At 47.1% G+C, this 71,564-nt stretch overlaps 5 protein-coding genes across 5 annotated transcripts; 4 read left to right on the top strand and 1 right to left on the bottom strand.

The window, feature by feature from the left end:
• Positions 1–25,160: 25,160 nt before the first annotated feature.
• Positions 25,161–26,707, top strand: LOC123169107 (AAA-ATPase At3g28580-like). The gene has a single exon (XM_044586950.1). It carries the CDS (start codon positions 25,201–25,203, stop codon positions 26,662–26,664), a length of 1,464 nt encoding a protein of 487 aa, XP_044442885.1. The 5' UTR covers positions 25,161–25,200; the 3' UTR covers positions 26,665–26,707.
• Positions 26,708–43,673: 16,966 nt separating this feature from the next.
• On the top strand, positions 43,674–47,970 carry LOC123165858 (probable methyltransferase PMT9). Its single transcript, XM_044583598.1, has 7 exons — positions 43,674–44,056; positions 44,153–44,317; positions 44,436–44,618; positions 44,718–45,315; positions 46,035–46,147; positions 46,239–46,459; positions 47,230–47,970. The coding sequence occupies exons 1-7, from the start codon at positions 43,814–43,816 to the stop codon at positions 47,546–47,548; spliced, it is 1,842 nt and encodes a 613-aa protein (XP_044439533.1). The 5' UTR covers positions 43,674–43,813; the 3' UTR covers positions 47,549–47,970.
• Positions 47,971–49,036: 1,066 nt separating this feature from the next.
• On the top strand, positions 49,037–52,055 carry LOC123166845 (uncharacterized; the record flags this gene model as incomplete). The annotated part of the gene is made up of 4 exons (XM_044584651.1): positions 49,037–49,178; positions 49,426–49,640; positions 50,528–51,279; positions 51,364–52,055. Coding segments are annotated over 3 exons (948 nt in total), but the record flags the coding sequence as incomplete, so codon positions are not given.
• A 6,564-nt stretch (positions 52,056–58,619) lies between these two features.
• Positions 58,620–63,259, top strand: LOC123167026 (protein PECTIC ARABINOGALACTAN SYNTHESIS-RELATED). Its single transcript, XM_044584865.1, has 11 exons — positions 58,620–59,037; positions 59,124–59,174; positions 59,274–59,358; positions 59,971–60,047; positions 60,254–60,342; positions 60,475–60,594; positions 61,505–61,621; positions 61,886–62,029; positions 62,117–62,240; positions 62,341–62,532; positions 62,715–63,259. The coding sequence occupies exons 1-11, from the start codon at positions 58,693–58,695 to the stop codon at positions 63,075–63,077; spliced, it is 1,707 nt and encodes a 568-aa protein (XP_044440800.1). The 5' UTR covers positions 58,620–58,692; the 3' UTR covers positions 63,078–63,259.
• Positions 63,260–63,277: 18 nt separating this feature from the next.
• Positions 63,278–64,744, bottom strand: LOC123167027 (uncharacterized). Its single transcript, XM_044584866.1, has one exon. It carries the CDS (start codon positions 64,647–64,649, stop codon positions 63,438–63,440), a length of 1,212 nt encoding a protein of 403 aa, XP_044440801.1. The 5' UTR covers positions 64,650–64,744; the 3' UTR covers positions 63,278–63,437.
• Positions 64,745–71,564: the final 6,820 nt, after the last annotated feature.

Below are 71,564 nucleotides of genomic sequence, written 5' to 3' on the forward strand. Positions count from 1 at the left end.
TTCCCATAATACAAGAGTGTTTTGAACACTGGTGTACTGTACAAAACGTTCTTATATTATGGGACGGAGGGAGTAGCTGTTAATGTAAGTACAGTCATAGACGACGTTCAGTCCTTACAAGAGGACTGCAGAGCTAAACCTCTTCAAAAGCATTGGGTTGATTCTAAATTTATGTAAGAGTCCATACGGATCTTATAATGTCCACCAAATGGACGATAACGAGGCTAACATGTGCAGTGATGCTACATAATCAAACAGCTATGAAAGTAAGTATGGTCATACAGGGCAAGAGGTACTCACAAGAGCAATGCAGTGTGCAGTATAGTTGCGAGATTCTGTGGTCCCTTGAGAACGAATGTTCTCCTGCTAACAGTTTTCGTACAAGTGAGACGTTAAGGCAAATGCAGAAATGTAGTTCAAATTGTGATGTGATATCATAGATAGTACCTTACGCTGCAGCCGAGACCAATGTGTAACAAGATTATTCCAGTCACCGTCGGATAAATGTAGCACCGGAGACTTTACAGAAATTTCGTTTAGAGGCTTGCCATCGAAGTGCGCTTGCCTCAGGTAGGAACGATACTTCATCAACGAGTGCTTGAAAAGCGCAACCAACCCTTGCTCGTCTTCACAATCCAGTTTGGTCCTCGCCTATTTAAAAGAATGAAATCTTGTGTCTTCTGTCAGCAGAAACATATGCAGTAATGACCATGAATAACATTAGTACATTACTTACGCGTAAGTTGCGGAGGAAGACTGGAAATTGTTCTGTGTCTGCGGTATAATCTTTCCATGAAGGAAAGATGCGCACAAAGTTCCTGACAACAATATAAGCTTTGTCTTCTAAACTGGGAAGAAATGGAACAGGGGTCCTATTTGCTGCAATTGGGGCTCTCTCTGGTGCGAAAAGGGATTTGGCAACTGGATTTGGTGTACTCTTTGCTGGAATGGGGGTTTTGCGTCGTAGAGCTGGTGCTATGTCAACTGGCATAATCATAATGTTTGCTGCAGTTGGGGTCTGCTGAGTTGGGGCATCAGAAATGACCAGTGTAGTAGGGCTAGAGTCTGCTAGAGTTGGGGTGTTTTGTGGGTCAGGTGATATTGCAACTACACCTAATGGGCTATTTGATTTATCAGGTGCCACTACCTTTTCCAAATACTTTGCTTGCGCTCCTCCACGATCAGCAATCGCCCTCTTCCTTTTGAACGTCTGATACACAAGAACAACATTTGAATGGATAAATATGGTATGATGACAGATGGAATATGTACTGAAAATGGATAGGCAGGCCGTATTCACATACACGATGTGTAAACTAAGCTAATGGCAGTTCAACAAAGTAGAAGCAATGCAAAGCATCAGTTGCAAGATATGTGCGACAAATATAACCTTGGAAAGTTAGAGCAAGCACCTTGATGGGTGAATAAGATAGGGCATCTTCCTCTGACTCCTCCACTAGGGAGCTACATTGACTTAGGTCTCCCTCTAGCTCAGAATCACTGTTAGGATCATATTCTGAGCATGAATCTGTAGGTGGAGAGCGTTTGCATTGCATTGCATCCAGACTTGATTTCAGTCCCTTAATGCCAAGTTTGACAGCCATGGCATTGTTCTGCTTTATTCTTTTCATGCGCGCAAGCTCATAATCATTATGATGCTGTTCAGAATCTGAGATTCATGAAAACATAAAAAGTAGTCAGATTATCTATGGAATGCATTGCGGATTCAACTCGAAGAGTGTCTCCCTATAAACCCCTGCATATGCAAAGTTCACCCCCAACCGTGCTGACCAGACCACACACAGAAATACAAACCCCTTATGTCTCTATAACAGGCAGACACACATTTCAAAACTGAAGTAGGAACATTAGAATTATATGAAATTCGTATTTGAACAAATAAACTAAGGAATTATGAGTGGCATAATGTTTAGCTTCAAGGGTGGAGTGTTGGTAGTGCGACACAAAGCAAGTAGGCAGATTGTATTCCCTGTAAAAGATCGAAGCCTATGTAAAAGCTGGAAATGACACTTTCTTTCTATACAATGCAGTGTTCGTTGCCCACACATGATGGAAGAGATCACATAGAGAAATACTATTCACTCATGTCTACGGTTGCAGTATTTAGAAACAGGGTGGTCCACCCTAAAAGAATATTGACAACAAATATGACAAGGCAAGCATAGATGTAGTGAATCAATCATTTACTTGTGAGCTCACTAGGACAAGTATGCAGAATTGTAACTGCAGTAAGAGACCGTCCAAAATCTGAATCAAGAAGTTTGTCTAGCACTTATTGTTTGCAACTAATCGACGTGAATAATTGGATATTATATCGAATGAGTAAGAAAGACAAGTAAAATTTTCAACAAACCTGGCTTGCAGTAGTAATCTGGGTCAATGTCACTACGACCAACAATCCAAAATGACTAGTGTCTGTTCCTAGGGCCGGAATTTTGAAAACCCTGTGAACTTTACAGGTACTAAAGATTACCGAAATACATCTGAACCATTAAGTGTAGGTAGCACTGAGCACACAACAAACCCTAATGACAGTCCTGCCTAATGAGTAATGAATCAATTAGAAAATGGGTGATGAGGAGTGGCTGCTGAGTGTTGAGGACTTATCTCAGGATAAATCGGGTTGGCTTAGTGGGTGCTGCACGCCTGAGCCCTGAACGGACTGGGAAGGTAGGCACGGCGGCGCGCCCGGGCAGCGGTGACGCTGTTGGGCGAGCGGCTCCTGACCTCCTGTTAGTCCGGCGTCTCCTCCTAGAGTCATGCCGTCCGGGGACGGCAAGTCGCCGGCGAGGCAGGCGGCTGGGGGCGAGTAGAGATCGGAAGCGCGCAGCAGAACAGAGGGGAATCGGGGCCTGGGACGACCCAAAATCCCAGGGTGGGCCGGCCCACCGTGGGCACCCTGTAGAGATACACACCCGAGCGGCGAACATGCATTTTCGAAACTAATTTAGGAACATTTAGCTGACCAATTAAACGAATCTGTTTTAATAATATCAGATTCGTATTTGAACAACTAAGCTTGTTTAGCTTGATGGGTCGAGCAGTGCTATTATGACACGAAGCACGTATTCTGATCGTATAGTGATCATAAAAGGGGGAAACCGGAGAAATGATATTTAGCAGCCATTGTTTGCTTCGAACTAAGAACTAAATTCTAAGAGCTGAAAAGAAAGTAGAGTAACCAAGTTAAGATCTATTTTCTGGTTGAGATCAAAAAGTTGAGGAGATATGAAGTACCACCTCTCTTGCGGCGCCGTGTAGGCATCGGGGGTGCGATGGCTGTCGGTGGCGTTGAAGCAGATCTGCGACGGTAGACGGGTGCATCGGGGGATAAGTCCCGTTGCGGTGGAAGAGAAGGTCGTGTGAGCGGCCCCGGCAAAGAGGACGACGGCGCCGATGAAGCGAGAGGACGTGATGCAAGGCTCTTGGTCCGTCGCCGTGGATGAGAAACGTCCATCTCTAGCAGTGGACGACGCGGTCTTGGTAGGCGCTCCGGCATGGTGGAGGACGGTGGCGATGGATGTGGTGGAGGACGGCGGCGATGGATGTGGTGGAGGACGGCGGCGATGGATGGGGTGGCGGACGGAGGCTGGTGTGGGGATGGTGTTCTAGCGCGGACGGTGTATGAATGGGAAAATGGAGGGAGAGGTACGGGGAACCATGTTTTTGGGACGCGCCTGTCTGAAATATGGGAAAGTTACGAACTTAGCCCCCGTTTAAAATTTGGACGTCTCGTCGGTTGGGGATACGACGGTAATCTCGCATCTCGCCAATATTTGCCCAGAGCGATTTCGGGCGAGGAGAGGGTGGTTGGCCCATGGTTGGCGCCCACGGTGTATGAACGGGGCTGACAGGTAGGGCGGTTGTGTCACGTCTGAGTGAAGTTACAAACCTGCCCCTATTGAAAATATTTGCCTACATCGATTTCGGCCGAGTCGAGTTTGTTTTGCCGCCCACCGTGTATGAATGGGGAAATGGAGGGAGAAACAGAGGTCTTTCGGACGGGCTTGAATCAAATGTGTTTTGCCGCCCATGTTTGGCGCCCACCGTGTCGGAATGGGCTCAGAGGCGGTCGTGTCACGTCTTATTGAAGTTACTATCCTACCCCTATTTAGAGCAGTGGAAATCGGGCCGATGGATTGTCCGTGTAATGGGTAGACAGTAATTTCCATCTCCCAAACACTTGGCTTCGGGCAGCCGACGTGGGAGTGGACATTTTGCCGCTTCTTTCGAATTTTGGGACAATAAGCATCCACGTTTACCCTGGCAACTAAATTCGAATCCATTTTGTATTCCTATACGAATCTTTATAAATCATTCTATGTGTTTTTATATATCTTCAAAAGGACGACAAAGATGTATTCCACTGTCATATATGAATATGGTTTACAAATGCCGATACTCAAATTCAGAAGCTAGAATCCAGTTTAAGGTGAATTCGAATATTTGGAACACTTCATGTCCAACTCAAATGTCACACGCAGCATAATGTGTACTCCCATTTAGATATGTACACAAGCGATGTATCAAGATTCAAATACCGAGTGAATCAACCAAGAATGTACAGAACTAACAGACATATAAACACTTATAGAGTATATGGATCAATAATATCAACTAACATACATAAGCCAGGCCGCTGTACTTTTCTTTGCTACAACAGCATCCTTTTTTTAGCCAAGCTACTACAGCATCTTGGCCCTTTCCGATGCGTGCCACTTATGGTCCATCTATACTACTATTATTGCTGAATGCACATTCAGCCCGATTGGCATATTTGTAGGTCTGGCACAGCAATCAAAATGAAATGTCTCCGAGTCTTATCAATTAATACAGACTTGTGCTCAAATAAAATTACAAACCAAAAAAACAAAAAAACAATTATTACATGATCTCTAAAACAAATGGTTTGATTGATTACATGAACAAACAACACAAAGGTTATTCAACGATGGAAAGAACATTTCACCTATGATTTACCAAGTGGGAATTTAATTTCCTTTTTTCCTTCAGGACCTTAACAATGTGGTCAGTCTCAGCTTGCTTCGTTTTGAAATCCACCAAATATTTAATGGTTGTCTTGAGTACTGCTACTGATTGTGCTGTTTGCTTCCTCAACATGTCAACTTCATCTCTAAGTGCAGAAGCAGAATCTCTTTCTACCACTAGTTTAGCCTCTAGAGCATCAGCAGTTGGCAATTCATAATGCACGATTGGGCCGGTGCCACTGCTGTGGGATGATACAACGTCCATGGGGACCTCGCTCTTTGATCTTGGGCTAACCTGTTTTGCCATTAAAGTTCCGATTGGATTCAGAAAAGTTGAAGTTAGCAAAACATCTCAACTGGGAGTTATAACAGCAAACCAGTTAAACAAACAAGGAATTAAAGAGTTTCAATTCGATGCTGAAAAGTAGTTATTAACATCATTGTAACCCGTTGTTGCAGCAGCAAAGCAGTTAAACAAACAAGTAGCTATTTAAGTTCAGGCAAACAGGTAATTCTTAACAGTAAGTATCAAACACATAGATAGGTGCAGTCTATAATAGGATTAACAGGCTGTGGCATTATGTAATCAGTAGCAAACTAAATTAAGCCAAGCAACGTAATTGAACAATTTTGCAATAAGTGGCTAACTAAAATTCCGAGAAGCAGGTAACTGAACTTACGCTAGTTCTTTGTACAGGCACACTGCAACTTCTTTTTCGCTTACAAGGTTGTACGAAGGAGTCCATGGCATCAATTGCTTGGATACGCAGTCCCAATACTTCTTTCTTCCCACACTGCATTGGTAAGTCGAATGGTTAATCTGGTAAGATGGTGCGTCCTTGATATGTTATATGAGGACGTGTAGTCAGACTAGTTGTAGCCACACACATCACACTGGCTTTTACTGTATATTTCATGCGATTACTTTTGGCATATCGAGATCTAAGCAATCTACAATAGGATGAAAAGACTGGCATCCTTCACATTATTGGCGAACTCAGTTCATAGAAACAAGCAATTCAACCATTCTGTGGGTAAATCAAAAGCGCCACTGGAATATTTTTCACTACCCCTATCATACACGCAAAAAGGGGCGACGCCACCATAGGGGCTGGTATGGGCGGCCGCCTCGGGTGGCTCGAAAGTGTGCACCTAGTTTGAGTCGTCCAGGTTGGCCCAGGCTAGTTTTGTTCGTCCCAACGCACGAGCAGGCAATGTAAAAAATGAAGAAAAATGTTTCAATTTGGATAGGCCAATAACATAAGTGCAAGGCAGGCCCTATAGCAGGCTCGCGGCCCAAACGAGCGCCTCCCATATCGATCGACAGCAGGAAAAATCCCAATTCATCCGCTCCAGCCTCCAGTCTGGTTCGCTCCTAACCTAGCCGCCGCTGGACAGACCGACACAGCACTTCCTCGCGCCCTCGTTGGAGGGCGGTCGCCGGGCTTCAAGCGAACGGAAGGACAAGAAGATGAAGATCCAACCCTGGGTGTAGCCTGCGTGGGAGGCAGCGGCGGCAGCACGGGCATGGCATCGAGCTTGCGCAAACGGACAGTCGCAGCTTGCAAGAGTAGCATGCGCAACGAGCAGGTACATCACAGCCCTGATTATATCTAATTCAACTCTTCAATTTCTGGCCAATAGTTAAACCTGACGGTGTTGTAAAACTGCTTGTATGTAGGGAATCTATGAGAAAATGAAACCAATTTCTACTTATTTTATAACTCCCCCAATCAATACTGAACTGACTGAATCTGATGTATCTAATCAAGTTTCCGGTGCAAACATCCAAGCTCATGTTGTTCTTGAGCCTGAAGTGTCTAATGAACAGACTGCTAATGAAGGATTTGATGCAAACATTTTACATGCTCCTGGTGATGAACATATAGTGTCTAATGAGGCATCTAATGCAAGCATTTTGCAAGCTCCCATTGAAGGATTTAGTGTCTAATGATGATCTGCTATGTTGAGAGAGACATAGAGATTTGCAGGCATTGATGACAAGCAAATTATAGTGCATTTTCATGGCTTGAGGAAACGTCGAGGCCATCTACCAGAAAGTCCCCGTATCATGACAACGTAGCATAAATACTTTTCTAATCTGTTGTTTGAAACTATTGGCATACTTGTGCAGGATAGATATATTGATATGCAGTTTGCGCACTGGTTATAGGTGCAATTACACTTCGATATTTTCAGCCAGAGAACGAATAATTCAAGCAGGTACAGACCATGTTTGTAGTCCTTCTACACCATGTTGCATTTTGTGTTTTTTGGTGCTTGCATCATTTAGTGTTTATAATCTGAACTACTTTGGATCATTAGCTGGTTTTCAAAGTGCATGTAGCTTCACATTTCTCAAGTTATGTTGATTTCCGGAGTGCAAGTGCCTTCGTATTTTTTAAGTTAAATGTTCGCCCCTGGTAACTTGAATTCGTGGATCCGCCACTGCACACAAATCATACACGAATGCCAGTACGAATTAAATGAAATGCAGGGACTTACGCTAGCTCGTTGTACAGGCTCACTGCAGCTCTGCTTGCGCTTGGGATGTTCCATGTACAAGTCCATGTTACCACTTGCTTGGATGTGCAGGCCTTGTGCTCCTTGCATCCCCCTCTGCATTTTTGACACGGCGAATGGCTGATCAAATAAGAGGAATCGACCTTGCTGTTGTACCGGAGGACAGATACTTACAAGGTTATACGGGTGTGCAGGATGTGTACCAGATCCCGTAGCGCCGTCATGCTTCGCTAAAAAATGGATTTGCTTGTTTCAGATGATATCTCCAGAAGAAATAAGAGTTAAAGTCAGAGTTGGATAGGCGTGTAAGCTAAGAGAGCAGTGAAAGGATATCCAAACATCGTCGGAACAGTGAAGGGAGTGATGTGTGGATACCTAGTTCGGGCCGGCGTTTGGGCATGCTCGCCTAGCTAGAGTGCGGGTCACTTCAGAGCCGTTGAGGGTGATGCGCTGGCGTTGGCTGGCCGCGCACGGATGCAGATCTTGAGTGGCAGCGGAGCGCTACGATGCGGTGGACGAGACCGTTGGTGAAGCCCCAGCGGCCTCGGGGGCGGAGGCGCGACGATGTGCTCGGTGAAGTAGCCCCGGTGAGCTGGGAGACGGCGTCGGTGAAGCGCACCTGATGCGGTGGAAGTCGGTGTCTGTGAGGCACGTCGGTTGCGGCGGCCGACGTTGTCGGTGGACCACCCGGTGCGGTGGACGAGGGCGTAGATGAGGTAGCTCCGGTGCGGTGGTGAAGCGCGACCGTCGTCTTCGTCGTCGTCGTCCGGCACAGAGGTGGGGAAAGAGACGAGACGAGGGGCGATTCGAACTTTGCTTGGGTTGGCGGCGAATTAGGGATTTGAGCAATCTGGGCGCGGAAGGGGACGGTGGAGAAGGGAGATTTTGCAGGGCTGGAATTGGGGCCGCCAGATATTTCAATCCGAAACGTGGAAGCGCGAACTTATTTTGTCGTCGTCCTTTTTTTGGGTGGGTGGCTGGGTGCTACGCGTCCGTCCGACACACGCGACCACCACGACACGACCCTGGTGCGCCTACATTTGAGAATGCAAACGAATCTTCTTTCATTTGCAAACGAATCTGTATGTATTACCATGCCCGTGTTTTCCTTGCAATAATTAGTCATTCGAAACGAGATACTATAAATTAATTAATGAGGAGTTATTTGAAAAAAAATCGAAACGGTATCCACGCTAACGTGGATTAGAGTGTGTGTCACATAATTAGTTATTTGAATTAGAGTGTGTGTCACATAGCGATCTCCAATTCTAACGTGGATTTCGCATTTCACTGTATCCACGCTACTTTTTTAATACAAATTCATATGTATATGATGAACACCATGGTAGTGAGAAAACTTTTGGATGGATTCAAACATATGACCTACAAAATAGCACAACAAATCGAGTCAATGTCAACTTTTCGAAACCTAGTATGGCACGAATTCGAAATAATTACCCATATGCATGGTCCTCAGTTCAAATCTTACAATGTACACCGAATTGAAACATCGATATTAAGTCTCGTACTATCTACATTCAAATGTTGTTTTTAGCCCCCCCCCCCCCGCACACACGCTACATACTTCCTGTATCGGTCAATCTTCCTCTCCTAACCACCTTAGGAAGCTATCGGTTTCCAACACACATCCATTCTTTCTCTCCATGTTTCGATCTCTAACTCTCTCAACTACACAACCCCCTTTTTCCACTCTGTTACGAAATGTATTTACCTCACACACCCGCCATTGCACCCCATGCCGAGCTCTCTCTCTCTCCCTCTCCCTCTCACCCTCTCGCGCTAAATACATGCATTGCCTATCTAGCCCCCAACCTCTCGTGCGCACGCACGCACGTTGTCTATCTAGGTCACTCCCTCGAGACTGTCTCACTCTTTCTTCCGCACGGCGGGCCACACTCGCTCAATCTCGCTCTCTTTATCTGAGTCTCGTTTAACCTCGTTTTCTTTCACACACAAATGATATATCTCCCTGTTCGGGCCTCGATCGACACACTCTATACTCTCTCACACAGATTGTCTATCTAGGTCAGTCCATCGAAGCCACCCCCACTCTTTCGACCTCATGGCGGGCCACGCTCTCTCTCTCCCTCTCCCTCTCTCTCTCTCTCTTTGTATGTCTCGATTGACCTCGCTCTTTCTCGGACAAAAACGATATATCACCATGTTTGAGCCCAATTCGACTTATTCACATTGTATACTCTCTCACGCACATTGTCTATCTAGGTCACTCTCTCCAACCCGTCTCACTCTTTCGATCGCACGACGACCCTATGTGATCGATCGACCTTGCTTCCTCTCACGCACAAAATATATCTACACGTCTGTGACTGGATCATCTCTCAAGCTCTATCTTACAGCCCTCACCCTTGCCAAAAGCTCAATCGGACAATATCTCTCCAGAGCATATATATTTGTTCCATGAATGTCGGACCACACTCACTTTGTCTCTCTATCTATATGTCTCTCGATTGACCTCGCTTTCTCACGCCGTATCTTCCACACATTGAAGCTACCTCTCCATCCCTCGCAAAGCCGGAGCTATTTACATTGCGAGGGGCACTCCAACCTTGGATTAATTTGTGTAGGCATTTATTCCGGTCGGTTTAGATTATATTTTCATAGCATTCGGCCCACAACTACTCGAAACACCGTTGCAACCCCCGCAACTCCCCTAGTTGATTTCCCTCTGGCTCGGTCATCGCTCTCTCGCACGTCCTTTCTCGGCTTCAATGTCGCACCATGGTATTATTGCAAAAAACTCTGTTGTTCTCTTTAATTATTATAAATAAGCTACAAAACTACACACCGATAGTCCACTTGGAATGGAACAAATTTGGACCCACAAATTAAAGTGCTACAAACTACACACCGAGGGGCCCACATCTCATGAAACAAATTTGGACCCATATACAAATTAAAAAATAAAGGACGAGGATCGAACATGCGACCAGGGCCTTCAAGCCGCACGTCAATAGGCAACATATGTAGAACAGCAATGTTTGTTGTACCTCCCTTTGTTCACATAATGTTTTTATATTACCACAGCCTATTTAATTGATAACATGTAATATTATTTTTAGTACTATTCGCCTTCACTTACTGGTGGGTTCCATGTGTGCTCTCTCTCTCTCCTCCCCTTCTGCGTTTAGACGCACGAGCATACACGAAGAACTCGCGGGCGATGTTGCCGTTGACCATATCTGGACGCATTCATAAGTTACGGCACCAGTTTCACGTGTTAGCAGCACTAGTCAGTGTGTATGTGCAATGCACGTTAATTTGGAAGTATATTAAGTGCATGCGGATATTAAGTTGGATATTATTTGCGTGTTATTATGTGATTAGCACTATTTTTGGCATGAAATTAACTACACGCTAAACGTGTTGAGGGCTCGACATTGAAGCAGTCTAGGTCGTTGGATGACAAGGAATACATGTGGCTTGATGACGTTTTATATTTAATTTGATACGGCTCTAGCAGAACATTCAATCAATTAAACCATAGATTTCGTTCAGTCTGACTCCAACTTTAAATTATACGACGATCGATCTAAAATAAACAGAAATGCTAAACGTTCGGATTTTAAGCATGGCAATCCGAACGTTTTTCATGGAAAATTTAGATTACGCGGCGGCGGGGGGGCGTCTTGCGGTGGGAAGCGGCTCATGTGCCGTGCTTTGTGTGTCGTCGGGCCACTGACCGACAGCGACGGCGGCGTCTTGCGCCGTTGTTGGCGTACTCGTGGACGTTGGCCCTAGCTTCAAGGAAGGCCACAATGTTCTGGACTTCGGTCTCCAGGAGCGAGTCAACTGGCTGGAAGAGGCAACTGGCATTGGTGCAAGTAAGTGGTCGACGGCAGCCATCCATGCCGCTGAGGGGGGCACTAGCACCCGCGCGGGGACAGGCACTGTCAACGGCGCGGCGGAGACATTCGTGTGCACGGGCACCGGCACGGGCACGCACATTAGTGCACGCGCAAGCGCATGCGCTGGCAGGTGCCCAGGCGCGTGAAAGTCGGCGGGGACCTCGTGGAACCCCGTGGCATCAAGCTCGGCGACAATGTGCGGCTCCCAGTCCATCAATGCCACGAGGATGGGCGCTGGCGCAGTCGGGGCGACGGGAGCCGGAACGGGAGCGGGGACAGGCGCGGCGCCTTCCCGCAAGGCCAGTTCAAGCTCGTCCCAAAGCGCCTTATGTTCTTGAGACTCCGGCTGGGTGTCTTCCTCAGGAAACTGGAAGACTAAGGGCAGACCATCGTGATGCGGCATGGCGTACGTTTAGGTCAGGCTGGTTGGAGGTAGACGACAGGAGAATCGGAGAGGAAGAGAGAAGATTGTAGCGATACCGGGTAGTGCGGGGTTGATTTTAAACTGCGGCGCCGGCGACATTAAAAGTGGGAGCAGTTGGGACGAAGGTGGGCGGCGGAGCCTGGTCAAAGGGCTCGCCTCCCGGTGAGCCTGCACAGTGGTCTGCTCGCACGCCTCCCTGTCAGCCGGCGCAGCGGTCTGCTCGCATGCCTCCCGTCGACTCACACGCTTGCTCGGACGGCACCTGCCGATGAGAAGCGGGACTCGTGGCGGCACGTAAACGCCCACGGTTTCAATAGTGAAAGCGTTCGCCTTAACGTGACAGGTCTTTGTTCCAAAATACCTTGGCTCTTCATTTGTGCAACTTGTCATAAGCAGCTTGTCTCAAATTGAAGAAAAAAATTATGAAGTAATATTTGTGCCATATCACGTGACCATGCTCAGTTTCAAGAATTTATGGTCACTTTTGGATTTTCTGAAATTTAAGATCCAGGATTCGAAACAATATCATAACCTGCATCATGCAATAAATTTTCAAGCCATACATCTGTCCTGTTGTATTTCTTAAGAAAGGATTTGGTCAAACATTTTGCTTAGTTAGACTTCAGACAAGTTATATATGCAGAGCAAAAGGATAATCCCTCCGTACCAGTGCATTGCCTGATATATTAACTCAAGTACCACGAACAAACGGGCTCAATTCTGTGCTCATCCTGGTGTAGTAGTAGTACTACTAGGCAATGCAGTTGACGGGTGACCTTGGCGAGCGGCGACTGAGGGAATTGAACCGTGCTCGGCACGGTAGGTAACGTTGTCTAGTTACTTTGTTTTTGAACACAACATTGTCTAGTTATTAAAGCATCCCTCCGTTGTTCATCGGTAGTCATTATGGACCGGGGACATGAGGGGAATTTCCTAGGGCTGGAATTCTGGCCGCCAGATATTTCGACTCGAAACGTGGAGGCTCGACTGGTTGGGGTTGACTAATGTGCTTACCACGCACGCCACCAGAAGGACACGAGCCCGGATTTTTTATTTTTTATTTTTGTAGGATCAACACGAGCCAAGGTCTGGCTGGTACGCCGTTGGGTCAAACCATTCGAGAATACGAAAGGAACCTTTTAAGTTGCCGAATGAATCTATGTGTATTAGAATGCCCATATTTTCCTTGCAAATACTAATCTCAACGTGGTAATTGATTTATGACGAGTTGTTGAATTAGAGTGAGTTTGTGATATAGTGATCTCAATGTGGATTTCACATTTCATGGTATCCCTACTAAGTTTTTCAATGCAAATGACACCCACACAAGAACACAACAACAATCCAATAAGTATAGTGTATCTATTTTTCCAAACCATGCATGTATGACACGAATTCAAAAATACTCCTTCTGTTCCTAAATATTAGTCTTTTAGAGATTGCAACAAGCGACTACATACGGAGCAAAATGAGTGAATCTACACTCTAAAATATGTCTATATACATCCGTATGTGCCAGTCCACTTGAAATCTCTAAAAAGACTAATATTTAGGAACGAAGGGAGTAAAATGTAAGACATGCATGGTCCTCAATTCAATATTTAAAACGAACATGAAACTGAAACATGAATATTAAGTCTAGTACTACAGTACATGCAAATGTTGTGTTTAATTAGGCAGAGCTATGATTGTCGGGGGTCACCCCCTCGACCTTAGATAAAATTGTGAAGCTCTGTTTAGGGTTGTTTAGATTATATTTTTCCCCACCCTCCCAACAACCGATTGGTTGTGCACCCCCCCACCCCTCCTCCCCGGGATAATATCATGTGCCCCCATTGAAGGAAATATGCCCTAGAGGCAATAATAAAGTTATTATTTATTTCCTTATATCATGATAAATGTTTATTATTCATGCTAGAATTGTATTAACCGGAAACTTGATACATGTGTGAATACATAGACAAACAGAGTGTCACTAGTATGCCTCTACTTGACTAGCTCGTTGATCAAAGATGGTTATGTTTCCTAGCCATAGACATGAGTTGTCATTTGATTAACGGGATCACATCATTAGGAGAATGATGTGATTGACTTGACCCATTCCGTTAGCTTAGCACTCGATCGTTCAGTATGTTGCTATTGCTTTCTTCATGACTTATACATGTTCCTATGACTATGAGATTATGCAACTCCCGTTTACCGGAGAAACACTTTGTGTGCTACCAAACGTCACAACGTAAATGGGTGATTATAAAGGTGCTCTAGAGGTGTCTCCAAAGGTACTTGTTGGGTTGGCGTATTTCGAGATTAGGATTTGTCACTTCGATTGTCGGAGAGGTATCTCTGGGCCCACTCGGTAATGCACATCACTATAAGCCTTGCAAGCATTGTGACTAATGAGTTAGTTGCGGGATGATGTACTACGGAACGAGTAAAGAGACTTGCCGGTAACGAGATTGAACTAGGTATCGAGATACTAACGATCGAATCTCGGGCAAGTAATATACCGATGACAAAGGGAACAACGTATGTTGTTATGCGGTCTGACCGATAAAGATCTTCGTAGAATATGTGGGAGCCAATATGAGCATCCAGGTTCCGCTATTGGTTATTGACCGGAGAGGTGTCTCGGTCATGTCTACATAGTTCTCAAACCCATAGGGTCCGCACACTTAACGTTACGATGACAGTTTTATTATGAGTTTATGTATTTTGATGTACCGAAGGAGTTCGGAGTCCCGGATGAGATCAGGGACATGACGAGGAGTCTCGAAATGTCCGAGACGTAAAGATCGATATATTGGACGACTATATTCGGACTTCGGAAAGGTTCCGAGTGATTCGGGTATTTTTCGGAGTACCGGAGAGTTACGGGAATTCGTATTGGGCCTTAATGGGCCATACGGGAAAGGAGAGAAAGGCCCCAAAGGGTGGCCGCACCCCTCCCCATGGGCTAGTCCGAATTGGACTAGGGAGGGGGGGCCTTCCTTCTTTCTCCTTCCCCCTTCCCTTCTCCTACTCCCACAAGGAAAGGAGGAGTCCTACTCCCGGTGGGAGTAGGACTCCTCCCTTGGGCGCGCCACCTCCCCTTGGCCGGCCCTCTCCTCCTTGCTCCTTTATATACGGGGGCAGGGGGGCACCTCTGGACACACAAGTTGATATACGATATTTTAGCCGTGTGCGGTGCCCCCCTCCACCATATTACACCTCGATAATACCGTTGCGGAGCTTAGGCGAAGCCCTGCATTGGTGGAACATCATCATCGTCACCACGCCGTCGTGCTGACGAAACTCTCCCTCAACACTCGGCTGGATCGAAGTTCGAGGGACGTCATCGAGCTGAACGTGTGCTGAACTCGGAGGTGCCGTGCGTTCGGTACTTGATCGGTCGGATCGTGAAGACGTACGACTACATCAACCGCGTTGTGATAAACGCTTCCGCTTTCTGTCTATGACGGTACGTGGACAACACTCTCCCCTCTCGTTGCTATGCATCACCATGATCTTGCGTGTGCGTAGGAAATTTTTTGAAATTACTACGTTACCCAACAGTGGCATCCGAGCCTGGTTTTATGCGTTGATGCTATGCACGAGTAGAACACAAGTGAGTTATGGGCGATATAAGTCATACTGCTTACCAGCATGTCATACTTTGGTTCAGCGGTATTGTGAGATGAAGCGGCCCGGACCGACATTACGCGTACGCTTACGCGAGACTGGTTTCACCATTGCGAGCACTCGTTGCTTAAAGGTGACTGGCGGGTGTCTGTCTCTCTCACTTTAGTTGAACCGAGTGTGGCTACGCCCGGTCCTTGCGAAGGTTAAAACAGCACCAACTTGACAAACTATCGTTGTGGTTTTGATGCGTAGGTAAGAACGGTTCTTGCTAAGCCCGTAGTAGCCACGTAAAACTTGCAACAACAAAGTAGAGGACGTCTAACTTGTTTTTGCAGGGCATGTTGTGATGTGATATGGTCAAGACATGATGCTATATTTTATTGTATGAGATGATCATGTTTTGTAACCGAGTTATCGGCAACTGGCAGGAGCCATATGGTTGTCGCTTTATTGTATGCAATGCAATCGCCATGTAATTGTTTTACTTTATCACTAGGCGGTAGCGATAGTCGTAAAAGCAATAAGTTGGCGAGACGACAACGATACTACGATGGAGATCAAGGTGTCGCGCCGGTGACGATGGTGATCATGACGGTGCTTCGGAGATGGAGATCACAAGCACAAGATGATGATGGCCATATCATATCACTTATATTGATTGCATGTGATGTTAATCTTTTATGCATCTTATCTTTCTTTGATTGACGGTAGCATTATAAGATGATCTCTCACTAAAAATTTCAAGATAAAAGTGTTCTCCCTGAGTATGCACCGTTGCGAAAGTTCTTCGTGCTGAGACACCACGTGATGATCGGGTGTGATAGGGTCTACGTTCAAATACAACGGGTGCAAAACAGTTGCACACGCGGAATACTCAGGTTAAACTTGACGAGCCTAGCATATGCAGATATGGCCTCGGAACACGGAGACCAAAAGGTCGAGCGTGAATCATATAGTAGTTATGATCAACATAGTGATGTTCACCGTTGAAACTACTCCATCTCACGTGATGATCGGACATGGTTTAGTTGATATGGATCACGTGATCACTTAGAGGATTAGAGGGATGTCTATCTAAGTGGGAGTTCTTAAAGTAATATGATTAATTGAACTTAAATTTATCATGAACTTAGTCCTGATAGTATTTTTGCAAATTATGTTGTAGATTAATACCTCGCGTTGTTGCTTCCCTGTGTTCATTTTTGATATGTTCCTAGAGAAAATTATGTTGAAAGATGTTAGTACCAAAGATGCAGATTGGATCCGTGATCTGAGGATTATCCTCATTGCTGCACAGAAGAATTGTGTCCTTGATGCACCGCTAGGTGACAGACCTATTGCAGGAGCAGATGCAGACGTTATGAACGTTTGGCTAGCTCAATATGATGACTACATGATAGTTTAGTGCACCATGCTTAACGGCTTAGAATCGGGACTTCAAAGACGTTTTGAACATCATGGAACATATGAGATGTTCCAGGAGTTGAAGTTAATATTTCAAGCAAATACCCGAGTTGAGAGATATGAAGTCTCCAACAAGTTCTATAGCTAAAAGATGGAGGAGAATAGCTCAAGCAGTGAGCATGTGCTCAGATTGTCTGGGTACTACAATCGCTTGAATCAAGTGGGAGTTAATCTTCCAGATAATATAGTGATTGACAGAATTCTCTAGTCACCATCACCAAGTTAGCAGAACTTCGTGATGAACTATAGTATGCAAGGGATGACGAAAGTAATTCCCGAGCTCTTCGTGATGCTGAAATCGACGAAGGTAGAAATCAAGAAAAACATCAAGTGTTGATGGTTGACGAGACCACTAGTTTCAAGAAAAGGGCAAAGGAAAGAAGGGGAACTTCAAGAAGAACGGCAAGCAAGTTGCTTCTCAAGTGAAGAAGCCTAAGTCTGGCCCTAAGCCTGAGACTAAGTGCTTCTACTGCAAAGGGACTGGTCACTGGAAGCGGAACTACCCCAACTATTTGGTAGATAAGAAGGATGGCAAAGTGAACAAAGGTATATTGGATATACATGTTATTGATGTGTACTTTACTAGTGTTTATAGCAACCCCTCGGTATTTGATACTGGTTCAGTTGCTAAGAGTAGTAACTCGAAACGGGAGTTGCAGAATAAACAGAGACTAGTAAAAGGCGAGGTGACGATGTGTGTTGGAAGTAGTTCCAAGATTGATATGATCATCATCGCACACTCTCTGTACTTTCGGGATTAGTGTTGAAACTAAATAAGTGTTATTTGGTGTTTGCGTTGAGCATGAATATGATTTGATCATGTTTGTTGCAATACGGTTATTCATTTAAATTAGAGAATAATTGTTGTTCTGTTTACATGAATAAAACCTTCTATGGTCATACACCCAATAAAATGGTTTGTTGGATCTCGATCGTAATGATACACATTCATAATAATGAAGCCAAAAGATGCAAAGTTAATAATGATAGTGCAACTTATTTGTGGCACTGCCGTTTAGGTCATATTGGTGTAAAGCGCATGAAGAAACTCCATACTGATGGGATTTTGGAATCACTTGATTATGAATCACTTGATGCTTGCGAACCGTGCCTCATGGGCAAGATGACTAAAACGCCATTCTCCGGAACTATGGAGAGAGCAACAGATTTGTTGGAAATCATACATACAGATGTATGTGGTCCGATGAATATTGAGGCTCGTAGCGGGTATCATTATTTTCTGACCTTCACAGATGATTTGAGCAGATATGGGTATATCTACTTAATAAAACAGAAGTCTGAAACATTTGAAAAGTTCATATAATTTCAGAGTGAAGCGGAAAATCATCGTAACAAGAAAATAAAGTTTCTACGATCTGATCGTGGAGAAGAGTATTTGAGTTACGAGTTTGGCCTTCAGTTAAAACAATGTGAAATAGTTTCACTACTCACGCCACCTGGAACACCACGGTGTAATGGTGTGTCCGAAAATCGTAACCGTACTTTATTAGATATGGTGCGATATATGATGTCTCTTACTGATCTACCACTATCGTTTTGGGGTTATGCATTAGAGACAGCTGCATTCACGTTAAATAGGGTACCATCTAAATCCGTTGAGACGACATCTTATGAACTATCAAACAAATCATCCCAAAGGCTTTACTTGGCACAAACACTAATTAAAACACAAAAACACAACCATAATAGTAGCATAACTGTGTGCACACCAAAAAACAGAAAATGATAACTATTGGATTTTCTCCCAACAAGCTCTTTATTTATAGCCGTTAAGATAGGCTTGAGATTTTATTGATGCTCACATGAAAGATAATAATTGAAACACAAAGAGAGCATCATGTAGCATGTGAAAAATACATCTAAGTCTAACATACTTCCTATGCATAGGCATTTTATAAGTAACCAAATTATCAAGACAAGAAATATCTAGCGTATGCAAGGGAAAATGATAAAACATTGACGGTCTTAACATAACGAGAGGTAATTTAATAACATGAAAATTTCTAAAACCATATTTTCCTCTCTTATAATAATTAAATGTAGGATCATAATAAAATTCAACAATATGTCAATCATATAAAATTTTCTCTTCATGATCCACATGCATAAAAGTCTTATAATCTTCCAATATAGTGGGATTAACATCAACTAAAGTCATGACTCTACAAACCCACTTTTATCAGAAAATCATAAGATTGATTGTACTCCAAAATAGTGGGATCATTAATACCTAAAGGTGACTCTCTTCCAAACCCACTTTTAATATTATTGTAAATATTAATATCAATGTAATATTCATCATGAGGGTTAAATAAATTTTCAAGATCATAAGAAGCATCACCCCAATCATGATCATTACAATAAGTAGTGGACATAGAAAAATTATCATCCCCAAGCTTGTAGTTTTGCGTATCATTAACACAATTGAAATTAATACAATTTATAATAACATCATTACAATCATGTATTTCATTCGAGGAGATATCATGAATCACTTTATAAATTTCTTTTTTTTAACAATTCATCACAATTTTCAGATTCACGATTTTCAAGCAAAACTTCACAAAGATAATCAAGTGCACTCAACTCACTAGCAATTGGTTCATCATAATTGGATTTTTTTTAAAAGATTAGCAAGCACACGAGGATCCATCTTTATTTTTCTTTTTTCTTTTTTGTTCTTTTGAGTGTTGTCATGAAGACAATAAAACCAAACGAGCAAAAAGGCAAACGGAAAATATTTTTTTGTTTTTGTAAAATTGATTTAGAAGTGGGGGAGATAAAAACGAGAAGCGGATGGCAAATAATGTAAATGCAAGGAGATGAAAGTCTATGTGTGGTACTTGATAGGTTTTGGTGATGTCTCCTCGGCAACGGCGCGAGAACTTCTTCCTGCTACCTTTGAGTTGTGTTGGGATTTCCTCGAAGAGGAGAGGATGATGCAGTACAGTAGAGATAAGTATTTCCCTCAGTTAAGAATCAAGGTTATCAATCTAGTAGGAGAACCACACACGACCTCATGAACAACACCTACACACAAAAGAACAAATACTTGCACCCAACGCAAACAAGGGGTTGTCAATCCCTTGGCGGTTAATTGCAAGGATCAAGTCTGATAATGGTAGATAGATAAACAAAAAACACAAAATAAAAATTAAATTAAATAAATTGCAGCAAGGTATTTTTGGATTTTAATATATGATAAAGAATAGAAGAATCCAGAAAAGACTCATGCATAGAAGAATCCAGAAAAGACTCAAATAATATTCATGAATAATCTGATCATAAACCCACAATTCATCGGATCCCAACAAACGCATCGCAAAAAAAGATTGCATCGAATAGAACTCTAAGAGCATCGAGGAGAACATTTTATTGAAGATCAAAGAGAGAGAGAGAAGAAGCCATCTAGCTACTAGCTATGGACCCGTAGGTCTGTGGTAAACTACTCACGCATCATACAATGATGATGTAGAAGCCCTCCATGGTCGATTCCCCTCCGACAGAGTATCGGAGAAGGCCTCCAGATGGGACCTCAAAGGAACAGAAACTTGCGGCGGCGGAAAAAGTGTTTTTGGTTGCTCTCTGATCTATTGGCAATATTTGGGAATTTATAAAGCTAGAATTAGGTCAAGAGGTGCCACGAGGGCCCACAAGCCTGGGGCGCCCCCGACGGCGTGCCTGGCGGACTTTTCACTGCCTCGTGACACTTCAGGTCTTCTCCCGAAGCTTCTAAGGTCCCTTCTGGTGTAGAAAAAATCATCAAAAAGTTTTGTAGCGTTTGGACTCCGTTTGGTACCGATTTGCTGAATAGCCAAAAACAAGCAAAAAATTAGCAACTGGCACTGGGCACTAGGTTAATAGGTTAGTCCCAAAAATGATATATAATTGCATAATAAACATCCAAGATTGATACTATAATAGCATGGAACAATCAAAAATTATAGATATGTTGGAGATGTATCAGCCGCATGTCGTTAAAATGCACAAAAAGAATCCCAAAATAAATCACTTCACGGAGGAGAAATATGAGAAGAATACAATTAGAGAGAAGAAAAATTGGGAAAAATTGACTCTTACCATAGCATCCACGCAACTATAGTACCTCCTGCCAGGGTTGTGCCGGCACCAGGAGATCCATCTTGGGACCTTCCTTGGAGGATCATTGTGGCACATCTTCGCAGGCTCGTATGCCATTAGGTTATCGTGGTAGCGCACCGGCGACCGCGATTCCTCTCCCCTCCTTCCCGTAACTCGATAGAAACCGGGAGCAGGCGCAACACTCGACGACCACGACACCCCCCCCCTCCACCGCCGGCGCCAGCCACCGCCACCCCGCTCAGATTTCTCCTCCGCCCCGATCTATATTCTCACCGCATGGACGAACCCTAGTTTCATTCCCCACTCGCTCGATAGCTACGGGGCGGTGTCATTTAGACAGGGTCTCAGTCAATGGTAGCAGCCCCACCAGTCAGAACCCTGGTTGACTATTGCCATGTCAGCGCCTGTTAGGCTAAAACGACCACAAGGTTTGATTTGGACCGGGATCAAATAGATTAGGGTGCAAACGAAAGGGATTTGGACGTTGGGCTTCATTTCGCCTGACCTCTACCTATTCAGGGTTTAAAATAGACTTTTTCCTCTTTTTGCTACAACATTTACCTTTTTGCGGATGCTACATATTTACACACTACCTTTGTTTTAAAATTAGTGCCGTGGTTTAAGTTTGAGGAAGTACAACTTTCTGATAGGACGATGAAAACAGATTACTCTGCATTACACTACGTTTTGTCCACCGGATTCAACGAGTCTTTGTTTGGGCTTTCATTGTCCATGGCATGGGATAGGTGATACACACCACACGACATTTCATTTGCATGTTTTTTTTATCATATGAACTTTATTCATCAAATAATAGCAAGGTCGTTTACATAGTGATGAAGAATGAAGTCAGGGACATTGGATCACAAAGTGGCATTTTATATGTCGGTTTATTTTTTATTGAATGGTAAATGATTCCAGCACGGCGACCAGCCGCGCGCGCATTGTCGAAATCGTGTTGATCCGGCGCTCCGCACTGCGTCATGTCGCTCGCTTGCGCAACTCCTATACACGGCCACATGTGCATTGGGGCCCACCATATCGCCCGCCCTCCTCGATCTACCTTATCCCTTCACGCATTTCCACCTGCACCGCTGACTCACTTCTGCGTCGCACACCATAGCTCTTTCCCCCTCCCGCATCTTTGTCACTCCACGCTCAACATCTCGCCGGAGCCGGCTGCCGGAACCCCGAGTCAGTCTCCCCGATGCACAACCGCCTGTCGCGAGAGGCACTATTCCCGGTTGCAAGGGATTGCGAGGGCTACTACCAGTTGAGGTTAAGCGCTCTTGGGAGCTCTGTCCCCCCTATCATGGTTGTGGAAGGTGGCGGTGTCGTGAACTGCAACAATGTTGGTGTACGAGCAGCAGATGCCAACACCGCGGGCCGACGGGGTGCGGTGCTGCCACCACCCATACTGGGAGAGATGCGATCAATGCTGTGCAAAGTTGCGATCGCTTGCACGAGGAGTTGCGACCGACGGCGACAAAAGCTGCAACCCGGCGCCGGGCCCAATGTTGCGGTGCTCCGCAAGGGCAGGGCCGCCTCCTAGGGGGAGCCTAGCATGGAGGGGAATTGCACGCTTTTGTGAGCGAAGGGGGGTTGTGGTGAGCAACGGAAGAAGGTGTCCGCCTTGTCCCAAAAAACGAACCGGTATGATGGTGACCACCCTCGAGGCCCAGCGCCCTCCCCATGGCCACACATCATAGGGGACATCACGGGGTCGCTCCATTAGTGCAACCACCCTGACTGTCGCGAGCTCGCGACCGGAGGGGACCAGAGGGTCGATCTCTAAGATCTTCCCAAAACCGAGGAAAGCAGCGGGGATGCAAATGGGGTGGACGAACTCCGCCGGGAAGCCGGTGGCCACGAGGAGAATGCAAAACACACGTGCATTGGGGAACACGAGCGTAGCTCTCCTCACCATGAAGATCAATCCCGCTTTCTTCTGAAATATGACTTTCAAGGCATCTGTTCGAGATGTTCTAAGAGCATCTACAGCCAGACCTGGCAAATCCGACCCCCTATACGTCCGCGGACGCGCCCGGGCACGCCCGCGAACGCATCCGGACGGCCCCTCATATTTCGCTTCCGGCATCCACATATCTCAAATCCGGACTCTCAAAACCATGCAAATTCATGCACGTCGATCATACAAACCAATGTCGCACGTTAATAACAAATGTTGGTACCGAGCATAGATAGTGTTTACATAAAATTTATTTTAAGTGCACAACTCAAAATTTAGCTCCTTGGTTTCAATTGTGGGTCCACATTTGCTCCACAAGATCATTGAGTAGCTGTGTGTGCACCTGATGACCTCGAAGGTTCTGATGCATCTGCAAAAAGTTCATATGCTAAGCTGCATCTTGATCTTCCGGGATTCCAATTTGTCTCCAAGTGCTTCAAGATCATTTGTTTGGACTACACCGTTACTCTCATCCTCGACAATCATATTGTGCAAAATAACACAACATGCCATCAGCTGCCACAAAGTTTTTGATTTTCACATCATTGCAGCGCCATGCACAATTCCCCAACGAGCTTGAAGCACACCAAATGCCCTCTCCACATCCTTCCTATCCGCTTCTTGTATTGTTGCAAAGTGGCTCTGTTTATTGCCATGTGGTTCGGATATGGTCTACAAACACCGCCCACTGAGGATAGATACCATCGGCAAGATAGTATCACATGTTGTAGTTGCACGGCGGTGATTCCCCATTTGCAAAGCCTCTTGAACACCGGAGATCATTGAAGCACGTTGATGTCATTGTGAGAACCCGGCATTCCAAAGAAAGTATGCCAAATCCATAAGTCATGTGATGCCACCGCTTCTAGTATGATGGTGGCCTCTTTGGTGTGACCTTGATACATTCCCCGCAAACCTTTGCGTCAGTTTTTCCACTGCTAATACATGCAATCAATTGATCCGAGCATTCTTGGAAACCCCCTCGCCTCTCCAATAGCCAACAACTTATTCGTGCCCTGCGCATTTTGGTTCTCTGAGATACTCAGATCCAAACACCTCTACCACGGCGCGGGCAAACTTGACAGTAGTCTTCACACACGTGCTCTCCCCCATCCTAACCATCTCACCAATGACATCTGCAGCAGTATCAAGTGCAAGCATCCTCAGAGCAGCCGTGCACTTCTGCTTGGCATAGAAAGAGAGTTGTCCACAGCAATCCCTTGTGAGCTTGAAGTAGTCGTCGTATGCCTCCACTCCCTCCACAATACGCAAAAACAATGGTTTCCGCATGCGAAAACGGCGACAAAATCATGTATCATCCGGGAAAGTAGGATTGGGCAGGCGATGACGTACTACGGTGGCGTCCGGGCCGGCGATGACATCCCACGCGACAGAGGACTGCTCTGCCGGAGCTGGCGGCGCAGAGGCTAGGAACGGCTGCGGAGTGCGCGCGACGGCGGAGCTGCGAGACGGACGGCGCGGAGGAGGAAGAAGAGAGGAGAGAGCAAATGGATCCGGCAGACCTGAGAGGTGGATTTGATGCAATTTGTGGTGGGGTCAGGCTGTCGAATCCGACGTGGCGGGCGTGCCCGGGCACGCCCGGACACCCATGTCCGCCCCATATTTTAACTGGATATGAGGGGTGCCAGTCAGTCCGGATGTTTGAGGCTCGTTTGAAGCGCCCGGAGGTAGATGCTTTAAGGTGGATCATTCTTTCAACAAGATGCGGTGGTTTTGTCGGTCTTTCATATTGTGGCCCTCAATAGATGCCGCGATGGTGTGCGTTGGTGCGTGCGCACCCGTTGGTGTGACTGTATGTTCTGAGAAAAATCCTGATGGACTTGTTCCTACATTTGGTTAAACTATTAATTTACCTATGAATAATTTTCAGTTCGTGCCCCTATCTAGGCTCATCATCATGGATAGCAACTTGTCGTCTAATTAATTCCACGATACTGCGGCGACATATCCTCGTTGCTTCCCCGGAACCATCCGCTGTGTCATCAGCCGTATATGTGTATACTCTAACTCAAGTATTTTCGCTTGAGTTACTGACGCGACCATTTTGTATCGTCCACTCTGCGGTTGCTTTATAAGTCGATCGCGACCGAGAACAATTTCATGCCATTTAGCCAACGGTTTAATTGAGCTTAAGAAGAACCCTGTCGGGGAGGGTGTACATACATGGCAGCTCCGGCCGGTAAGTGGCCGTGGGTCGGGGTCGGGACGGCCATGACCGTCGTCACCGTGTGGTCCTGCTCCAAGTTGCCGGACTACATCCACGACGAGCTGAGGCACTTCATCACCAAGTGGACGCCGCTCGTCGCCGCCTACTTCAACCCCTACGTCCAGGTCACCATCTCCGAGCAGAGCGACGAGCAGTTCCGCCGGAACGAGCTCTTCGACGACATCTCCGCCTACCTCACCCACAAATGCGCTGGCGGCGCCCGCAGGCTCAAGGCCGAGCTGGGGAAGGACGGCAAGCTCCCGGAGATCACCCTGGACGACGACGTGCACGTCACCGACGACCACCAAGGCGCGCGCGTCTGGTGGTACGCGTCCAACAAGGGCCCCAGCTACAGGAGCCCGAGCCCCGTCGTCAGCCTCTTCCCCGCCGACACGGAGCCCCGGCTGTTCCGGGCAGTGTTCCACAAGCGCCACCGCCGTGTCATGCTCGACGACTACCTGCCGGGCGCGCTGGAGAAGGGCCGCCATCTCATCGCCACCATGGCCAGGGAGAGGCGGCTGTTCACGAACCACCGGCCGGGGAACAGGAGCACCTGGTGCCACGTGCCATTCGAGCACCCGGCGACATTCGAGAAGCTCGCCATGGACCCCGACCAGAAGAAGGAGATCATCGACGATCTGGAGGCGTTCATGGACGGCAAGCAGTACTACTCAGACGTGGGCAAGGCGTGGAAGCGCGGGTACCTGCTGCACGGGCCCCCGGGCACGGGCAAGTCAACGCTGATCTCGGCCATGGCCAACAAGCTCAAGTACGACGTCTACGACCTTGACCTCACGTCCGTCAAGAACAACGCCGAGCTCCGGAAGCTCTTCATCGAGACCAAGGGCAAGTCCATCATCGTCATCGAGGACATCGACGCCATCGAGGTCGACCTCGCCGGAAACCGCAAGGTCGCCGACAAGAAGGGCGCCGGCGGCAGCTGCTGCGACCCGCTGGACCCCAACAAAGATGACGGCAGCAAGGTGACGCTCTCCGGTCTGCTCAGCTTCGTGGACGGGCTGTGGTCGGCGAGCGGCGGCGAGCGGGTCATCGTCTTCACCACCAACCGCGTCGACATGCTCGACCCAGCGCTGACCCGCCGCGGGAGGATGGACATGCACATCGAGATGTCCTACTGCCGTTTTGGGGCCTTCAAGGTGCTCGCCAAGAACTACCTCAAGGTACAAGACCACGTCTTGTTCGACGAAATTCAGCAGCTGCTCGACGACACCGACACGTCACCCGCTGACGTGGCACATAACCTCATGCCCAAATGCAAAAAGAGGAGGAGGGACGACTCCGATATGTCGTCCAGTGACGTGGCACGTATGGACGCCGACACTTCCTTGGCAGGTTTAGTTGAGACCCTGAAGAAAGCCAGGAGGGAATCAGTGACGGCTCCGGCCGCCGTGAAACTTTGAGATGACTGTCATACCGGCCTATTTCTTGGTGATGTTTGTCCCCGTGTAACATTTTCCTCCTTGGTATCAATATATATATGCAAGTTTTCAACACCATGGTAAAAGCCAGCGGCTGGTTCGGAGTGGCTCGATTGCCGGTGAAAATCGTGCCGATTTCGGTCATGACAGACGATAGCGGTGTTTTAGACGTCGTTTCCTTGTTGAAGGCATCGTCGTTACCTCGCTCCGGCCGCTCTAGGGCAAGCCCTTGATCTGGGTCTCCTAGATCGGATGATAACGGTGCCTTCGGTGTCGTTCTCCCCGTGGGGGCATTATTTTGGAGCAGGTGCTGTCTGAAGGTGCTAAGAGGGGGAGCGGTGTTGCATCTACCGCATCGAAGATGGCGGGTCTTGGCGGCGGCGTGCAGTGTAGTCTCGGCGATGGACGCGTGTAGGCTGGTGACGTTGTCTAGCGTCGATGGCAGTTGGTACTGGCAAGGTCAATGCGTTGATCCCTCCGAATATGGGATGGCGGAAGATTACGACGGTGGAGTCTAGAGCATGCGCATTCGGTGCGTGCTGAGGGTCTGTTAGACCGATTTGTGCTCTCGGCTCGCTGTGGGGCGGCTTGGTGAGGCCATCGGTTTAGATGGTGTGCGTTGGTGCGAGGTCGTGACACATCATCAAACTTATAGGTGTAGCGGTAGAGATCGTCAGGAAGATGACTTTAGATTGCTTTTTTCGCGAATACGTAAAGCTTGCGTAATGAGTACAATTATAGGTACAACACATGACATGAATGCAAGGAGACATGAGCATGGTGCCCGGGACAGAGAGAGACGGGGTGCTTAGCCTGAACAGGATGAAACACAACTAAACCCACCAAAACTAAAACTAGAGGAGCAAACCAAATACGCAGGACGTCAAACATCTTCAAGTCCAACATCGGGACACAACGAGCTAGCAAGATAGCGCCTTCAAGAAGGGGAACGACGTCGTGATGCCGCCGTCCAATCCAAAGAACCGGACCTAGGGTTTCTCTGCTGCTCGACGAGGGGCGCATATCAAGGCCAAGGCAGTGCCTCAAGAAAGGGAAACGACACTCGCGAGTGTCGCCGCTGCCAGCATCGATAAGCCGAGCGTGGATTTCGCCTGGCCTGAGTTTGAGCAATCCCAAAGTCGCCAGATCAGGATCTGAAGATGTCGAAGAGAACTTGCTTGTCGACTGCTACCTCGGAAGGGGGTGGGGCTGCACCTGTTGCTGACGAAAAACGCAAGCTTTGGAGCCGGCATGGCTTGTCGATGGACGGGGTCGGAGAGGCAGTGGGTAGAGAGCCAACACTGATGGAAGGATGATGGTCGACGCCACCGACATTCTGGAGCGATGCTCTTACATCAATCATAAAGGTTGTAGATGACTTTAGATTGCACCATGTATTTACTTTGTCAGACTCTATTGAACATTATTAAAAAAAGGATGGATGTGTGCATCCTTGGATGCAGGGGCAGTGGGTTTAACCTCCTTTTTGAAAAAAGCAGCTACATCGATCTTTCATTCACAATATATATCAAACAGTGAATAAAATGGTGACAATAAATTAATATTCGCAAAAAAATAAATGAGGAAATTGCACCAATACACAACCTTTATAGTTGAAGTAAGAGCATCTCTAATCAATCCATAAAAACTTGTTCCGGCAGTTCGGCCTGTCGTGGCAGTGCTATCCGGACGTGTGCCGCTCCGACAGTCTAGAGAAATATGGTTTTATATGCCTCCATTGGAGGTGCTATCCCCTAAAAAAAATTGTAGGTGCTATTTTTTGTCCGTACATATGGGGAGAGTTTGGATGCAAATGCTATGTATTGTTTTTCTTTTTTTTTATTAGTGCTCGCCTACAATTTTTGGTGAAGTGGGTCGGTCCAACAACGTGGTAGTGACGAGTGTTGGGAGCCTTCTAAAGGGAAATTTTCTTAGAAGATGAGGACGAGGAGTTGTTGCCCAAGATGATGAGCCTAGATAGGTGCACACAGTGAAAATTATTCATATGTATATTAGTAGTATAACCAAATGTAGGAACAACTCCACCAAGACCCATTTTATAACACCGAAATAATATGCATGTACAGTCACACCACCACCTGCACCCAAATACGCCATCACAACCACAGAAGACCAGGGTGATGAAGTCGAACATTTTATGGTGGTCTGCACAGCCGTTTTGTGTGACAGACAATTGTTCAAAAGCGGGTCATCCTTTCAGATGGATGTCTGATTCTATCTGTGCGTAAATCGGTGGTCACGGCATACTATCCAGAAATAAAAGAAGGATGCTCCTACAAGCCTCCTCAGAGCTCAGTCGAATCCGGCCGTTCGTTGCGTTTGCTTGATGGCGTTTTGGCCGTCGGATCATGCCATCGAACGTGCTCTACCGTCGGATCTGAGAGTAGCACTATAGGAATGAATAGTTACCGTTTTTCCCCGGCCTCGCTCACTCCGCGGCTTCGACCTTGTCTCGCTGACGTGTGGGGTCGCTAGCTTGTGGGCCCCATTTGTCAGCGACTGTGGCTGTGACTGTGGCATGTGTGTCCCGGCGTGCGTACGGGCGGGTAAATATCCCATGCCACCGCCTGATATTTCCCTACCCTGTCGAGGGCAAAAGTGAGATTTCACGTGGGGCGTCGCCACTTGGGTCTCCACGATTTGTTGCTCCTTCCCCAATCGGTCGACGAGCTAGGGTTCGGTCCTCATCTCTCACTTCTCTCTCTCCCTTCCCCGTCTCCCCTCCGCTTCCCACTCCCTTGCCGCCGCCGCCTGTTTTCGCGTCCCCATCTCCCCTCCGCTTGCCACTACCCTGCAGGCGCCGCCGCCGCCGCGTCCTCCTCCCCTCCCGCAACACATCTTCCCCTTCTCGCGTCCCGTCTCGCCGTCACCCCTCTGCCTCCTCCCCTTCCGCCACACATCCGCCCCGCCCGTTGGAACACGCGGCTGCGTCAGGAGTACCTCTACCGGAAGAGCCTCAAGGGGAAGGAGTGTCAGCACTACGAGAAGAGGTGCCGCATCCAGGAGGTGCTCGGGAAGGGCAAGCCTATCCCCACCAAGCTTCGCAACGAGGGGCTCGCCCTCCGCCGCGAGATCGACCTCGGCGACCAAGACCGTGCAGGTTTCGTCGGATCCATCGTCCCCACCTTCCCATTTCTTTAATTTTTTTTGTTGCGCTTCTCATGGTTGGTTGGTGTCAGTGCCGAGGAGTATCATAGATGATAAGTACGCCGGTGCCACGCTGCGCGAGCCCATGATTCTCTTGACCACATCCCGTAACCCTGGTGCTCCCCTGACTCAGTTTTTTAAGGTTGTGTTTATGCTGTGAATTAGAAGGTGTTTTGATAGATTAAAATGGTGCATCTCGTGCTTACTGACCAAGTAAATTTGAAGTGCGTGAATAGGTTAGAATTGAGAGGATGGATAGAACTAGATGTGTCCTAGGTATCTGCACAGTAGTTTTTGTTGCCTTCTTAGCTTGTTGGGTACCTACTTTTTTCTGTCAAGGAGTACCGATTTGGCCTGAGGTTGTGTCCTTTCTCAATGAAGGTTTTGTTCCTATCCAGTACTAGGAGACGAATTGGTTGCAGGGTAGCCAGAGTAGGTCTTTCTGCATATGCATTTGATTAGATGTCCCAAGATTGTTGGTTTACTTCTTTTGGTCTTATACTGAATATGTCTTTGGTCAGGACAACTTGGAACAGCTTGTGTGTGCCTCTCAGATTCCTACAGAAGAAAGGATACCTTTTCTTTTTTATTGGATGGACAACAACATAACCGCAACAATAGATCTATCAGGTAATTGGCCATCTGTCTTAATCCATGTGTACTTAGAACTTACATGTCAGGTTGTGCTATCAAGTCAAGTTTTCGATTTATACTCTTGCTTCTAAATAGTTTTCGGTTTATACTCTTGCTTCTAAATAATGGGGAAAACCTATTTTCTGAAATTTTGCACTCTAGACCTGAAATTATAGAGAAATTTGTGAATAGTTAAATGAATTTGAGCATTTGATTCATTGCATGTGCGTGGTGGTCGAGCACGGTAGTGCTGATGGGTGCCGTCTCTGTCGACTGGAGAAGCGCAGGTCACGGCTCACACCGCTGCTCTATTGGGGTCATCAACCGTCGTGCTTGCGTTGCGCCTGCGCTCAGGTCCTACATCCCAGGTGCATGTCTCACAGACGTCCATACACAAAGTTCTGACCCCCTTTTTTCTGCTGCTCCATATAGTGAACCAACAGAGTCATGTATGTAGTGAGCGTTGGGTGACGTGTCCATCGGCTGAGCGACAAGTCGGAGCTGCAAGTCGTTGACCATGGTGTGTATCTCTCTGTCCTGTTCCCCTTTTGCTATTCATTCATGCCTGTTAGGATCACTAGGTTTTTTCTTGGTTTTGTAGTTGTGGGTTGCTGTTAAGAATGATTGCCCTGATTAGTTAGGATTTAAATGCCAGAAGTTGATTGCTCTTAAGAATCATTGGATGGACTATTTAAGTTTCACTCATAAGTGTTTACCATTTATGAAATTAGTTTCTCATTTTGGACATTATATAAACTTTGGTGCATATTAATGCAGGTATTAGTAGTCCATTTCCTTTATGAATATGAGCTTTGCTATGGATCTTGGGAGCAGGTCATCCTTAGTTTGCTTCCAGTGTAGCAGGTCATCCTTAGATGGTCTCTTGCTTTTGCTAAATCAGATAGAGGCTTTAAACACATTCAGTTTAAGTAATGAAAGTCTTTTGTATTTACTATTGCCATTAATTAATTACATTGGTTAGTGTAGCCCATGTGTGTAGGTTTGGCTAGCATTAGTCGGGTGCCATCAGACACTGTTGTCGAGAGCCATATCCAACAAGCAGATAGGCTAGAGGTCGTCGGGCGGCACCAGCAGCCTCACCCGCTCCGCTCTATCTCTGTCTCTAGGTAGCAGTAGGTTTATAAGTGTTTCTTAATCTATCAAAGTTGCTTCTATGATCTGCCGCCGGTGCTCCTATATATAGTTTCGTCATGTGTTATGACTGGGCTATGGCTTCCATAAGTTAGCATCATTGGGTTCAGACTATTGTGTTTGATTTATTTTCAGTATCATTTGTGTTGGTGACTTCGATAAGATTGTAACTCATGTTGGCCTGGTTGTCTTGCTCGTGGATCCATAGGTTAGCATCATTGTATCCATTTCCAGCTGAAGTAGACATGGTATTCTGGCTCGTGAATCCATTTCGACTTTTGGGCTTGCAGCCACATGCAGTTTCAACTTCCCTCTCTGCAGTTTCAGACCCCTCCTTGCTACTCTGCGTACTGTTTCTCAGGTAAATCTGCTCTTTCTTATGTATCTCTTACATATGTACCTATAAAAAAGAGTTCCATACTGCAGGTCTATAGCCTTGAATGAAAAATATACTATGGCTTGGATTTCGCCCTGTATGATTAAACTCGATTATGAGAAAGCCTTTGACAAAGTTAATCTAGACTTCTTGTATGAGGTGCTGGAAAAGAGGAACTTTGGCCCTAGATGGATTAATTGGATAAAACAAATTACTCAACTAGGTTCGATTGGTGTGAAAATTAATGGAGTAGAAGGGAACTTCTTTACTACTAGTAAAGGGCTTAGACAGGGAGACCCTGCCCCCCTTTGTTGTTTAATCTTGTCATTGATGTACTGACCAGAATGCTAATTAAAGCTGCATCACATGACCTAGTGAAAGGCTTGTGCTCTGATCTCATCCCGGGGGGGGGGGGGTCATCTGCTTGCAATATGCACATGACACTATCCTCTTCCTAGATAATGATATAGAAAAAGCAGCTAAGCTCAAAACTATTCTAACTTGCTTTGAGGACGTTTTTGGTATGAAGATTAACTACTCTAAGAGTGAAATCATACCATTAGGACTCTCTGAAGGAGAGATTGCCTTCCAATACATCATGGGCATTCCCCATAAAATACCTAGGTATCCCACTTCATTACGACAAGCTTAGAAGAGAGGACATACAACCTCTTATTGATAAAATCCTCAAGAGAATGGCAGGGTGGAGGGGCAAACTGCTCTCCTATTCTGCCAGGATTGTCTTGATTAAATCCTGCATTGCAAGTATCCCGGTATACCTGCTCTCTTTCTTTAAATTTCCTAGATGGGCACTTGACTTGGTCAATAGTCAACTGGCTCACTGCCTATGGAGTGACTTTGAGGGGAACAGGAAGTTACACCTTGCTAACTGGCATCTAGTTTGTATGAAGAAAGAATATGGTGGTCTAGGTATCCCAAACATCAAGAATGTAAACCTGTGCCTCTTGGGCACCTGGGTGAGAAGGTACACCCAGGATGGGGGGAAAATCTGGAGAGATATAGTTGATAGTAAGTACATTAAAAGGAGCCCAAACATCTTTGCTTCTAGCACCCAAAATACCTCCAAATTTTGGCAAGGTGTTATGTGGGCGGCTAAAGCTCTGAAGTTTGGATATAGATGGCAAATAGGGGATGGTACCAAAATTAGACTTTGGGAGGATATTTGGTTTGTTAGTACAGTTTTGGCCCCTGTACACTATCTGTCATCAACAAGGCGTGACTGTAGCTGAAACCTGGGATGGCACAAATATAAAATTGACCTTCAGGAGAACTTTCTCAGCTGCCATGATGGAGGATTGTGTTGGAAATATGCCCTAGAGGCAATAATAAATGGTTATTATTATATTTCTTTGTTCATGATAATTGTCTATTGTTCATGCTATAATTGTGTTATCCGGAAATCGTAATACATGTGTGAATACATAGACCACAACGTGTCCCTAGTAAGCCTCTAGTTGACTAGCTCGTTGATCAACAGATAGTCATGGTTTCCTGACTATGGACATTGGATGTCATTGATAACGGGATCACATCATTAGGAGAATGATGTGATGGACAAGACCCAATCCTAAGCATAGCATAAAAGATCGTGTAGTTTCGTTTGCTAGAGCTTTTCCAATGTCAAGTATCTTTTCCTTAGACCATGAGATCGTGCAACTCCCGGATACCGTAGGAGTGCTTTGGGTGCACCAAACGTCACAACGTAACTGGGTGACTATAAAGGTACACTACGGGTATCTCTGAAAGTGTCTGTTGGGTTGGCACGGATCGAGACTGGGATTTGTCACTCCGTGTGACGGAGAGGTATCTCTGGGCCCACTCGGTAATGCATCATCATAATGAGCTCAATGTTACTAAGGCGTTAGTCACGGGATCATGCATTGCGGTACGAGTAAAGAGACTTGCCGGTAACGAGATTGAACAAGGTATTGGGATACCGACGATCGAATCTCGGGCAAGTAACATACCGATTGACAAAGGGAATTGTATACGGGATTGATTGAATCCTCGAAATCGTGGTTCATCCGATGAGATCATCGTGGAACGTGTGGGAGCCAACATGGGTATCCAGATCCCGCTGTTGGTTATTGACCGGAGAGGCGTCTCGGTCATGTCTGCATGTCTCCCGAACCCGTAGGGTCTACACACTTAAGGTTCGGTGACGCTAGGGTTGTAGAGATATGAGTATGCGGAAACCCGAAAGTTGTTCGGAGTCCCGAATGAGATCCCGGACGTCACGAGGAGTTCCGGAATGGTCCGGAGGTGAAGAATTATATATAGGAAGTCCAGTTTCGGCCACCGGGAAAGTTTCGGGGGTTATCGGTATTGTACCGGGACCACCGGAAGGGTCCCGGGGGTCCACCGGGTGGGGCCACCTGTCCCGGAGGGCCCCATGGGCTGAAGTGGGAAGGGAACCAGCCCATAGTGGGCTGGGGAGCCCCCCATGGGCCTCCCCCTGCGCCTAGGGTTGGAAACCCTAGGGTGGGGGGGCGCCCCACTTGACTTGGGGGGTAAGTTACCCGCCTGGCCGCCGCCCCCCCATCCAGATGGGTTCTGGCCGGCGCCCCCCTCCCAGGGGGCCTATATAAAGGGGGGAGGGAGGGCAGTAGTATTACAGCCTTGGGCGCCTCCCTCCTCCCCTGCTACACCTCTCCCTCTCGCAGACGCTCGGCGAAGCCCTGCCGAGATCCCGCTACATCCACCACCACGCCGTCGTGCTGCTGGATCTCCATCAACCTCTCCTTCCCCCTTGCTGGATCAAGAAGGATGAGACGTCGCTGCACCGTACGTGTGTTGAACGCGGAGGTGCCGTCCGTTCGGCACTCGGTCATCGGTGATTTGAATCACGGCGAGTACGACTCCGTCAACAACGTTCATTGGAACGCTTCCGCTCGCGATCTACAAGGGTATGTAGATGCACTCCTTTCCCCTCGTTGCTAGTATAATCCATAGATGGATCTTGTGAGCGTAGGAAAATTTTAAAATTATGCTACGATTCCCAACAGTGGCATCATGAGCCAGGCCTATGCGTAGTTACTATGCACGAGTAGAACACAAAGTAGTTGTGGGCGTTGATGTTGCCAATTCTTCTTGCCGCTACTAGTCTTATCTTGTTTCGGCGGCATTGTGGGATGAAGCGGCCCGGACCGACCTTACACGTACGCTTACGTGAGACAGGTTCCACCGACTGACATGCACTGGTTGCATAAGGTGGCTAGCGGGTGTCTGTCTCTCCTACTTTAGTCGGAACGGATTCGATGAAAAGGGTCCTTATGAAGGGTAAATAGAAATTGGCAAATCACATTGTGGTCATACGTAGGTAAGAAACGTTCTTGCTAGAAACCTACAAACCACGTAAAAACTTGCAACTACAATTAGAGGACGTCTAACTTGTTTTTGCAGCATGTGCTATGTGATGTGATATGGCCAGAAGATGTGATGAATGATATATGTGATGTATGAGATTGATCATATTCTTGTAATAGGAATCACGACTTGCATGTCGATGAGTATGACAACCGGCAGGAGCCATAGGAGTTGTCTTTATTATTTTGTATGACCTGCGTGTCATTGAATAACGCCATGTAAATTACTTTACTTTGTTGCTAAACGCGTTAGCCATAGAAGTAGAAGTAATCGTTGGTGTGACGACTTCATGAAGACACAATGATGGAGATCATGGTGTCATGCCGGTGACGAAGATGATCATGGTGCCCCGAAGATGGAGATCAAAGGAGCATAATGATATTGGCCATATCATGTCACTATTTGATTGCATGTGATGTTTATCATGTTTTGCATCTTATTTGCTTAGAACGACGGTAGTAAGTAAGATGATCCCTTATGATAATTTCAAGAAAAGTGTTCCCCCTAACTGTGCACCGTTGCGAAGGTTCGTTGTTTCGAAGCACCACGTGATGATCGGGTGTGATAGATTCTAACGTTCGAATACAACGGGTGTTGACGAGCCTAGCATGTACAGACATGGCCTCGGAACACACGCAATACACTTAGGTTGACTTGACGAGCCTAGCATGTACAGACATGGCCTCGGAACACGGAGGACCGAAAGGTCGAGCATGAGTCGTATAGAAGATACGATCAACATGGAGATGTTCACCGATCTTGACTAGTCCGTCTCACGTGATGATCGGACACGGCCTAGTTAACTCGGATCATGTTTCACTTAGATGACTAGAGGGATGTCTATCTGAGTGGGAGTTCATTAAATAATTTGATTATATGAACTTAATTATCATGAACTTAGTCTAAAATCTTTACACTATGTCTTGTAGATCAAATGGCCCACGTTGTCCTCAATTTCAACGCGTTCGTAGAGAAAACCAAGCTGAAAGATGATGGCAGCAACTATACGGACTGGGTCCGGAACCTGAGGATCATCCTCATAGCAGCCAAGAAAGATTATGTCTTAGAAGCACCGCTAGGTGAAGCACCAATCCCAGAGAACCAAGACGTTATGAACGCTTGGCAGCAGCGTGCTGATGATTACTCCCTCGTTTAGTGCGGCATGCTTTACAGCCTAGAACCGGGTCTCCAAAAGCGTTTTGAGAAACATGGAGCATATGAGATGTTCGAGGAGCTGAAAATGGTTTTCCAAGCTCATGCCCGGGTCGAGAGATATGAAGTCTCCGACAAGTTCTTCAGCTGTAAAATGGAGGAGAATAGTTCTGTTAGTGAGCACATACTCAGAATGTCTGGGTTGCACAACCGCCTGTCTCAGCTGGGAGTTAATCTCCCAGATGACGCGGTCATTGACAGAATCCTTCAGTTGCTTCCACCAAGCTACAAGAGCTTTGTGATGAACTTCAATATGCAAGGGATGGAAAAGACCATTCCTGAGGTATATTCAATGCTGAAATCAGCGGAGGTGGAGATCAGAAAAGAACATCAAGTGTTGATGGTGAATAAAACCACTAAGTTCAAGAAGGGCAAGGGTAAGAAGAACTTCAAGAAGGACGGCAAGGGAGTTGCCGCGCCCGGTAAGCCAGTTACTGGGAAGAAGTCGAAGAATGGACCCAAGCCTGAAACTGAGTGCTTTTATTGCAAGGGAAGTGGTCACTGGAAGCGGAACTGCCCCAAATACTTAGCGGACAAGAAGGCCGGCAACACCAAAGGTATATGTGATATACATGTAATTGATGTGTACCTTACCAGTACTCGTAGTAGCTCCTGGGTATTTGATACCGGTGCGGTTGCTCACATTTGTAACTCAAAACAGGAACTGCGGAATAAACGGAGACTGGCAAAGGACGAGGTGACGATGCGCGTCGGGAATGGTTCCAAGGTCGATGTGATCGCCGTCGGCACGCTACCTCTGCATCTACCTACGGGATTAGTTTTAAACCTCAATAATTGTTATTTAGTGCCAGCTTTGAGCATGAACATTGTATCTGGATCTCGTTTAATTCGAGATGGCTACTCATTTAAATCCGGGAATAATGGTTGTTCTATTTATATGAGAGATATGTTTTATGGTCATGCCCCGCTGGTTAATGGTTTATTCTTGATGAATCTCGAACGTGATGTTACACATATTCATAGTGTGAATACCAAAAGATGTAAAGTTGATAACGATAGTCCCACATACTTGTGGCACTGCCGCCTTGGTCACATTGGTGTCAAGCGCATGAAGAAGCTCCATGCAGATGGACTTTTGGAGTCTCTTGATTATGAATCATTTGACACGTGCGAACCATGCCTCATGGGTAAGATGACCAAGACTCCGTTCTCCGGAACATTGGAGCGAGCAACCAACTTATTGGAAATCATACATACCGATGTGTGCGGTCCAATGAGTGTTGAGGCTCGCGGAGGATATCGTTATGTTCTCACTCTCACTGATGACTTAAGTAGATATGGGTATGTCTACCTAATGAAACACAAGTCTGAAACCTTTGAAAAGTTCAAGGAATTTCAGAGTGAGGTTGAGAATCAACGTGACAGAAAAATAAAATTTTTACGATCAGATCGTGGTGGAGAATATTTAAGTCACAAGTTTGGTACACACTTAAGGAAATGTGGAATCCTTTCACAACTCACGCCGCCTGGAACACCTCAGCGAAACGGTGTGCCCGAACGTTGTAATCGCACTCTATTAGATATGGTGCGATCTATGATTTCTCTTACCGATTTACCGCTCTCATTTTGGGGCTATGCTTTGGAGACTGCCGCATTCACTTTAAATAGGGCTCCGTCGAAATCCGTTGAGACGACACCGTATGAAGTCGTTTCTAAAAGTTTGGGGATGCGATGCTTATGTCAAGAAACTTCAACCTGAAAAGCTCGAACCCAAGTCGGAGAAATGCGCCTTCATAGGATACCCTAAGGAAACTATTGGGTATACCTTCTACCTCAGATCCGAAGGCAAGATCTTCGTTGCCAAGAACGGGTCCTTTCTGGAGAAGGAGTTTCTCTCGAAAGAATTGAGTGGGAGGAAAGTGGAACTTGATGAGGTGATAGTCACCCCTTCCGTACCGGAAAGTAGCGCAGCACGGGAAGATGTTCCTGTGGTGCCTACACCGACTGGGGAGGAAGTTAATGATGATGATCATGAAGCTTCGGATCAAGTTACTACTGAACTTCGAAGGTCCACAAGGACACGTTCCGCACCAGAGTGGTATGGCAACCCTGTCCTGGAAATCATGTTGTTAGACAACGGTGAACCTTCGAACTATGAAGAAGCGATGGCGGGCCCGGATTCCGACAAATGGCTAGAAGCCATGAAATCCGAGATAGGATCCATGTATGAAAACGAAGTATGGACTTTGACTGACTTGCCCGATGATCGGCGAGCCATAGAAAATAAATGGATCTTTAAGAAGAAGACAGACGCGGATGGTAATGTGACCATCTATAAGGCTCGACAGCTAAGGGTTATCGACAAGTTCAAGGGGTTGACTACGATGAGACTTTCTCACCCGTAGCGAAGCTGAAGTCCGTCCGAATCATGTTAGCAATTGCCGCATACTATGATTATGAGATATGGCAGATGGACGTCAAAACGGCATTCCTTAACGGTTCCTTAAGGAAGAGTTGTATATGATGCAGCCGGAAGGTTTTGTCGATCCTAAGAATGCTAACAAAGTATGTAAGCTCCAGCGCTCAATCTATGGGCTGGTGCAAGCATCTCGGAGTTGGAACATTCGCTTTGATGAGATGATCAAAGCGTTTGGGTTTACACAGACTTATGGAGAAGCCTGTGTTTACAAGAAAGTGAGTGGGAGCTCTGTAGCATTTCTCATATTATATGTGGATGACATACTATTGATGGGAAATGATATAGAATTCTTGGAAAGTATAAAGGCCTATTTGAATAAGTGTTTTTCAATGAAGGACCTTGGAGAAGCTGCTTATATATTAGGCATCAAGATCTATAGAGATAGATCAAGACGCCTCATTGGTCTTTCACAGAGTACATACCTTGACAAGATATTGAAGAAGTTCAATATGGATCAGTCCAAGAAGGGGTTCTTGCCAGTATTGCAAGGTGTGCAATTGAGCACGGCTCAATGCCCGACCACGGCAGAAGATAGAGAAAAGATGAGTGTCATCCCCTATGCCTCGGCCATAGGGTCTATTATGTATGCCATGCTGTGTACCAGACCTGATGTAAACCTTGCCGTAAGTTTGGTAGGAAGGTATCAAAGTAATCCCGGCATGGAACACTGGACAGCGGTCAAGAATATCCTGAAGTACCTGAAGAGGACTAAGGATATGTTTCTCGTTTATGGAGGTGACGAAGAGCTCATCATAAAGGGTTACGTCGACGCTAGCTTCGACACAGATCTGGATGACTCGAAGTCACAAACCGGATACGTGTATATTTTGAATGGAGGAGCAGTAAGCTGGTGCAGTTGCAAGCAAAGCGTCGTGGCGGGATCTACATGTGAAGCGGAGTACATGGCGGCCTCTGAGGCAGCACAGGAAGCAGTCTGGATGAAGGAGTTCATTACCGACCTAGGGGTGATTCCCAATGCGTCGGGCCCGATGACTCTCTTCTGTGACAACACTGGAGCTATTGCCCTTGCGAAGGAGCCCAGGTTTCACAGGAAGACCAGGCATATCAACCAACGCTTCAACTCCATTCGTGAAAGTGTTCGAAATGGAGACATAGATATTTGTAAAGTACATACAGACCTGAATGTAGCAGATCCGTTGACTAAACCTCTCCCTAGGGCAAAACATGATCAACACCAGGACGCAATGGGTGTTCGATTCATCACAATGTAACTAGATTATTGACTCTAGTGCAAGTGGGAGACTGTTGGAAATATGCCCTAGAGGCAATAATAAATGGTTATTATTATATTTCTTTGTTCATGATAATTGTCTATTGTTCATGCTATAATTGTGTTATCCGGAAATCGTAATACATGTGTGAATACATAGACCACAACGTGTCCCTAGTAAGCCTCTAGTTGACTAGCTCGTTGATCAACAGATAGTCATGGTTTCCTGACTATGGACATTGGATGTCATTGATAACGGGATCACATCATTAGGAGAATGATGTGATGGACAAGACCCAATCCTAAGCATAGCATAAAAGATCGTGTAGTTTCGTTTGCTAGAGCTTTTCCAATGTCAAGTATCTTTTCCTTAGACCATGAGATCGTGCAACTCCCGGATACCGTAGGAGTGCTTTGGGTGCACCAAACGTCACAACGTAACTGGGTGACTATAAAGGTACACTACGGGTATCTCTGAAAGTGTCTGTTGGGTTGGCACGGATCGAGACTGGGATTTGTCACTCCGTGTGACGGAGAGGTATCTCTGGGCCCAATCAGTAATGCATCATCATAATGAGCTCAATGTGAGTAAGGCGTTAGTCACGGGATCATGCATTGCGGTACGAGTAAAGAGACTTGCCGGTAACGAGATTGAACAAGGTATTGGGATACCGACGATCGAATCTCGGGCAAGTAACATACTGATTGACAAAGGGAATTGTATACGGGATTGATTGAATCCTCGACATCGTGGTTCATCCGATGAGATCATCGTGGAACATGTGGGAGCCAACATGGGTATCCAGATCCCGCTGTTGGTTATTGACCGGAGAGGCGTCTCGGTCATGTCTGCATGTCTCCCGAACCCGTAGGGTCTACACACTTAAGGTTCGGTGATGCTAGGGTTGTAGAGATATGAGTATGCGGAAACCCGAAAGTTGTTCGGAGTCCCGAATGAGATCCCGGACGTCACGAGGAGTTCCGGAATGGTCCGGAGGTGAAGAATTATATATAGGAAGTCCAGTTTCGGCCACCGGGAAAGTTTCGGGGGTTATCGGTATTGTACCGGGACCACCGGAAGGGTCCCGGGGGTCCACCGGGTGGGGCCACCTGTCCCGGAGGGCCCCATGGGCTGAAGTGGGAAGGGAACCAGCCCATAGTGGGCTGGGGCGCCCCCCATGGGCCTCCCCCCTGCACCTAGGGTTGGAAACCCTAGGGTGGGGGGCGCCCCACTTGACTTGGGGGGTAAGTTACCCCCCTGGCCGCCGCCCCCCCATCCAGATGGGTTCTGGCCGGCGCCCCCCCCCCCTCCCAGGGGGCCTATATAAAGGGGGAGGGAGGGCAGTAGTATTACAGCCTTGGGCGCCTTCCTCCTCCCCTGCTACACCTCTCCCTCTCGCAGACGCTCGGCGAAGCCCTGCCGAGATCCCGCTACATCCACCACCACGCCGTCGTGCTGCTGGATCTCCATCAACCTCTCCTTCCCCCTTGCTGGATCAAGAAGGAGGAGACGTCGCTGCACCGTACGTGTGTTGAACGCGGAGGTGCCGTCCGTTCGGCACTCGGTCATCGGTGATTTGAATCACGGCGAGTACGACTCCGTCAACAACGTTCATTGGAACGCTTCCGCTCGCGATCTACAAGGGTATGTAGATGCACTCCTTTCCCCTCATTGCTAGTATACTCCATAGATGGATCTTGGTGAGCGTAGGAAAATTTTAAAATTATGCTACGATTCCCAACAGATTGGCACTGTCTAGAACAGATCATCAGAAGCACTGTGCTCTCTGATGGAGAAGACTCTCTGATCTGGCAATACGAGAATAGTGGGGTTTACTCTACTAGTTCGCTTTTATAATGTGATTAACTTTCGAGGTGTGCAGCCTGTTTTCATACCTTCTGTGTGGTCTATAGTCATCCCACCTCGAGTACAAGTTTTTCTCTGGTTATTATCTCATAATAAGCTGATGACTAGAGATAATCTTTTAAAGAGAGGCATTGTGAAGCCCCCAGAGTGCTTATTTTGCAATGAGCATGAAATTGTTGATCATTTGCTTTTCCACTGTGTGGTTGCTAAACAGCTCTGGTCAGGTATCTCTGATGTTTTCTCTTGTTAATTAGGTACTACTTACTTGTCAGTTGCCATATATTGGCCAGCGCAAAAGAAACATTTAGTCTTAAATTCAGTATGTGCCTGTGTAATGTGGTGCATTTGGAAGTACAGAAACTCCATGATTTTCAATAATGTAATGTGGTCTGACCTTAAACAAATTTGGTGGTAGATCCATCTAACTCTCAAGAAGTGGATGATCCTTTTCAAGGACTCCCAACTAGAAAGTCTGAAACTCGTCTTGCAAAAGATAGCGTCAATACTCACTTCCCCTTCCCTGCTGACTATGGGGTGACTGATGACATGGACACTGAGGGTGTCCTGAGCCTAGGTACACTCACAGAAATGTCGCTGAGAATGGGAGGAGAGGGCTCTGGTAAGCTGTCACAAGGGCGCTGCTCGCCTCCTAGGAGCCCTGGGAGGAACTTCAAGACCATGTCTGCGCTCAGTCCCATCACTCTGCTGGAGCTACCGCTGTCTCCGATCCAAGCAATCAAGAGAATCAAGAGTGGCGAGTACCACAAAGCAATGGAGATAGAGGCACTGATGAGCAGCAATGGGATGATGCTGGGGTTTTAGAACCTGGTCTCTGTTCATGGTTGGAGTGGTAAACAAATAGGCTCTGGCGTGAGCTTTCGTTTCTTTTTAGATTGAAAGGAGTTGTGGTCTGTAATAATTTGCACTTTGGGGCTGTTGAATCGCCAGTTTTCTAGTTCCTTAGTCTGGTAGAACTTGAAGTCGTGTAACAGATTCTGCTCTGGTTTCGTTTTGAATGAAAAATGGAAAGGGGGGGGGGGTGTTTTGCCCTCCTGACAGTCTAAAAAATGATGTGGTGACAGTCTAAAAAATGATGTGGCCCATGAGCTAGCTAGATTAGCTATTGTTTTGCTATGTGTGGACAGATGAAGCTCCTGCTTCTATCGCTCCACTGGCTGTAAAAGCAGGGACTTATTACCAGGAGGTTCTAATGTTAGAAAAGAGCCATTTTTTTTCTCTGTCTGAGCACATAAATATCACTTGCTCCATTTTTTTTTAGTCTTTCACTTTTTTTTGAGAAGTTTTTAGTCTTTCACTTATTGGGCTTCTTCATTCCCTGGGCCGCTCCCGTGACAGGTCATCGCGCGGTCCACCCGCCGGTAGACCGCGGTCCACCCTCCGTCTCGTTGTGCCCTGTGCCAGTGCCATGCCACCCCCCGTGTACCGCTCCCAATGTTTTCGCCGCTCCATTCCACGCGCCTCCACCCTTCCGCTTCCGCGCCCCCACCCCGCCACCGCCACCGCCACCGCCACGCCCACGCCCACGCCGCGTAATCAATCAATCAATCAATCGATCAAATCAACGAGCAGCCGCCCGCCGCCTCACGTGCCCCCTGCCCCCGCGTCCCCGCGGCAAGGCGCGACGGGGAGCGGGACGCCGCCGCGATGAAGCCGCACCCGCCGCCGCCGCCGCCGCCGGGCAGCCGGGGGTGGGGCGGGGGCGCGCCGGGCCGCCGCCGGGCCTTCGCGTGCGCCCTCGCCGGGGCCGCCCTCGCGCTCGCGCTCCTCTGCCTCTTCCACGGCGCCGCCTTCGGCCCCACCCTCCGCCGCCCTCGCCTCCGCCTCCGAGCCTCGCAGGTCGAGGCCCAGGCCCCGCTCCCCGCCGGCCTCGCGCTCTCCTCCCTCCCGGTACGTAACGTTCGCACACCTCGCCGTCGCGGTTTCCGGTACGTGCCAACGGCGGGTGGTTCGATTCGCTGACTCCGCCCGGGCTTGTATGCGCAGGTGTGCGACGCGCGGCACTCGGAGCTGATCCCGTGCCTGGACCGGGGCCTCCACCACCAGCTCCGCCTCAGGCTCAACCTCTCCCTCATGGAGCATTACGAGCGCCACTGCCCGCCCGCGCCCCGCCGCCTCAACTGCCTCATCCCCCCACCCGATGGCTACCTGGTGAGTCCATCCACGAGCATATGCATGCATGGTCCAGGATGAGCACATCATATGTCGAATCGTGCCCGTCTCCCTTTGTTTTCGCTCACGCCGATGTGATGTGTGTGGCGATGCCTAGGTGCCGATCAGGTGGCCGAGGAGCCGGGACGAGGTGTGGACGGCCAACATACCCCACACCCACCTCGCCTCCGAGAAGTCAGACCAGAGGTGGATGGTGGTGAACGGTGACAAGATCAACTTCCCCGGCGGAGGCACCCACTTCCACTACGGCGCCGACAAGTACATTGTGAACCTCGCGCAGGTTCGAAATGTTCTAAGCTCCCATAGCAGTTAACCCACCACCTTTTGGTTACATTCAGAAGCTAACGAACAGTGCCAATATTGATTGGTGTGATGCTAGATGTTGGGGTTTCCGAATGACAAGCTGAACAACGAAGGCAACATCAGGAACGTGCTCGACGTCGGCTGCGGGGTTGCTAGCTTCGGGGCTTACCTCCTACCGCTAGATATAATTGCGATGTCGCTTGCTCCCAACGATGTGCACGAGAACCAGATTCAGTTTGCCCTTGAGAGGGGGATACCGTCGACCCTTGGTGTGCTGGGCACAAGGAGGCTGCCATATCCAAGCCGCTCATTCGAGCTGGCGCATTGCTCACGCTGTCGAATTGACTGGTTGCAGAGGGATGGGATCTTGTTGCTGGAAGTGGATAGGGTTTTGAGGCCTGGAGGGTATTTCGTTTATTCGTCACCAGAGGCTTATGCTCATCATGACCCAGTTAACCGGAAGATATGGAAGCAGATGAGCAATCTTGCTCAGAGGATGTGCTGGAGGATTGCTTCAAAGGAGGGTCAGACGGTGATATGGGTCAAACCATTGACAAATGGGTGCTATATGAGGAGAGAGCCCAGAGCACTTCCTCCCATGTGTGGCCATGATGATGACCCAGATGCTGCTTGGAATGTCCTCATGAAAGCATGCATAACTCCCTACTCCAAGAGTAAGCCCACTTTCCTGATTTGCCTCAAGATTATTATTGAGTTACCATAGTTTATTCTCTGTCTCTTGCTTTCTTCTGCTTGAAATATACTTCACCCTGGCAAAAGTTCACACATGTTATAACCCTTTGTTGAGCATTGGCTAGCCATAATATAGAAGGGTACTTTGGTCAACCTTTTACCTGAAGGGAATACCCCTTTCCAACCCTGTTTGATCTGCCTTATCGCCTACTAACAGGATCAAACCACTTGTTTCCCGCTCTATCACTTGCCATTAAGACATCATGTGCCCCCTTATTCTGCAATTTTTGGCCTCCACAGATCACTCTTTGCTGCTGATTTGCTGGCCATGACAATATGCCTGCATGCCACCAACATTGGTTACCTTTGCTTTGTTTGCACTATATCTGGTTTGAACTGTAGTAGAATATTGGCGTATATGGTTTGATAGTTTCCAATTTCTGCAGCAGAGTTTCCTGCAATTAACACCTCTAGTTTGAAACTGTAGTAGTATATTGCCATATTTGGTTCAGTTCATCTGTTCATATATGTATATTGTCTGCTGCTGTAACTGTTATTAAAGAAAATTTTCATTACAAGTTTCTGTAATGAAATTTCCAACTTTACCTGTAGTTCTTACATAAATTACTCTAATATCAAACATCAAGTGTTGGCTAGCATACCTGTACTCTGATGGTGTAATGTTCTTATATTTAACCAGGAGTTAACAAGGTTAAAGGAAGCGAACTGCTTCCCTGGCCACAAAGGCTCACAGCACCACCCCCTCGTCTGGAAGAGATTGGAATCAGTTCAAAGAATTTTACTGAAGACAATGTGAGTACTTTGATGACTGATTTTGCTATATGAAGCCACACCCTTCCCAGATGATGATCTTGAGTGTCTAACCTTTGAATACTGTCTGCAGGAAATTTGGAATTCTAGAGTTGCTCAGTACTGGAAACTTATGAAATCTGAGATACAGAAGTATTCCTTCAGAAATGTTATGGATATGAATGCTAACCTTGGTGGATTTGCAGCATCACTGAGGAAAAAGGATGTCTGGGTAATGAATGTAGTCCCTTTCATGGAATCTGGAAAACTGAAGATCATATATGACCGTGGTTTGATAGGGACAATCCATAACTGGTAAGATGTTTGTGAAATACCTTCTGTCCTATACTTCTCATCTATTCATTTCAGATTCAATTGTTTCAATGCTGCCTAAGTGACTATGCATACCTAAATTCTTAGATTAGAATATTTTTTGTTCGGTGACACACATGGTATAATTTTATAACTATATCAGAGGTTTTAATTGCATAAAGAATAGGTCAATATTTTGACAAGTGCTCATACGTGGAACTTGTGTTTTAGTGGTTATCTATATGAGTACCACATTTTGGTGCTTGACAAAGCGCTGTATATTTCCCTATGTCGGGTGTAGCAATAGTATTATGTTGTTTCAATTTTATGTCATTATACTGAATGCACACTTTTAATATATAATACACTCGTCACATTCCAGACATGGTGTCATGAATAGAATCAGAGTTCTCCCATTGAAATTTTTCCTTCCTAGCTGCTACAAAAGTACCCTGCCGTTAACTGATGGGCACTGGAAAAACTGTATATAGTAGAATCGCACAAAGATGAAAAACCAGATTCCTGTCTCCACACCAGCGGCTCCTCTGTTGCCTAATAGTTTCCATTCTTGATTCATATTTACTCATATGCCAGAACTTGTTCCTTAACTAGCGACATGGTTCTTGCCATCTCGGGCTTTGTGGTTATTGATGAAATAAATTACCTGTGCATTGTTCTCTGTACTTCCATACCATACTTGATGCTTCATACTACTACTCCATACCATCGACTGCTACTTGATTCTGTTTATTTATGGTTCTTTGTTACTGAAGGTGCGAGTCATTCTCGACATACCCTCGTACGTACGACCTCCTTCACGCCTGGCTCCTGTTCTCTGAGATGGAGAATCAGGGCTGTGGCCTGGAAGATCTGCTGATCGAGATGGACCGCATCATGAGGCCTCATGGGTATGCCATCATCAGGGACAAAGCTGCTGTCATAGACTACATCAAGAAGCTTCTACCCACGCTGAGATGGGACGACTGGTCATCTGAGGTGAAACCAAAGAGAGACGCGCTTTCGTCAGGCGATGAAAGAGTCTTGATCGTGAGGAAAAGGCTATGGGATCAGGCACCACAGGCATCGTCGTAGCAAGCAAGCGCAAAATGGTTCTTGTTCTGGTCTTAAGTAGCCACTGCTAACCGTCGTTTCCCAAATCCTACTGTATCATACAGTAGTTCTCTACCTTCTCCATTAGCACTTTTACACACTATCCTTTCTCCGCAGTTTTGTGTCTGTGATGGAATGTTCACAGAAGAGATAGGAGGAGTATGACATGCAGAGTTGCAGACTTAAATGGTTCAGAATTCATAGGGGTCGTCGAAAAATGCTAATCTCACTTTCGTAAATTGATCCATTTTAGAATTGACACTTGGAGATTTGCCATTGGCCATTACTTTTCATGTCAATGTGTTCATAAAAAGCGTAAAACTATGCTATAAATTTTTCTTTTTGTCATGACAAAGCTTAAGTTCATGTCTCTTTTTGTCTGAAATGCAAATGTTTTTCTCTTTTTTCTTGGAATTTTGATGAAATTTCCGCTTAAATCTAGTACCTGGTTGCTGACCCACACACGTAACCAATCTGGTCTGGTCTCGTGCAACGGGCATGCCGTCAGTCACTCGGAAGATCCCGCAACCGTGACACTCTCCTTGCACCGACGCCGCCATGGCTGAGCTGCGAGGGAGAAACAAAGAGATGTCAAGGTGAACCAGCAGAGGATATGAGAGGAGTTTCTCCTCTTTTTTCAAGAAAAGAGCGAGGTTTGAACTATTCCCTCTGTTCCTAAATATTTGTCTTTTTAAAGATTTCAAATGGAATACCACATACGGATGTATATAGATATATTTTAGAGCGTAGACTCACTCATTTTGCTTCATATATATTCCCTCCGTTCCTAAATGTAAGTCTTTTTAGACATTTCAAATGGATAACAACATACGGATGTATGTAGACATATTTTAGAGTGTAGATTCACTCATTTTGCTTCGTATGTAGTCATTTGTTAGAATCTCTAGAAAGACTTATATTTAGGAACGGAGGGAGTAGTCACTTGTTGAAATCTCTAGAAAGAAAAATACTTACATTTAGTATTAGATACATCCGTATCTAGACAAATCTAAGACAAGAATTTTGGGACGGAGGGAGTATTTAGGAACGGAGAGAGTAGATATTTCGAATAATACTCCAAAATAGCAAGAATATTTGTGATGCCAAAAGTTGTTAAAATTACAATATTTATTTGATTTATTAAATACCTCACAAGATGTAAAACTGTAATTTTTCTAGAAAACTTATAGGCCAAGGAAACTCATAAAATAAATAAATAAATCTAAGCAGAGCCTAACCGTAACATTTTTCAGGGGATTTCCTTTAACAAATAAAAATAAAAATCGGCCGATGGTTTAGCGAAATAGGAAAAAAAACATTCTCTTGGTTTCTGAGAAGTGGGCCGGCCAGCCCACTCGCTCGGTCGTGGTTCCCTTTCCCCTACCCTCCTCCCTCCGATGGCGGGCGGCGATTTTCCTCCCGTAGCGGTTGCCCCGGGAAGGGATCGGGAGGCGGATGGGCGGCTGTTGAAGAAGAAGAAGCCGGCCGGCGGTGGAGGAGGCGGTGGGCGTCAATCCTCTCAATCCGAGGTATAGCGAGTACGACCCCAAGCAGAGGGAGTACGTGTACACCCGCTTCTGCTTCGATCCCAGGCTCGATCTCGACAAGGAGTGTAAGCCCCCGCTTCCCCACCGTTTCTCCTGCCAGCTCGCTGTCGATCGCGCGTTGTCAACCGTGGTTGAGTTGAACCTGTATTTTTTTTCTTTTCCGATTTTCATTAAGAATGGACCCAGTTTAATTGTGATGCGATTTCTTATAAATGTCAGCATCTTGTTCTTTTCTGTCGGTGATGGATCCGTTCATTTTATACATGTGTTAGTATTCATGCATCTGAAATGTATGTCCCTCTCTTTTCACAGCCCCTTATGGCCCAATGCGCCATACTCACAAAACCTTCGGAGAGGGATTCCCGTTGTTTCACTCAGCAAATATTCTCTCAGTCAAGATTGTTTCTTCTGACTATGGCTACCCACTTAATGTCTATGGTACGGTAATAGCCAGGGATGATTTGGATCGCAAATGTGTCTATTTATTCCGGCGCGACAAGGACAATCACCAGTTCATCACCTCAGAGGTACTCCCTCCGTCCGAAAAAGCTTGTCCCTCAAATGGATGTATCTAGCACCAAATTAGTGCTAGATACATCTATTTGAGGCACAAGCTTGGACAAGTTTTTCCGGACGGAGGGAGTATTACTTATATTTTGCTTGCATGATAGCCAATGCACTTCTATGCACGTAAGTATGATTTTAATTTCCCAGTGGTGTGTTCCTTGTATTGCTCTTGATATCTATCATCTGATACAGTCATTTGAAATAAGAATAGTGAATTCGTAATGGAGGGTTTATATGTGTGCTAATCGTCAATCGATTGTTGGCACATGAAACATATTTGCAACTTTGTGTGACTGAAAACTCCAATAAAATGATCAAAAAAAATATATTCTATCTGGTCCTATGTGGGTGCAGGTATGGTATAGAGTAGAGTAAAATCTGTTTTATACTTGGGCCATCATACAGTTCTCGTATTTATGTAGGGAGAACATTATTCAATGATTTTTTTAAATGTGTTCCACATGAATAACCTTATTTAGGCTCTGTATATTATATACTTAAACGATGGACCTCATAGATGGTTATGTTATGTTTGCTGTGCTGATATTATCAGTTAAATATGTGTTGTTTTTAACGTCCCTTTTACATAGCTAATAATGTTCGGTGGCCTATGATTTGCCAATACTCCTGCATTTCAGTTTTGCTGTACCACAACCCTTGTGTGATTAAGAAGAGTAGACAAAATGAACGCAAACGTGAAACATGCCTGAAAAGTACTGTATATATCTATTCTGGTAATCTTGTTTCCTCGTTCAAACTCAAGCAAAGAAATTTAAAAGCTTCGATTTCAGACATAGACATTCCAAAAGATACACCAGCAATTTATCTATATGTGCTTATTTTGAAGGACAATTCATTGGTTTTGACTGATCCAAAGAGAGGACTTGCGGTCTGTGGTTCGCTATTCTTTGAAATCAATCTGAAGGTTAAGGATGTGCATGGGAGGGAGGTCAAGGATGAAAGGCTCAGCAAAGGCATGCTGGATATTAATGGCATCACAAGACAGACATCAAACTTCAAATATGGGGTCGAAACAGGCACGCTTGTCAGCATGCACAGCACATTGGAGATGAACTTTGCATTTGTTAGGGACGCGGTCGAGGGCACTGTCGAGATCAGGATCCTTGAGGGTCCTGTTGATTTCCATGGCAAGATCATTGCTACCCCCACCAGAGTTCCATGTGAAATTGTGCTACATGATAGCAGAGTGAATGGCTTGCTCACTGCCGGCGATGATCAAGTCATGCGAACAGCGCGCCGCGTGGTATGTGTATCTGTAGGTGAGATGCTCCTGGTGACTGTTGCTCCTGAAGGTGGCGATGAGCTCTCACCCCACACCGTTAGGTTTGCTTCAAAGCTCAACGGTTATGCCGCCGAGAACATGATGTGTGGTAACTATAAGATGCAAGTGAAGGTCACTTGGTCGATTGTGATGTAATTCCTGGTTTACTAGTTGTGGTATGTATGTCAGGTTTTAGATCCTTGGATAACTTGCAGCATCACTGTGGAAAAAGACGTCTGAGTAATGAATGTAGTCTCTGAATCTGGAAAGCTGGGGATCATATATGACCATGGTTTAATTGGTACAATCCATAACCGGTAAGATTTTTGTGCCCTACTTCCCATGTATTCATTTCAGATTCGATTGTTTCAGCGCTGACTAAGTGACTGTATTGCACGAAGGTGGAAAACCAGATGCCTGTCTCCACATCAGAAGCTACTGTCTTGCCCAGCAGTTTCCATCCTTGATTCACATTTATGCCAAGAACCTCTTCTTTGAGTAGTAGGATAATGCTTGCTATCTCGGGTGCGTGGTAATCACTGAAACTTCTGCATTGGTCTGTCTGTGTGCTTCCATACTGGATGCTTCCTACTACTGCTACATACAATTGACCATTGCTTGATTTATTTACTTATATTGTTCTTTGCTATGCTATATCCTGAACGAGCGAGTCATTCTGCTGGTCCAGATGGACCGCATCATGAGACCTCGCGGCACGCCATTGTCAGAGACGAAGTTGCTGTCATAGACCATATCAAGAAGCTTATACGGGCCGGCGCTGAGATGGGATGACTGATCATCCGGCTCCGAGGTGAAACCTAACTAAGAAAGGCGCGCTCTCGTCAGGCGATGGAAGAAAGAGTCTTGAACTCTTGATCGTCAGGAAAAAAGCTATGGCATGCAAAATGGTTCATGTTCTGATCTTATTCAGCTGCTGATTTCAAAAATCCTAGGTGTTTTTCTTAATTTCCAAAATCCTAGCACTTTGGCTATCCTTTCTCGGCAGTTTTGTGCCTGTGATGGAATGTTTTTGTGTCTGTGATGGAATGTTCACAGAAGAGATAAGATATGGGGTGTATGACATGCAAAACTGCAGACTTTGATGGTGCAGAATTCATAGGACAATAACAGTATATGGTTCTCGGAATGCTGATCTGTAGCATTTCACAGGACAGTAATAACACTACAAGCGAAAATCAAAGGATCAACGATGCCAGGCGCCTGGTGTTCTCTCTACAGGCGAAATCCACCGGGCTCTCGCTCAGCATCAGCAACCCTTGCGCAGCCTCCAGCGTCCTCTCGTCCGGCTCGCTGTCACTGGCAATTGGCAATGGCGGCGGCATCGCCGCTCTGTTCGCGGCGGCGGCGGCCAGGATCTCCGCGATGGCGGCGTCGGCGTGCGGGGCGTCTCCCTGGCGGTAGTGCATGACGACGAGCCCGAGCGGGCCGCGCGGCTGGCCGGCGACGCCCACCTGCAGCGCCGGCGACCGGAACGCCCACAGCTCCACCATCGCCGGCTCCAGGTCCTCGGCCCTGGCGTCGCCCGCCACGTCCAGGCCGTTGTGGGTCAGGAAGCTGCCCCAGCCGGCGATGAGGCGGTAGGCGTCGTTGCAGCCCAGCTTCTTGAGGCCGAGCACGTAGGGCCTGCCGCGGCGGTCGAAGGCCTGCACCTGCACGCTCGGCTTCTCCTCCGCCGTCAGCGCCTCGTCCAGCGGGAACGGCTCGCCGCGCCGCCAGCTCTTGCGCGACATGAGCAGCCGGTGCTGCTGCAGCAGCCGGTCCGTCTTGCACAGCCACTTCCCGTAGACGCGCACCGGCCGGGACGCGCCCAGGCCCCTCAGGACGTCCCGCAGCGCGCCGTCCACCACGCCGATCTCGTCCAGCGACGGGTCGTCCGCCGCCGTGGCGGGCGCCGACTCCATGCCGATGCCGGCCCAGAACACGCCGTCGAGCAGCCGCCGACGCTTCTTGCGCCTCTTGCTTGGGGAAGATTGGGCCCGGCGGCGGAAGGCGACGCGAGGCCGGAGCGCGGCGGCGGCGCAGGGCGGCATGCTCTGGTCCGCGGCCAAGATCCTCCCCTCGCCCTCGCGCTCTCCTCCTTCTTCCCCGGCTTTGGCAACGGACGCCACGGGGCAGCCGCAAGATCCGCCGCCGCCCTTGGCGTCCGTCGGCCCATGGCGGCCAATGCCCGTGGCGGCGGGTGGAGGCTTAGGCGCCGTCCTCCGCCGGCGAGGCACGCTCCCGACCTCCAGCAGCGTCATGGCGAGAAGGGCGCGGTGCTGCTGGCAGACATTTGTAGGGAGGGGAGGCGGCGGCAGGAGACGAAAATGAATACCTAGCTGCTACAGCTCTGGATTCTGGAACATAATATACGCGTGGATACTAGTACTACTAGAGTTTGGTACGGGCTCCTCTCCAGTACTACTGCTGCTAGCACGAAACTTATCAGTGATAAAAGCTTTCTTCTTTTAGAAGAATTTTATTTAGGACAGTAAAACTAAACCTAAACCCTAGTCCTCTCACGCGTCCGCGGCCTTTCGCCGTTGGATCCTGCGGCTTGGACATGCCTGACCGTCCGATGCATCATTTTCTCCCGCGTGGGCTGCTCTTGGGCCGACTGTCCTTGGGCTGCTATTCCAAAGGTCAAATCGGATGCCTCTCGCTCACTGCTACGGGTTAACGTCGGATCCCGAAAGAACGATGGTGATTATGCTCTGTATCCACTCCCCTCCGTGAACCCTGTCCCCGCTCTGCGAACCCCCACCCCTCCCACTCCCGCCATAGGTTAGAGAGAAAGAGAGAGGTGATTGATGGCAGTCCGCTGTCGAGAGGTGTGCCCGTGTAGCGCCCGAGGATACAAAGGCGGCTAAGAAAAGGGAAACAGCCGCTGGTCAGTGAGGTCGCAAGGTTGCGGACCAGGCATGGAGGCGGGCAAGTAATGGCGATAAAGCTCATCCGTCCGCGATGTGTAACCGCCGCGGTGGTCGAGGAGGTATGTTATTGCCCTATTTCCTTCCTTTTTTGCCTCCATATATTTTGCTCTCTTCTATGTACCTTCGGCAGCCATGTTTGTTGTGTTGGGTTTGTATCCTTTCCACCTAAACTCTTGAACCATTTGGCAGGGATCGACGTTTTGTTGATAGATAGAGCTGATCTTGCATCGTATCACAAACTATGTTCTGGTGGTGTTTACATGGGTGATTGATTGTCATCATTGGTCATGCTTCATGCCCTAAACAAGGACCCCATGTATATTCAGTGGCAACCGGGATTATGTCAAGTTTTCCATGGTATGATCGTCTTTCATCGTGTTCTCACCGAAGTTAAGACATGGCTCCGGGGCAGGTTAACCTTTGTTTATTCACTGTAACTCTACCTATTTCTCTGTGATGTGCTTTGCCTCAAGCATTGCTAGAGTGTAGAGTAATGGTGTATAAGTATGATAGTTTAAAAGAAGTATTATGGTGTGTTGCAGTAATAATTTTAAATTTTAAAACTACAGACCTTGCATCATTTTTTGTTCTGAATGTGGGCAGTGTGTTCAACTTGCATCATATTTTTGTTGTGAATGTGGGCAGTATGTTCAAGTTGATCTGGAACAATTTGAAGGGTTTCCTCAACACAAAATACTTCAACCAGGTTCACTTAAGCACCCCGAATTATGTATAGAAGTTTAAAATTATAATTGTTTCAGGTGTTTTGCCACTTTATAACTGAACCTATTTGCTATGTCGAACATTAGCATTTATTTGATCCTAATCTAATTCAGTTCGTCATCACCGTCTTTTGGCTCTCGCTTTCAACAAATGCATTATCATGTATCTATTTTCTTGACACGATACTTTGGGAAATGGTTTAGACTTCTAGCCATTCTCTCTTTATTATCAGCGCATCTTTGAAAATAAATGAATAATGTTTCCTCCATATATGAATGACAAACTAATACTATGGAGTTGTCCGGTTGCATTCGGTACATTTATGTTCCATTGCTAATTAACGTTCATTTGTGATGCCTTCCTCACAATGGAAACATTTCTCGGCACCATGACAAAAATGAGTGATGGAACAACCTTTTTATTTTATCTTATGTTGCCGTTCTGTATTGTCGCGGCCACAAAGATTACGTGGACACTGAGCCGTAGTGTGTTTAAAAAAAATTACATTATCCTTTAATAACATGGTGGTGTTAGAAATATCTTAGCAGTGGGGCAGGAATTAGTTAGCCCTTTTTTGGATTTATTCCTCATACTTACAAGTTTTGACTTTTGTAAGTGTGTGGGGTTGACTATTCATACTTGGATATATGTATCTATAAACAATATATTAGTAAAAGTTATTATGCAGATTTTGGATCATCACTGTGCCAAACAAGCATGGAAGCTGCATCGATCATTGTTGTTTCCATAAGATTAGCATTTCAACCCGCTACTTGTTTAACTTCTTTTAGTGCGCATAGCTGCATATCTACTTTTTATGGATTATATTCGACCCCCACTTCATACCAAGAACAACATAAATTGTTGACCATGTTTCCATCCTATCTGTCTGTCTGAGAATGAAAAAGTATCAGATAAAAGAAAGCATGTGATAATGCTGGTAGCTTGAAACTATGGTTCCTTTTTCAGCAGCAATTTATCGTCTTTGGTGAAGAAACTAGATGATAAATACTAAAGCAAGATATGATCCTATCATCAGTTAGACATTCAGCTACTATGCATTGATAGCAGGTTAGAAATACCATCTTTTACTTGGCTAGCAAAGGTGTGTGGATTTATGACATTAGGCTATTTGGCAGATGATTTGCAGATTGTGGTAGCACGCTTTGTACCTTCAATTGTATTGATGTCCTAAATTTTCCTTCATATCTTCAACTCTTCCATAAAAATTGGCAGATGTTGCAACACGTGTATTTACAACTTGAAGCAACTTTGAGCCTATTAGGTTCAAGAAGCGACCACCATATAAGTTTGATTAAAAACACTTATTTAATTAAGATCAACATTTGGTTTAGTCATGTAAATTTAACTTTTATGCTTTATGATGCTATATTGTCGTGGTGTTCTCGCAGGGTGAGTCGCGTCAAGGTAGATGCCACAGGGTGGCTTGAGGTGAGGACAAGGCTGCAGTGGAGATCAGGGGACGGGATTGGGCAAGCAGCACGCGGTGGTTTATCCTGGTTCGGGGGCCTCGTTGGGAGGTAACACCCCTATTCCTGCATGTCTGAAATATATGTGGAGTATGTAGCAATACAGAGTTGCTCCTGAAGCTGTTTTACACAAGGCAGTGGAGAGATATGAGCTTCATGCCTCATGCATGTGAGTGTGAGTGTGAGAGGGTGTGGGTTGCCTTTTGTGGCCGAATGGGCATGGATGGATGTATGCGTGAGTGTGTGGCTAAGGAGTCGTGGGTGAGCATTTATGTGTGTGAGAGAGTGCTCATCCCCTTGGCCAAGTAAGTGCCTTCTTGGCCAAGGGAATGACTTCCTCTCCAAGGGAGTGTCCCCTGGGTCACTTTATACACTAGTGCCCAGGGATAAATAACACTATACATGATGTTGCGTATGACGAGTGAACAGTGTATGCTTTATCAGCAATAGTGGCCATGGTATGGCCGCGGTATGACCGTCTTGTCGGTGTCGGGTCGATGCAGCGGTTGACTCTGCGCAGCAGACTAGCTGGAGCAGCCGGATGGGGAGCCGACTGGAGCAGCCGGATGGCAAGCCGACCGGAGCAGCCGGGGTGGCAAGCCGACCGGAGCAGCCGGGGTGGCGAGCCGGCCGGAGCAGCCAGGCAGCCGGACCAAGGGACGCTGGACGCCCCGATGTTTTGAAGCGTCGTATCACCGTCTTAGGCCTACCCAGGGGTCATCCCCCGACATATATATTGCGAAAATATGTCTCAATTTATTGGACAAATAGATGGACACCGAAACACAAACATTATGGTCTATTATAATTAACATCTTACACTATAAATGCACATAAAAATATGATCAATCATAAGTAACAACTTACACTTCAAATACACTCAATATAATATAATTTTAAACACTATGATGCACGAATCAAGCTGGATGGGCGCAGCAACATGCATTATCAATGTTAGAGTCCTCCTAATAACCACACAATAGATTTAAAAAGTTCCATGCCCCTTCAATTCCCCATTTCCCAACTCTAATTATCCAGCCAAAACGTTATGAGTTCTTGACCAAGGGTTTATGTGGTGTTATTGTTAGGAAACATACCCCACCTAGAGGTCTCCCCTGTTTCTCCTGACCGAATAATGATGGCCATGGTTCCCTAATGGCCGTTGACCTTGGCAAGCACATATATAGTCGTTGACCTTGGCAAGCACATACGTCGCGGTGGATGGTTATGTTCATTAACTATTATGTTTGGCACTTTTGTGTATATTGATTAGAGGCATATGTTTTTCTTAAAGAACAATCACAGCCATTTTTTTTCATAATCACATCAACACATTTGCGAACTCTACAATTTGCAAGTTACATCCGCAATGGATTGTATAAAATGCGCCTACAACCATTATACTTGTATCTTATATACACATTCGTCAAGCGCATTCAGAAATCAAACTTATGGTAAGTGAATACTTCCTAGTGTGACAATATGGACACCGAGCTCAACATTTTCAGCCTATGTTGACCATTTGGCCAGACTAGTTGGACGCATGCATGCAAAGTGGGGCCCCGCGTGTTTTTTCCTGCCTTGCCACAACATTGGCGCACGGTATGCTCTCCCACTCCGCATGTATCCGCCCGACCGCCTACGCAGGTGCCGGCTCCATCGCCTCCACAACTATTCACACTCCACTTGATGGTTCATAGGACAATATGGTCACGTAAATGGTAATCCTCGTTCGTAGATATATGCCATTTTTTGAATCGACGCTTGGACATTTTGCTTTGATTATTTCTTTTCTTTACAACATATTAGTATGAAGCATAAAACCATAGAGTTAAAAAAGGCATAAAATTGTGATATTATCAAAATGCCTGTCATTAGTCATACACTTTTCACATGATCCCTTTGAGGCATTCTTTTTGTTATATTATAACTAACACTATGTTGTTACTAAACATCCAAGTTACAAGAACACTTTGAAAGAAACTGTAATTACAAACTTGTCTTCGGGTGATTCTTCGCCTCCTCCATGTTGCACACACGATGGCGTGTAAAAATTTCTTCTCACCGCTGGAACGAGAGAGCAATCATGCACGCACTTGGGGAGGCCATCTAACTCTGCTACGAAGCGTCGGTGAGGTCAATCCAATCCGGAAGGACCCATTGCCCCGTGGCTTTGCCGCGAAACTTAGCTGATCAGTCAAATGACACGAGTGCGTGTACTCCTAATCGATCAAATGCCACGGGTGAAAAATAGCTACAAAATTCAGAAACAACAGTGATTCCTAGTACCGGACACATTTGGTTGGCATCATGGGCATGCCAAAATTTCAGTTGTGATGATGATATATCAATTCACCCAAATGACCCAAATTCAGCAATAGTTTCTGGGAGGATACCAAGAGTTCGGATCATCTTCCCATTTCAGTTGTGTAAATATTTTTGCTGGACTTTTCGAAAATTTGACGAAATTTCCGGTGAAAACGAGAACCTGGTCGCGGATTCGCGATTACCCACACCGGTGGAGGGCGACGGGCACGTCACTCGGGAGATCCCAACAGTTCCCACTCCTCGCACCGACGCAGCCATGGCCGAGCTGCGGCACGGCACGGTGGCGGCGGCGGCGGCCCGCGCCTCCGGCTCGCCCGCGAAGCGCGACGCGGAGGCCGCCTCCGCCTCCGCCTCCGCCTCCGCCTCCTCCCCCTTCCTCTCCTCCCCACGCGGCGGCGGCGACGGCGGCAAGGACGGCGCGCTGCGCCCGCCCCCTCCGCTCCACCAGAGGTACCCGCTCCCCGCCGCCGTCCGCGCCCTCCTCGCGCTCGAGGACCCGCGGTCGCCCTCGGCCCCGGCCTCCTACCGGATCCTGCTCGCCGTCCTCGCCTGCGCCGCCCTCGGCGCGCTCGTCTCCGCCCCCTCCGTGTGGTCGCGCCTCGTGAGTCCTCGATCCCTTCGATCTCCGTTGCGTCTCGTTGGGATCCCTGATGCTTGCTTACATTCGTGTTGTTGTTGGACCCTTAGAACGCGCCCTACCTGTGCCGCAAGGATGGGATTCGGCTCCAGTGCCCCGGGGTAAAGTGATGTTGATCTCAGCCTGCATCTGGGTGGATATTTGTGCGTGTATCTGTTTTAACGTTTGTTTGTTTGGTTTGGCTTGGTGTTACTGTTCAGGTGAGCAACTCTCTGTGGGAGAATCCGCATGCCGCCGCCACGTCTTGGAAGCCGTGTGCCGAGCGACGCAGGGACGAGATCTCAGGCAAGTGCTGAAAGATGTTTCATAACTGTGACTGTATCTTCTCAGTGCACCACTTTTTGCGGTATCTTCATGTATCTTTTTGTTTTTTGACATCATATCTTCATGTATCTTGATACTACTGCAAAGCCGATATGTTGCCCGGCTAGTTGATAAAATTTTCTCAAGACCATAAGTAAATTGAACAGTTGACCTGCTAGATATAGTATGTTTGATTGGAAGATATTCCAAGCGCAAGTTGGGTGACTGGAGAAATAAAACGTGTCTGGCTGAATTTGAGATGAGGATAAAATTGTGATATCATTTGCAAGAGCAAAGTGGAAAGGGAACCCAGAAACAAAATACTCTCTCTATATTTCTTCTTTAACGGGTAGTTTAATTCTTGTTACCCCTTTTTCTACCCATAGCCTAACACGGTAACACACAAGCTTTCTTCATGAAACAATAATTCCTGTTGCTTCCTCTTGGGGAAAGGGATCCCAAGTTCAAGCTGTCTTGGTGCTCACCCGCTGTTTATATTACCATAGCTTACGAAAATATGAAAACCATTCACCTGAAACCATGGTTGCATCCTGATGAGTATAAATTATGTCTTTTTTCTCTACTATTCTGCAGATCTTGTGCCAGAGAACGAAACTTCTGGGTATATTTTTATTCATGCTGAGGGAGGATTGAACCAGCAACGAATAGCTGTACGTACGTACCCTATTCACATTTATCAATTTGTTGAACTTTTTTTTTTGCCTTAATAACACATGATTTTTATTTCCATGTGGATTTTGGAGGACATAATTTTTTTGACTTGTTATGCAATATTTGTTTATGTAGTATAAATGGCAGCTTGCCTAATTTGTATCAAGCACTGTCAGTTGATTGCACTACTTTGATATATTCACAGATATGTAATGCTGTTGCAATTGCTAAGATAATGAACGCCACACTTATTTTGCCTGTGCTGAAGCAGGATCAAATATGGAAAGATCAAACGTAAGTGATAATTCTGATCTCCTTTCCGAATTGACTCCTGCTTGCTTATGCCCCTTTGTAGTTTGTATCTGTTACCATGTTAGCTCCTGGCGGAAGTATTTAATATTTGACAACCTTGTATTTTCTATTCAGGAAATTTGAAGATATCTTCGATGTAGATCATTTTATAAATTATTTGAAGGATGATGTCCGCATTGTTCGAGATATTCCTGACTGGTTCACAGAAAAAGATGAGCTGTTCACCAGTATAAGGTTGGTTGCTTTATTTCATCTTTTGATCTGTCTCAGCTGCTGTCAGCTTAATAGCTTGATGCTGAAGTCTAAACACATGAATGATATTGATTTTTAGAGCACTGCTTTCTTTTGTAGTAAAATCAACACTAATATTGTTAGAGGGAACAATTAATCTTGGAGCGTATTAACTTGAACAAGCCAACTAACTAGGTGTCTTCTGCTGCTTGTTTGTGCTCTGCAGTTTCCGTTATTTACAAGTTACATATGCATTTCTCATGTATGCAATATTGTTGTGCAATATATTGCTAATGCAATGCTAGTGCAACTAGAGTTGTCTCTGCTTCAAACGTCATCAATTGCTCCCCAAGTATAAGCCTGCTTGTCCAATTCAGATTATTATATTGGGCGACCTGAGTTTTGAGGATGCAATAAGATTGTACTGCTGGGCCATTGCAATGTTTTTTTCTTTTTCTTTTTTGCTTCTGCTCATTTCTCTTTGTGACATTTTTATCAATCATTAGGTAATGTTGCCATGCTGGTCGATACTGTAATCCTAGTTCATTATAGCGCTTTGAACTACAGTATCCGCTGTCATATGTGTTATTCATAATTGGTTGGCACTGGTACGTTGTTGCTGGCTGACATAGCTATAGACCTATATGTGTTATTCTGGTTTATCTGCCAGATAAGATTTTTCGTAGTGATTAAAATTCTGCCAATTTCCATGATTACCACCTGTGATTTTTTTGTTAAATGCCAGCAATACCGCCACCTGCAAAATGGATCCTATATGTACATTTACTTTTATGGTTAGATAAATGTGCTTATGTTGTTTCTTGTTTTTGGTTGTTGCATATGTTGTTTTTCCTACGTGCCAACATATTGTCATACTTAATTGTAACGTCTATAATTATGTTGATTTTAACAGGCGTACTGTAAAAAACATCCCAAAATATGCACCAGCGCAGTTTTATGTTGATAATGTACTTCCAAGGATCAAAGAGAAAAAGATAATGTCTATCAAACCATTTGTTGATAGATTGGGGTAAGTCTTAATATCATTATATGAAGATATTACCATGGCTCTATTCTGTTCATATATCTTCAGACTTGTTACATAATTGTTTAGCACAGTGAGTAGTTCTTCACATTAGAGTCTTTGTGGTTATTGGTCAAGTAATATTGCTCTCTGCTATTCTCCCTCTCCCCTCCCCCCACTTGCCCCTACACCCTACGCAGTTTATTCCTTACTATTTTGTTCACTTCCATTGACTGATGACCATAGTGTAATGTAAACTCATCATTGCAGGTATGATAATGTTCCAATGAAGATTAACCGGCTCAGATGCAGAGTTAATTATCATGCCTTAAAGTTTCTACCTGGCATTGAAGAAATGGCTGACAAACTGGCAACAAGGATGCGGAATCGAACTGGGAATGTAAATCCATACATGTAAGTGTGGCTCACGATCTTCAGAGTAACCTGCCCTGGAGTTGGCAATTTTTTACATGTCTCACACTGTTATTCCTGCTTTTGAAGGGCTCTTCATCTTAGATTCGAGAAAGGAATGGTGGGTTTATCCTTTTGTGATTTTGCTGGAACCAGAGAGGAGAAAGCAATGATGGCTGAATATAGACAGAAACAATGGCCAAGACGCTTCAAGGTGATATACTAATGTGAATTCTCTAGACAATGATTTTAGCCTGAGGAGAATAAGGTCACAGAGTACAGTAGTTACATATATTTCTCTTGTATATATGCAGAATGGATCTCACCTTTGGTCTTTAGCACTGGAAAAGAGAAAAGAAGGCCGCTGCCCGCTTGAGCCTGGGGAAATAGGTTTCATTCTGCGTGCAATGGGATATACGAAGGAGACTCAGATATATGTTGCATCAGGGCAAGTGTATGGTGGAAACAATAGAATGGCACCGCTGAGGAATATGTTCCCCAATTTGGTAGGTGTTCTACTGCAAATCCTGTTTGTTGCCTTCAAACTTCAAAGTGCCTTTATATGGACATAACGCGAAACTACAGTTTCAGAAATGAAACTGAGACAATTACCTATGGATGGGCAAGCAACCATCAGCAGGTGGTTTTGTTGTAGAGACAACTGAACCATTATCTTTGTTGCTTGCAGGTTACCAAAGAAGATCTCGCAAGCAAGGAGGAGATAGAGCATTTCAAGAAGCATGTAACCAGCCTTGCTGCATTGGACTTCCTGGTATGCCTGAAGTCGGACGTATTCGTCATGACCCATGGCGGCAATTTTGCGAAGCTGATCATCGGCTTCCGCCGCTACATGGGGCGACATAGGCTCAAGTCTATCAAGCCGGACAAGGGGCTCATGTCGAAGTTCTTCGGCAACCCATACATGCCATGGGCGAATTTCGTGGAGGATGTGATGATCACTCACCAGACACGAACAGGCCTCCCCGAGGCCACCTTCCCGCACTATGACCTCTGGGAGAACCCCCTCTCCCATTGCATGTGTAGAGCATAAACTATATAGACTACAAGTGATTGTGCATAGCTTAATTAATTCCTTTGTTCATACAATCCATCCTATAACCGTAAGTTCATATAACTATTTTTTTCCACTTCCAGTTTTGTTTGTGTAGAGTTTTTCATCTAGAAACTACATGTATATGGAAGTTCAGTTGATGCATATGAATTTCCCAAAAATAGTTTGTGCACCATGACTGAACAAACAATTTTCACTTCCATGATTCATTCATTTATGAACTGACCATGAAACCCAAGAATGCTAGTATCTTTCAGCAGAACAAATAATTTCTGAAGAACAGCTAGTTGCACATTTGTACTACAACTTGCCGAACGTCGAGCCTCCTTGCTTTAGAGTTTATTTAGGCTCGACGTACAGCGCGCGCCTGCAAATAGGGCACGTCTTGCTCTCCACGAGGACGCGCTCCAAGCACGCGCCATGGAAGACGTGGGGCTTGCCGCACCCGGGCCACGCGACGAGGTCGTCGCCCTCGAGCAGCTGCAAGCAGACGGGGCAATCGTCCCCGGCGGCGACGACCCTCCTTCGCTTTGCTGGCCGTTCACCGGCGTCCGTGTCATCGTCATCGAGGGCGGCTTCGTCTTTATCATGGTCGCGCCGCATCGGCTCCGGCAGGTGCAGCTCCATGCCGGTGAAGCGCACGGGCCACGGCTCCTCCACCGTCTCCTCCAGCACGGAGCGCATCCACTCCATGCGCTCGGGCGTGTAGTACGACCTCCGGAGGATGCTGTCGTCGACGAACACCGACCTCCGGAGGACGCCGACGTCGACGAACACCTCGACGCGCGCGGCACGCGGCAGCACGCTCACCTGCGACGCCAGGCTCGACCATAGCTCCTGGAGCTGCTCGCTGAAGTCACCGGGGTATATCAGCCGGACCAGAGACGACCCGGCCCACGCCAGCGACCTCGCCGTGTGGTCGCCGGTGGCCATGAACCGGAGCAGGTGCGCCCTGGTGCTCCCTCGCGCGACCACGCCGTCCGATGATACCGAGAAGGGGGCGTAGCGGTAGAGCACCAGGATCTCCTTGCTGTCTGCTGCTGCTTCTTCTTGGTCGTCCTCCACGACGGCGACCCGCATGCAGCCGGCCGTGCACCCCGCGGCGGCGAACCACGGCGCCGGGCCTCCAAGAAACCGCCGGCCCTCGGGGGAGTATTCCATTTCCACCAGCTCGTCGTCGCCGGGGCAGCTCATATCGAGCTCGTCGTCCGCCGTCCCGGGTTCAGGCGGCACTGTGAGAAGGAAACCATATAACCGAACAACCGCGTGGGCAGCGGAGCGGACCTCCAGCGAGAACTCCTGGTTCATCACCGGGGACCTCAGCCCCAAGACGGGGCTCTCCGGCGACAGCACGAACGTCTCCGTCTCCTCGCCGGTGTTGGCGTGTACGGCCACGCGCACGCTCACGCTCTCGTCGGCTCCGTCGTCAACTGTCGCCCAGTAGACGAGCTCGGCGATGGCGACTACCGCCTGCTGGCTGGCGCTCAAGGGAAACCTCGTGGACTCGCCGCTGCTGAGGTTCCTGGTCCACCTCTGCGGCCGCCGCGCCATGCCGGCGGATCGACTTCAGGGATTAGGGTTTAGACTTTAGAGAGAATCTCGCGCGCGCGGCGCGTTAAGGTAAGCAGCCATGCAATGCCTGCTGCCGTGATGTGATTACTCTTGCCGACTCCAAAATGAGTTCCGGGAGCAATATATATCCTGACAACCTGCCGATCCCAAGTTCAATTCGGACACTTTTCCGTTTTCCGTATCCAACGCACAAGGCAAATCTCAGTTCAGCTCCAAACGGACTGCATTTTCCCCTTTTTTTTAAGAACAGGCAGATTTTTTTTTTCATGTTTTAGTGAAGTATAGAAAACGTTTGTGCCCGCCGACCGGCTGAAACTTCAGCTGGCCGCACGCGAGCCACACGATCAAGCCCATCCTACGTCTCGCACAGCTCCCTACCTATCCTTATCTTATTTTCTCCAGTTTTGCTAAAGCATATCTAGATGTGCCATAAGTATTGCACATCTAAATCCTATGTCATTGATCTTATGCGGAGATTCGTGTGGGAATTTTCTTTTGCTTTTTTTCTTTTCCTTTCTATACTTGATTGTCTCACTTAGATGTGCAATAACTATAGCACATCTAGATGTGCCCTAGACAAACCCTATTTTCTTCTGTCTTCTTTCCCCGATCCCCTTCTCTCTCAGCCGCTCGTCTTCTTCCTTCGGATCCCCTTCTCTCTTTCAGTCGCTCCTCGTCTTCCTCCCTCAGATCCCGCAGCCGGCTAGTCCGCAGTGGCGGAGATGGAGGGGGGGGGGGGGGGGGCAGGGGCCCCTGGGCCCCTAACATCAAAGATGCAGTCCTAGTTTGCCCATGAACAATGTAAAAATTAGTGACTATTTGCTCTTAAAAGCCCGTTTTTCAATGTCTTGGCCCTCCCCAACTAGTTTTATTAGCATTTGGCCCTACTGATAAAATTTTCCTGGCTCCGCCACTGCTAGTCCCAATCCCGCATAGGTCCCCACCTCCAACCTCAGCGCATATGCCCACTTCTTCCACTGCCCCGGCTTGCAGGTTCCTTCCGCCCCGGCGAGCCAGAGTTGGAAAGCTGCCATGGACATGCCGTCCGCGAGCTGCTGCTCGTAGTTTCCCACGATGGAATCATCCACTGGAGATGCTACAATCACAGCCGCGCGACCTCCTCCCCCACCACTGCAACCATCTCCTCCCAAAACGAACCCGAAAGCTTTTTTTGTTCCTCCATCGATGCTGCAACCGACGACCCAAAAAGCTACAACTTTTTGATTTGAAAGCTTCAACCCACGGCATATAAAGCTTCAACCGGACACTGTGCACTGAAAAAAGCTACAATCATTCATATGAAAGCTTCAACCATAGTTTGAAAAAGTTTTGATGGACCACCCGTGCAACTGAAAAAGCTACAACCGTTCATGTGAATACTTCAACCGTAGTTTTTAAAAGCTTCAACCGGTGAAATAGAGAAGTTTCATTCGGCCACTACGAAATAAAAAAACATACAACCGTCGAATTGGGAAGCTTCAACCAGCTTTATAGAAAGCTTCAACCTCGCGAGTACAGAACGAAAAAGTTGCAATTGTTGGCATGAAAAGCTTCAACCCTATTTTGAAAAGCTTCAACCAGAGACCGGCGACAAAAAGCTAGAATCGACACGTCACCATTGATGCAACCGTCTACTGCAATGGCTTTACGGCGGAGCTGCAGCGGTGACGAACTCCAGGGGTCGGCCGGCATTTTTTTTGTTGGGTCCAATTTGCTGCATAAGGGGGGCGTGCCATGGGGCACCAGTGCATCAACCGGCGAGCGGTGGCGACAGCGCAACGAGCGGTGTGAGCTGGCGGTGCTTCGAGGTCGTGCATCCATGGCAGGGTCGATGGGCTCGCTGCCCTTTGTGCGTGCTAGAGACGAAGAAAAAGGATAGGGAAATAAAAAAGAAAAGATGAGCTGAGATCTGACGGTCAACGTCCCCTCAATCCAACGATTGCTAGGTAGGCGGCCGAAAATTGGGCCGGCGGGCCAGTGCCTAGCTTCGCCCTTTCTTAAAACTATACATCTAAGAAAAGAGAGAAGCCCATGAGAGAAAAGAGAAAACAAGCCCATAATATCACACATTCATTTTTATGCCCTAGAACACCGCATACCTGATAACATATTAAGACTTAAACCCATCAATGCATCTCTAGCAAACCCACTATCCTAAAAGTCCAAAAGCTTTCCCTTATCCCATTTTCCTACAACATTTAAGGGATTCAATGTTTATTCTTCTAGCAGACCCCCTATCAATTAATCCCTTTAAAATATTATTTTTACCAATTCTTCCAAACACTTTTCAAACTTTACACATTAATTAAAAACCTGAACATCAGGCTACAGGTGGACGTGGGCTGCCTACGGGGCCCACATCCAGGCCCAATAAAAACGTGTTTGTGGACACCTGCGGATTAGCGTCAGAATTATGTGGGACTTTGCAGGCTATCCCATGAAACCCACATGTGCCTACATCTTCACACGCGACCACGTGATAGGCTGATAGCTGCTAGAAGTCGAGGAGCAATTAGATCGAGGTCGAGGTGAGCAGTAGCAGGAGCACCGCCATTGGCTTCACCTCCACGCATCCACTCACACTATGCCCGAGAAGCCCCATTCGCTAATGGAGGAGAGCTTAGCCTACACCGCTGCTAGCTCTTCGATCGCGAGAGCATCTGGCGTTAATGTTGTAGGATGCGTTGCTGCCCATCGAGGGCCTTTGGTTACTCCCATTCAACATCCATATCAACCATGTTTCTTAATTCACCGCCTACTTTAGCATAATTTTCTTCCCATACACGCACGCCTGCCGACCCACACCACTACTTGTGCTCTCCGCTTGGCTGTGCTACAAGCGGCGCAAGTTCACAAGGACTAGGTGCCGCCGCCGCTCATGTAGTGTACTAGCACCAAGCCATCCGGTCCATCTCAAGCGTAACTTAAGCGGGATTATTTGGGCTTACACGGGCAATGCTTTGTCTTGATCGTTGTATGTGGGGCAGCCCCACATAAGATATTTAGTGTTCTCAAACATAAACATTCAAATTCAAACACAACATACGGTCCAAATGAACTAAGAATTCAAATAAACATGATAAAAACACAATAACTAAGTGTTATGAAGTTGCCGATGGTGCCGAATAAGATAATCTTGAAGTCGGTTGTAAGCTTGACGGTCCTTGATCCTTCACTGTGCTTGCATGGAGGAAGTTTCAATCCTGTTTGGCTTATGTTAGGCTCCATCCGGGTGCCCACTAAAGAGATACTGAAAGTCATCCTGGTCCCCTCTGCATCCTTAATGACTATGTTATGCAGTCTTAGGATTCCAATACTCGGCAGGGCCAAAGACAATCGCAAAAGTGTTATTCGAAGCACACCAAAAAGCTCTCAACATCTTTTCTAGCAGAGTCTTGACAAGTTAAAAAAACCGAGAGCAACCAGGACTAACCCTTGGCGGCATATTTTTATAGAAGAAAATCACTAAGCACCCCCTGGGCTGAGTTGAGACTCGAACCAGGGTGGGCAGCCTGCACTCCCGCAGGGCTGACCAACAGACCGACGGCCTGTTCTCAGAGTCTTGACAAGTTACAAAGTGAAATTTCTTGTTACCTTTAGGTTTCTGGATAGTCTTCATGAATGTGGCCCATGGAGGATAGATGCCATCGGCAAGGTAGTATTGCATGTAGTACTCATGGCCATTGACAACATAGTTGAAAGGTGGATTGTCACCGGTAAAAGGCCTTGCAAAATAGAATATCGCTGGAGGACATTGAGATCATTGTGAGAGCCAGGCATCCTGTGACGCCCCCGATTCAATCGTACACTAATCATGCACGCAAACGTGTACGATCAAGATCAGGGACTCACGGGAAGATATCACAACACAACTCTAAAACATAAATAAGTCATACAAGCATCATAATACAAGCCAGGGGCCTCGAGGGCTCGAATACAAGTGCTCGATCATAGACGAGTCAGTGGAAGCAACAATACCTTAGTACAGACATAAGTAAACAAGTTCCATAAGATGGCTAGCACAAACTGGGATACATATCGAAAGAGGCACAGGCCTCCTGCCTGGGATCCTCCTAAACTACTCCTGGTCGTCGTCAGCGGCCTGCACGTAGTAGTAGGCACCTCCGGTGTAGTAGGAGTCGTCGTCGACGGTGGCGTCTGGCTCCTGGGCTCCAACATCTGGTTGCGACAACCAGGTAGAAGGGAAAGGGGAAAAGAGGGAGAAAAGCAACCGTGAGTACTCATCCAAAGTACTCGCAAGCAAGGATCTGCACTACATATGCATGGGTATATGTGTAAAGGGGCCATATCGGTGGACTGAACTGCAGAATGCCAGAATAAGAGGGGGATAGCTAATCCTGTCGAAGACTACGCTTCTGGCAGCCTCCATCTTGCAGCATGTAGAAGAGAGTAGATGGTAAGTTCACCAAGTATCATCGCATAGCATAATCCTACCCGGCGATCCCCTCCTCGTCGCCCTGTTAGAGAGCGATCACCAGGTTATATCTGGCACTTGGAAGGGTGTGTTTTATTAAGTATCCACTTCTAGTTGTCATAAGGTCAAGGTACAACTCCGGGTCGTCCTTTTACCGAGGGACACAGCTATTCGAATAGATAAACTTCCCTGCAGGGGTGCACCACATAACCCAACACGCTCGATCCCATTTCGCCGGACACACTTTCCTAGGTCATGCCCGGCCTCGGAAGATCAACACGTCGCAGCCCCACCTAGGCACAACAGAGAGGTCAGCACGCCGGTCTAAATCCTATGCGCGCAGGGGTCTGGGCCCATCGCCCATTGCACACCAGCACGTTGCGTACGCGGCCGGAAGCAGACCTAGCCTCCCTTATACAAGGGTAGGTGTTCCAGTCCAATCCGGCGCGCGTCGCTCAGTCGCTGACGTCACGAAGGCTTCGGCTGATACCACGACACCGAGTGCCCATAACTATTCCCGCGTAGTTGATTAGTGCGTATAGGCCAGTGGCCAGACTCAGATCAAATACCAAGATCTCGTTAAGCGTGTTATTATGAAGTAACCGCGAACGCCGACCAAGGCCAGGCCCACCTCTCGCCTAGGTGGTCTCAACCTGCCCTGTCGCTCCGCCACAAAGATCCACTCGCGGGTACTCCAAGAGCCGACCCGACTTTAGTCACCACAGGTATCATGTAAACTATATAAGTATATACCCGTGATCACCTCCCGAGTGATCACGGTCGCGCTCAGCCGGGAAGGAGGGGTCGTCAACACCGTAGTCGTACTGGGTAGCAGCGGCGTCGGTCTCGGTGTCTAGCGAGAGAAGAGGGGGAAGAAACAATAAATACAATGCAAACAAATGCAAGACGATGCATGACATGACAAAGCGTGATGCTAGGTGTGCCCAATCGCGGTAGTAGGTGATACCGGTGAGGGGGGAAACATCCGGGAAAGTATTCCCGGTGTTTCGCGTTTTCGGACAGATGAACCGGAGGGGGAAAGTTGCGAGTTCGATAGGTTAGGGATGTGCGGCGGACGAACGGGCTGCGTATCCGGATTCGTCTCGTCGTTCTGAGCAACTTTCATGTAGAAAGTATTTTCATCCGAGTTACGGATTATTTTATATGATTTTCTAAAGATTTAATCATTTTTTGATTTTAATTATTTATTTAAATCCAACATTATCCAGAATAGTGAACGATGACGCAGGCATGACATCAGAGTGATGTCAGCAGGTCATTTGGTCGGTTGACCAGTCAAACCAGACAGGTGGGTCCATTGGGACCCACATGTCATTGTCAGGGGCACTAACAGGGGGTTTAGACTAACTAAATGGGTTAATTTGCGGGTGGGGCCCAGTAGTCAGTGAGAGATTAAGGTTTTAATTAATTAATTTAATTAATTAGCAATTTATCTATTTATTCTTTTTCGTTTATGGCGTGGGGCCCGCATGTCATAGACACAGGTGAGCCACGTCAGCGCTGACGGGGCCCACCCATCAGCGACACAAGGGGGCCCATGCGTCAGGCCAGCCCAGCGACGGCCGGCGACTCGTCGGAATCACGCCGGCGAGCTCGTTCGCGGTGGCGTGTCCTCGGGCATCGTCGGAAAACGCCCACATGGCACCATTTCGATCGCGGCCGGGCGCGTTAGAACGGCAAGACGACGACGCGTCGGTTGGTGATGGTCTTGTGGGCTGCGGTGGCCGGAGAAGGGCGCGCCGAGCTCATCGGCGGCGAGGTTCTTCGGGCGGGGAACAACAACGATGATACGGGGCGGTTTCGGTCAAACCGGAGAGCGGGGCGAGGCCTACGTGCGTGCGCGAGCACAACGGCACGAGCATGGGACCAAAGGGTCACCGGACGGCTGCCGGCGACGAGCGCGGGCGGCAACGCGTACGGGAGCTCGAGAAGATCGGAGCTAGGGCGAGCTAGCGAACAAACAGAGAGGCTAGGGGGGGATCTACGGGGCGCGATGAGTGCAACCGGCACGGGCCCGTGACCATTCGGGTGCTACGGCGACAGCTAGCTAGGGCGCGCGCGAGAGAGAGGAGGCAGCGGGGGCTGACCGAGCGGCACACACGGTGGCCCGTGAACGGTTTAGTAGCAGCAGAGGGGGCGTCGCCGGAGTTGGTGAAGAGCGGCGACGAAGCTCGTCGGAGCAGAGGAGGAAGACGGCGGCGTCGTGGGCGTTGCGGGGCTCGATCCAGCCGTGTAGTCGAAGCAGAGGAGCGAGGCGGAGCTGTTGGACTCGTCGGAGAGGTGAACGGGCGACGGTGGTCGCGTGTACTGCGAGCGGCGGCGAGGAAGGCGCTCGGCCATGGCGGAGAGCGAGGAGCAGCGAGGTGGATCGGAGGGGAGGGGAGGCGCAGGGACCGAGGGGGTGAGCGGGGGCGAGTGGGAGATGGGATCGAGGAGGC

This window comes from Triticum aestivum, chromosome 7D (genome assembly GCF_018294505.1).
Source record: "Triticum aestivum cultivar Chinese Spring chromosome 7D, IWGSC CS RefSeq v2.1, whole genome shotgun sequence".
NCBI lineage: Eukaryota > Viridiplantae > Streptophyta > Magnoliopsida > Poales > Poaceae > Triticum > Triticum aestivum.

Bases quoted from the DNA above. Each gene is read 5' to 3' on its own strand.
- LOC123169107 (XM_044586950.1), top strand. From the start codon at position 25,201: ATGGCAGCTCCGGCCGGTAAGTGGCCGTGGGTCGGGGTCGGGACGGCC.
- LOC123165858 (XM_044583598.1), top strand. From the start codon at position 43,814: ATGAAGCCGCACCCGCCGCCGCCGCCGCCGCCGGGCAGCCGGGGGTGG. The intron at 45,316-46,034 runs GTAAGCCCACTT...ATATTTAACCAG, and splicing joins CATAACTCCCTACTCCAAGA to GAGTTAACAAGGTTAAAGGA. The intron at 46,460-47,229 runs GTAAGATGTTTG...TTGTTACTGAAG, and splicing joins ATAGGGACAATCCATAACTG to GTGCGAGTCATTCTCGACAT.
- LOC123167026 (XM_044584865.1), top strand. From the start codon at position 58,693: ATGGCCGAGCTGCGGCACGGCACGGTGGCGGCGGCGGCGGCCCGCGCC. The intron at 59,175-59,273 runs GTAAAGTGATGT...GTTACTGTTCAG, and splicing joins TTCGGCTCCAGTGCCCCGGG to GTGAGCAACTCTCTGTGGGA. The intron at 62,533-62,714 runs GTAGGTGTTCTA...TGTTGCTTGCAG, and splicing joins GGAATATGTTCCCCAATTTG to GTTACCAAAGAAGATCTCGC.
- LOC123167027 (XM_044584866.1), bottom strand. From the start codon at position 64,649: ATGGCGCGGCGGCCGCAGAGGTGGACCAGGAACCTCAGCAGCGGCGAG.